Genomic DNA, 72,089 nt, shown 5'->3' on the forward strand with positions numbered 1-72,089 from the left:
GTGCATGTCTTTTATACAGGTGCTCAACAAGGCCCATGGCCAGAATTAAGGGTGCCCTAGAGGCCTACCTTACTCTCCTTGAAATTTGGATAGATGGGTGTGTTCTACCGAACATGAATAATAAAAATGTGGGTTTTAAAGGCCCTAAAAAGTGGGCCACACCTGAAAAACTTCTGGCAACGGGCCTGCCAATTGTACAAGCTCCTATGTACATCATTATAAAATCTGCAGGTTGCGTCGTAATGCATGAAAGTGTGTCAGCAGGCTTTTCACAGAAATAGGACTGCCTCTTCTTGTTCGTATAGTTTTGAAACACAAAGGTGGGAAAAATGAGGATGCACTGTAGAATGGACGATTCGTGTTCTGGCGAACATACGTAAACTATCATGAACTACTCAAGAGCGAACTAGCTCAGGCTGACCTCTCTACCTTCTGATAAATTTTCACTACTACTCTGAAGTGAAATGTTTCAGGGAACTAAGGGGCTTAACTTCCTTTGTTGCAAACATGAAAAGGAAGACACAACCCAAGAGAGTAACTGTCTCATGCGGCGGTTCTAGTATGCAAACTAGTTTGTTAATACATGACCCTCACATGTTAAAGATCACTCAATTGCTAAGCATTTGATATTGTTAAAGAGTTAAACTCTATTGTTAGTCCACCAAGGACTAATGCCTGTAATACTTGCAGAAAATCTCGCTGAATGAGGGAAAGTATGTAACGTCAACTTCAACAGCAGGCTTTTCTTCTTTAGCAAGAAAAGATCTGTCCATTTGGACACTTGTTAAAGCAGCTGGCTTTTCTTTAGCGGGGAAAGATTCATTCATTCGGACAGGTGTTGAGCCACCGAGAGGCCACAAATCTGCTGGGATCTGTGGCACTGAAACAACATCGGCTGAAGCTGCTACTGCTGCTCATGTGATGAAGTACCACACTGTCTCTGCACTGCGAATTCTGTGGTGGAGGCAGCTGCTGTCTGTGTATTGGCCGAAACGAGCACCTCCAGGGTCACGTTCACCTGCGCAGCTGAGATGGTTATAAAACACTCAAATAAACAAAACTTCTTCGAGTGGTGTCATGCCCAATGTTCATCATCATGCATTATTTCCTGCTAGTTTTCTTTGTTTAGGAGCTTAGGTGTGAATCCTGTAGCTGAACAGCTACTGTACAATTTATGCCTCACACGTGCATTTTTCAAACTTTAGGTCAACTTACCAACGGACCGGCATTCCACTGTCTTCCGAGTTGCCACTGTACTCATGGTTGCCTTGCGCACAGTTTGTTCTGTGGTTGTCTAAATATAATGTGGTGAATATAAACATATTATGTTACACCTGCACTTCTGATAAACCATATTTTGAACATCACACTGTCTTTGTGGCCGTGTGGTATTAAAATCACTTTATATAAAATAGCTTTATAAACAACAACACGTTTAGGAATAATAAAATGCTTCTCGTTTCTACGATAACTTCTCTGGTGCCAAGTTATGTTTCAAAGAACGCAAAATATTTCCTCATCTGGGAGCTGAGAGCTGTGGAAATCGAGCTGCCTTATCCGGCATCAGCTAGTTGCACAGTGTGTGGCTGCGTAAGAAAGGTGTTACTGAGTAATTTTCCATAATATGCAGCAATGCTATGCAACACATACACATTCCACTCTTACTGTTGTGCAGTTCCAATGTACACGAACAGAACAGAACTTAACTGGCTAGCAGAAGGTACCAAGGCTGTGCCAAACGTTTCGACACGTTTTGGGGCAGTGTATGACACTGAAAAAAGCAGCAATTTCTTTTACCACGAATAGAATAGATTACAATGGTTTTATGTTTGTCTTTGCATTTGAAATCAGAAATGTCATGTGCAATAATTCCATATACATAGCTTGAATTATTTTATGTGTGTGTACTAAAAACATGTTGCAAAGAAATCTTGTATAATACTCAAAGAGGCTAGAGAGTTTATTGTATTGGTATAAAAATACTTTGACATTTTTGCTTTTTTCACATCTCGGATAGAATAAGCACAATAACTCTGCATGTAGTTCTACTAATTAGAAGTTTTTTTGATGAGCTACAAAGTTCTTGTAAGATGTGAAGCCAACATTTCATTGCCCTGCTGTGATTTGGTGATCATGCATTATGACGTAAACAAATTGAGTATTACAGTTATACAAATAATTTAATAATAAGAGACACTGTGGTGCAAATATTTCTCGGCTTTTTCATTTTCCCACATGATATACCACAACGTAAACCTGCATGCTTATAATCGGCCCCGTGAGCAGCCATGAGCTTTTTGAATGAATTTCCCCAAGCATGGTCGATGAATTAAAGAACTCATGAATTGGCACGCTTTCTCTTGCAAGGCTGCCTTTACGCATCGATAAAAGTGCATTCACACCGGCAAATAAATGAACAAATAAAGTATATGGGCTACAGTTGAAGCATAAGCTTCAACGCACTTTGGACGCCGGCACTGTGAGACGAATTTCTAGCGCGCCGTGCTATTGCTTTTCGGCATAAATACCACACGATCGATCGCGCCGTACTCTCTCAACGCCGTCTAACACGTGTTGCACTACTGCGGGGCTTTATTTTAGCTTATCGTGTATAACATGCCTGCTGTACAGTTAAATCTGCATTTTGATTGCTATGTGGGGTTTAACGTCCCAAAACCACCATATGACTATGATAGACACCGCAGTGGAGAGCTCCGGAAATTTCGACCACCTGGGGTTTTTTAACGTGCACTCAAATCTGAGCACATGGGTCTACATCATTTCCGCCTCCATAGAAAATGCAGCCGCCGCAGCCGGATTCGATCCAGCGACCTGCGGGTCAGCAGCCGAGTACCTTAGCCACGACACCAACGCGGCGGCGCGAACCTGCATTTTACAGCTGGCCCTACGACGTATACAATTTTGCAAAAAGACAGCCTGTCATTTTATAATCGGTTCTGGAAATCGCAAAGTGGCGAAAGTCTTTCAGCGTGTATATAATAACTGGGAAGTGGACCACATGCCCCGCCGCGGTGGTCTAGTGGCTAAGGTACTCGGCTGCTGACCCGCAGGTCGCGGGTTCTAATCCCGGCTGCGGCGGCTGCATTTCCGATGGAGGCGGAAATGTTGTAGGCCCGTGTGCTCAGATTTGGGTGCACGTTAAAGAACCCCAGGTGGTCGAAATTTCCGGAGCCCTCCACTACGGCGTCTCTCATAATCATATAGTGGTTTTGGGACGTTAAACCCAATATATCAATCAATCATCAATCAAGTGAACCACATTGCATTGAAGAGACACAGTCGTTATAGTTATAATTAACGAGGTTACATAGAATTTTCTGAACGCACACGTGCGAACTATGTTTCCAGTGCGTGTCCCACGATTCGGGTCAACGGTGAACTTACCTTTTCACCAGGAAGGAACAAAGATAGCTGTTTGTCGGATTTGAGGGGATGCCTCTTCACATCGCCGCACAAGCACTGAATCACTTTCGTAGTTTTCCAGCTTAAAAGGGCGACCGAATACGCGTAAGTCCTGCCGCCGATCTGATACGGGCAATCGAATGCGCTGCAGCCACTCAGTGCGCCTGCTGCCTTTCTCAGATGCACGGTTTTGTATCTTCACTTGCCGCCAATCAATGGACTTGCAGCCCACAACGAGACTGGTGTGATGTTCTGTGGTGTCACAACAACCGCGTGATGCCCACTCGTTACGCAGCTCTCGTCAACATGGAGCGTGTTGAGTCCAAGCAGACAACGTTCGCCGTTTGCCGGAAGTCTCTAATCTAAGTTGTACACCACGATCATCTTTTCTTTCTTTGTAAAACATTTTTCAGCAATATCAGTTATAAAGTGTTTTACAAATTACGAACAGCATTTGTTCGCTGTTTATTAATAAAGAAATACCTGTGCTGCGTGTTCCACAGCCCCTAAGATCAGCTGAAAACGATGACGTCAATAGAGCAGATCGCGTCCCTTGGTGTGTGGGCAGTTGAAAACGCGTTTGGCTGAGTCGCATCGATCTGCAGTGATCTCGAGTGATTCGCAGCTCTAAAGCTTTCTATTAAATTACACAGTTCACGCAGAGAGCTCAAATCGGTCTCTAAATTACGCTTGGAATTGGGTCTGCCGGCCCAATGTGTTAGTAAAAATCGCCAAAACCATTTCAGAGTCCCTTTAAAACAGGGTGAAGGCGACGTAGAGCGATGCTCTAAGTTTCCGTCACCGGCACGGGGACGGAACCCCACTCCTCATTGTACCCGGGCCGGTTCCCCCTCAGTGCATCTGACGAAATGAATAAATCACGGAGAGCACAAAAAAAAAAAACACTCGGAAAGAATGACTGGGTGTTTACAAGGTCATAGACAAAGGAATTATCGTGTACAAAATTGTGCTGCTGTCGGCCTTGCAACCACCGTCGTCTGTCCGTACACAACTCTGTCGCGTAGTATCTACGTTTTTATGACGTCACATAATGAGACGAGTAGTTTGACGGCTGCGAAAAATAGGATTTAGTCGGGGAGTGCCCTCATCTTTGTTCCACTTTCCAGTGGGCCTTCTTTTTTCTCCTTTCACTGGCCTATCACTTCAGCCACGTATTCTCGGCTGTCTTTCGGTCGATTGCGTGTCGCGCGTGGGGGTTCTTGCGCGAGAGCACGGGGCGACGAATCGAATGATTTTATTCTCTACCCTTTCATACCTCTTATTGCAATAGCAATTATATGGACACTCTCGGTTGAATTTTGCCGTCGGCGTCAATGTGATGCACCGTATATGTATACGTCTCCATAAATGAAAAGACAAGAAAGAAAAAAAAATGCCGTAAAAAGCACTCCGACACGCGGAATCGAACGTGGGACCAGTGCGCCTTGAAAGCGACGGATTAACCACTGAGCCACCCTAGAGAACGTTGTGTACTGTTCAAACTGCAAGCTATTTATATCTACTACTTACCTCTGCTCTGTTTTTGGCATCACGAGAAAGATGGTGCAATGAGCGCACGTCGCGAAATCACGCAGCGGCGCCAGCTCTAATCTCCAACGCGTACTTTGCCCGGCTTAAAGAAGGAGAGAGAAGCTCTCTCGCTCGCCCTTATCTCGCGGTGGCGAGGAGGGGAGGATCGTACGGTAAGGCTGGCCTCAGACTTTACGTGGAACAATTCTACTGTAGTTACATGGCGCACAAAGGTAACTGCAATCATTGCAGTCGGCGTTCGCGAAAATCGCGCGCTTTTCAGATTCAGAGAAGTAACAAGTGAGACGCTTATTTGTGTGCATCCATACCTGTGAGTACGTTTCGTGCATAATTTGTGCGCGAGAAATGTGGGGCAGGTTTCGATCTGCTTTCTATTCGGCGCGTGACCTTTCAAGTTTTTGCTATTGTGTTCATTGCTTCGCCTTTGCGGCAAAGCTGTGACTTTTTTCTGTTGTCTGCAAAGCAACACTTACATACATGACATTTAATGCACGCCCTCTACCCAACGACACATGGCTACATGTGCCCGCTCTGCAGCGTACCGGACACCCAGGCAGACTTGCTCCTGCCAGTGCCTTGGAAACCGCGACTTGCAACTGGAGCGAAACCAAGCCCCGAGAATAAATGACGACGACCTAATGGAAGCATGGAGGCCAAGCTCGTGCTCAAGGACCTGGAAGACCAGCGACAACTGGTCGTCAGGGCCAAGAGGTCAGTCGAAGCCACTGGGTTCGTTGACTAGGGAACCCTTGCACCTTAGGGTGATACCGGGCCTGGCTTGGAACACTGTCCCTAAATAAACATTTATTTCTCTCTCTCTCCCTTGAACTTACATTTCCCCATCCCGTGAGCAGGGCTGTGGAGGTGCCCTCCATTGAGAGAGGCAGTAACGGCACTGCGCTTATTTCTTCATTCTCCCTGTTCAAAGTCACTTCGCAGCGGAACCTCACCATGGGTTCTACATGGGCGGAAACAAATGCTTTAAGAATAGAAACCAAGAAAACCAACTTCATTAACTAAAAAAGAAGCTTTTAATTTCACGAAATAATGGCAGTCCGCCATTGTGAAATATTTCTTAGGCTCCGTTCGAGCATCTGGGTCGCGCGAAAGATTTTCGCTTCAAAAGGCAGTGCCGGAGAGACGGGAAAAATAAGCTTTTTGTTATTCTTATTGTTATTTTAAATGTGCAATAATAAGTTCCTGTTCTTGAAAAATAAAGGTTCTGGCGAAGCGACATGTAAACAATTACAAACAAGAACATTGAAATAAATCAATGCATCAGTCGGAGCAAGCGTTCATTCACTTTTGAAACGGGTACAATATGGGTATACCCTAAAATACTTCAGCCAGCTTTGTCTTATTTTGTGGTGAAAGCCAGACAAAATTAGACATATAGAAGCAGAAGAGGTAAATTGTGGTAAAAAGGGATGGATGTGAGAATAAAGCAAGCACATTATGCGATTCCACAACTTGCCTGGGCATGAAATGGTAATATTTTTATTTCCTTTATTAGGTGACTGGTGAGAGTTCATTGTGTCCTAAGCCATCCGCAGTGCACCTATATGTGTAGGGAGCTTTAGCATTGCAAATTCGTTTATATTGTTTTAGGGTGCATGCATCGGCCGTTACATGGTGAATGAGCCCCATGCCTGCAAGATTCAAAACATTGAACACGCGGTTAGTAAAACATTGAACATCCCCATGACTGCACATGTTAACTGCATTGATACCTTGACCGATATATATATATATATATAGATATATATATATATATATATATATAGTGCAAATTTAAAGCTGCTAATTTATTTTATATCCAGAAAGTAATATTTGTGGCATGTCAATCTGCACAAGCCTCGAGGTTGCGGGAACTAAAGAAATAGTGACTACCGCTCTCATGGTCACCTAAAAAGGGGGGTGGGTGGCGGTGAAGAGTCCCTCTCACGTTCACTTGTTAAGAAGGGGAGAACAGCGATGAACCTACACCCCCCCTCCTCATGAAAGGAAATCCTGCGCACGGTTATGATTGACAATACAAGTGTCGAAATTTGTGCGCGTATTTTGATTGCGCGAAAGCAAAGCTGAGCGAAATATTATTACAACTATTTGATCACTACACTGCTAATTTGCCTTCGAGTTTCGTATACAAGCACAATTCGTTTATAACAGCAACAAGGAGTGAAGCAGTGAATGACCGCAACGTGCAGTGAACGAAAATGTCAGGTATTTCTAAACTAAGTACAGAAGTGAATTACTAACACAAAAGGCAAAAATAAAGACAACGGATTCTTTAAGATACTAATGGGACTACTGCTTACTAACTAGTCATTGCATGTATCACGAAACGTTCCTAGACATAGGCTGTGTGCTCCAGCCGACGTTTTGGCAAGTGGACTTGTCTTCAAGGCTGCGAACGATTTCTTTAGCGCTTGCGCTTATGTGTTTCTACACTATCCTGGCATCTTAAGAAAGCAGAAGGTGCCACCATGATCAATTGAGTGTACCGAAGCACAAGAGATGTTTCATGAAGAAACAAAAAAGGCCAGGGTGGGGGGGAGGGACAACATACCATTTATGGTTTTCAACAGAAATCACCACTCAAGTATGGTAGATTTGAAATTCCTAGAAGAAGGACTCAACTTTGGTTTTTCTTGTGCATGTACTGTATCGGATGAATGCAAGAGCACCCTAAGTAACGTTTATACCTGCTCTTTATATCTTCTGTCGCTTGTGAACTAGAAGTGTGACCAAATTATGTAAAGTTTGAGATCGTCGAACAGCAGCGTAGACCAATAATGTTTACCATACTTTATACATGTTCGTGAGTGCTTGTGTGTATACATAAAAAAAATTGAAAAAAAAATTCGGAAAAATTTGTACCCCTTTCTTTGGCTACGCCACTGTTGTCGAAGATGGGACCTGATGCGTTAAATGTCCGTAATTCTTTCACAGTGTCCACGCAGTTCTCGTTTAATTGAACATTAGCAGTTTGCTCCACTTCGCCATCGAACGATTTGTGACAATAATACCTGTCAGTCAAGTTGACAACGTTAGAACTATTACAAGTAAAACTAACATGTTTAATTTGTGAACGTTATGACTTGCGCTGATTTTAACAATACCATCATCTTCATGTTCAGGGTGCTTAGAAGTCTTACGCATCTTGGACAAGAACAAATATATGCGGGCCGTAGAATGAAGGTTTACTTTTCATGCAATAACATCTCCTTAAAATAATTATTGCGGCGAAAAACGATCATTGGGAAACACTTGTCCAATATGCAACATTAGTAAATCATGACTGCCTTAGAAAAGAGTACTACCCGCCTTAGAATGCTATTCACCTTTTTAGAGCAGACAATATTGTTTGCTTCAATCGCTTCACAATCTTTTACTCTGGGTTTACTTTTGTGTAAGCATGTCTCTTTGCCAGTAGTATCCGTAAATAACAGGCATCATGAACCTGTCTACATATACGACAAGGTGGTTTGATCGCCAACAAAAAAAAAAATTAACTGTGATCTTATTCAAGCTGGAAATTTGAAGTGACTTTCATCATGCATTGTTTTTGTGGGTGGCCAAATGGAGTGCACATAAATACAAGAGCTATTGAGTGGAAAGTACAATTTTTTTTATTATGAGCTTTTACTCTAAAGAGATAGAGCTAAGCAAACTAGCAGCCTACCTTGAGGTCAACACAAAACAGTAAGCTATCATCACAGTGAGAATGATGAAATAATCTCGCAATGGACAAAGACATTTCCCCAGTTCTCGCAAGAGTCCTAACGAGTGTTTTGGAAAGAGTCCTCCGAGTACAGTGCGTAACACGCGGGAGACTCATGCTACGGGATCATAGAGGCTGGTGGCGAGCTTTGCGAGGGGCAAAGACTACGCGCCGTGACGCCGCTACACGCTCCTCTGTATGTCGATGGTGACTACCACGGTTTGAAAACATGAAATAGGTCCACAGAAGAAAAAGTTATTGATACGAGGGTGATAAATGTAACCAGAAACCTCAACGACAGGCTTAGGCATGCATACCGGAAATATGTGACACACAGTGAATGGCAAGAAGCATGAGTGCTCCTAACTTACAACGTGAATATTTAACAAACGAAAATTGTCACTGAAGAAAGGTGCTATCCCGCCGCTCTTGTATGGGTCCTCCGTCGGCGTATACTTTGTTGCGCCCTCGGTAGTAAAGTCCATCATCAAAACAAAAGACTCCAGCGTTCTTCTTAGTATGAATGTGATAATTTTGTTCTTAAACGATGAACTTGACTTGAAGGAGATCTGCAACTCTGCGGGACCAAATTTCGCTTGGATTCTGAAAAAAAAGGTGCAGAAAGCGTGTGAGGAGACGCTTATGTTGAATAAATAGTAACAAAATTTGAGGCTTAAGCTTCAGGGCCTTCCATCATTTTTTTTGTTAGGTCGGCGTGCTAATGAGAACTCAAAAATATTTAAAGCTGAATATGCTGCACCGACCATTGTAATTTCATGAAGCATTAAAGCGTACTTGTGTGGCTTTGATGGGATAGCCTATGACAAACCAAAAGACTCCATTTTTCTAAGTATGAAGGTGATAATTTTGTCTTTTACTAGTTATTCGAGTTTAAGGAGCGAGTAAAAAATACATTATTATCACGATGTTTTAAGTATTCGATATTAGGGTGTCTTGATTATGCTCGTGTGGCATAAGGGCTCATTTGTTCAAATAGGTGTTGAATGGCAGCAAATAAAGCCTCAAGTACGGAATAAACGCCACGGCAAACGAGTTTATCTTCTCGCGAAGATGAAAAAAGACTATTTTTAAGTCAGTGTTTGTCGTCAAGTCTTTTCTTTCCGTCCCTGTATATGTATTTATGCGCTGCGATTCACCAGCAGATAAACTACGCGAGATGAGATGTTGTGAACGACAGACACACAGATGAATAACACAGCGAGAGCATGACCACTTCAAAGAGCTGGTGAAAGCAAGCCTGGTACCACTACCCCCCCCCCCCCCCCCCAAGAGCCAGCTTCCAGCGTTTTTCGGTATTTTTGGACATGATGCCCCACCAAAAGCCTGTGCAGTGGTAACTGTGACTTTCGCACAACCTATGTATACACGTAGTCCTACAATTATTAGCAAAGAGCGGCAAATAATACAAGCAATGTAATCCTGTATTTGGCTCAACTATTTGTCTGCAGGAAAGCATGAAAGGAGACACCTGACGTCGTCGCCTATATAACAGTGGTCGTGTCACACTGCCAAGCTCAAGAACACAGGTTTGATTATAGGCCGCAACGAATGCATTCAGATGCGGCTGAAATACTGGAACACCCGTTTACTTTGTGTGCAACTTGACCAGCCCCAGCGGGAAGAAATAAATATGGTGTCTTTTACAGCGACGTGCCTCTTTACGATAGCGTGTTTGCGCACGTCGTGCACATCAATATTTAAACAAGCCAGCCCATACTTCCTACTTACACATCCGTTTCGTTGAACGCGAGGGCTTCACCTTGAAACTTGACCGTTGTGCCGACCTGCAGTCGTAGATCTGGGAACCAGAACGACGGCCCCTGCATGAAGACATTGGTATTGACACCGTACTTATATTGCTGACTGCTTTCATGTTGCGCTGTTTGGCATGGTTGGCTTCACAGAAATAAAGTTGCCTTTCACAGAAATGTTCTGGGAAGACAACAGCGAGCGTCTGATGATGATGAACATTTATTGAGCCCAACATGATGCATTATGCGCGCAGGCACAGGACGGGGCGGTTACCTTGTTGTGGGACCCGTATTTATCTAGCAGCTCTGAGCCCCTGTTCGTCAGTGCACGCTAAGTCGGTAGGGTAGGGATGGATAACAAGGTCTCCGATCGCTCAAGGGGTTGGGGATTCTGGGTGTCAGCGGAAAGGGACGGTGGAGGATTCTCAAGTTCTGTGCAATCTGCCAAGATGTGCGGCAGGGTGCCATTTTCTATTTTACAAAACGGGCAGAGCGTGTCGTGTTCAGCAGGGTACATGCGGTTCCGCAGTATGGGATCCGCAAGCGATCCCGCCTGCGCTCAACGCAATATCATCTGTTTCCTGGTCAGGTCGGGGTGCGGTTCTGGTAGTCTGCACCTTTCCTCTCGGTACATGTGGGTAATCTCCCGAAAGCTGGTAACCTGGTGTGGTAGCTTTTCCGGCTCATGCTCGGCCCGGATCGATATTTCTCAGACATGGTAGTCGGCAATTGTGTTGCCTGCTACCTGCGAGTGAGCCGGGACCCACACGAGCTCTACGGCTCTTCCCGGAGGCTTGCACTTGTGTAAATGGCTCGAGTCACGCATGAGAATACCCCTCTGCGGAAGCGTACCAGAAATTTGGAGAAACGGAAGAAAATGACGCTTGAACCTAACAACTTTTCACTGGGAAGTTAAATTGCAGTGCGGATTCACGCCGGATGACAACAGATTCCGCGTAATAGCCCGGGGAGGCTGAACGCAGACATAGCTCGGCACTACGTTGAACTCGGCGTCCTTAATGGGTCCCTGGCCTGCAGCACGTTTAAACGTAATCATTGAATTGCTTCAGTGAAAGAGACTATTGCCGCACAAATTGACTGCCACAAGAATATGTAATAGTCAAAAAATACAAGTGGAGTTACAGGGATCTGTCGCATGCTTCAAGCGCTTTTCCTCAGCCTTCTTAGGGGGCTGAAAGCTGCGCAAGGCTGATAAGGGGGCTGGAAGATGCGTCCCTTCATTAGCGAGAGAGACGGTCTGAAGCATTTTTCTTTCTTTTATTCTTCTTATGCGTGACTTATTTTAAGTGTGACCACTGCGGTGGCAACGGCACAATTTCAGCTGACGAGGCTAAAATCCGCTAAATACTATGCACTTTGGGCTTATGGTGCCATAAATTTGGTATAGAAGGTCAATTCTGACCAGAAGAGGGGAAGGTTCTTTGCTGAACTTGAAAATAAAATGCAAATTAAAGGCTACTAGGTGCGCTATATTGATCGGCTCACTTTTTCTCAGCAGCGCCGATTAACCAGCGGCAGTGTGTCCTGAAACACGCGGAAAAGGTGTTGCCGGGCCTTTTATCACAAAGATCACACTATTCTATGTTTTTACGAACAAAGCTGTAGTGGATGAATAACGACTAGGTAATACCTTGCCAAAAACTGGTATAACTTGCTAATACGCCCTTTGCGCACTGATTATAATCTACGAAGGCTTTGTTGTACGCCCCCCCCCCCCCGCAGTGGTCTAGTGGCTATATAAGGTACTCGGCTGCCGACCCGCAGGTCGCGGCATCCTATCCCGGCTGCGGTTGCTGCATTTTCGATGGAGGCGAAAATGTTGCAGGCCTGTGTGCTCAGATTTGGGTGCACGTTAAAAACCCCCAGGTGGTCGAAATCTCTGGAGTCTTCCACTACGGCGTCTCTCATAATCGTGTGGCGGTTTTGTGACGTTCCACCCCACATATCAACCAATTGTTGCACGAATATAGTGGGTAAGTGTGAAGAAGGTGATTACGCCTGAAGAGGGCATTTATAGCAACGCTGTCTTTATATCTACAAAGCCAGGGCTCTGTGCTTTAGGGGGCTTCTCGAGAACATTGTGCTGTTTATGCCGCTCTTCGAGGAAGGAAACAAAATTAGTTTCATGGGCTTAATCATGCCTTTAGAAACAAGGTACCATTCAGATCAAATATGCAATCAAGTTAAAGAAACTATATACAGACGTAATTTATTGTATATATTGTATGAACGTGAAAACAGTAACTTGGATGAAAAGATAAATTGCGCCAGGCGGGAACGAACATGCAACCCACAATTTCGCATGCTACCACTCGAGCTACAGCGGCGTTCTTCCCCCATCCATTTCATTGTGGATATGGGTGCATTAATACTTGGGAGTGTTAGTTCATGGCAGCGAGTGCAGCACACTCTTGTTCGGCCGTCCTTCCGTCCGGGGGCAGTGCTAGGATTTAAATGCGAATCATTTCTCAGCAAACTTCGGCGACATTGAGCGTATCTATCTATCTATCTATCTATCTATCTATCTATCTATCTATCTATCTATCTATCTATCTATCTATCTATCTATCTATCTATCTATCTATCTATCTATCTATCTATCTATCTATCTATCTATCTATCTATCTATCTATCTATCTATCTGTCTATCTATCTATCTATCTATCTATCTATCTATCTATCTATCTATCTATCTATCTATCTATCTATCTATCTATCTATCTATTTGGCCGCTTACGAGTTTTAGCTCTCCTGGCCGTTTCGATAATGGTATCAATACCGAAATTGGTTTGAGATAGCACGACTGTACGAAAAGTGTAAGTTAATAGTCACAACATGGAAATCATGACATCTATATCAAGGATGTCATAAACTACATTTTATGGTCTTGCGGCTTTTGTGGCACTTGCGTTCACATGTCATGCTGCAAAACTGGTATGGTATGACATGACTGCAGGGCGAACATACGTGACATACCCTAACGTGGAAATCATGACAGGCATGTCATGCAAATCATGACTACAAGACACACTCGTGGTGCGCTCCTGGTCGTTTCGCTAGCTTGACATACACCAAACTTGGTATAACGGAATGTGAATGGATGACGAAGGATTATGAGTGGGGCAAACTTGATAATCATGACATGCGTGTCATGTGAAACATGACTACATGCTACGCTCATAGCGCGCTCGTGGCCGTTGCACTACCTTGACATATACCAAATTTGATATCCCGTGACGTGAATAGACGATGAAGCTAAATGACACGTCCAAACATAATAATCATGGCATGGATGTCTTGTATTCTTATGTAAAACATGACTAAATGTCGCGCTCATGAGTTGCTCGCAGCCGTTTCGCTAGCTTCACACATACCAAATTTGGTGTTACGTATTGTCAATGAATGACGAATCTATATGACTGGTGCAAACATCATAATTATCACATGCGTGTCATGTAATAACATGACAACGTGCCATGCTATTGAAGCGTTCGTGGCCATTTCGCTAGCTCCACATATACAAAACTTGTATCACGTGACGTGAATGAACGACGAAGGTAACTGACACATCGAGACATGATAATCACAATAAGCGCGTCATGTAAAACGTGACTATATGCTACACTCATAGCGTGCTCGTGGCCATTCCGCAAGCTCCACATATACCAAATTTCATATCACCTGACATGAATAAACTATGACGGTAAATGACACGTGCAAACATAATATTCATGATAGAGAAATCATGTACTGAAAAATTTACGCCCGCCTCGTAACGTTGTGCTGAATTCAAAATGACATATCAACTTTTTTTCATTTGTGCTTCCCATATCATTGATTCCCACTGTTCATTGGATCTTCGAGGTTTTTTTCAACGTTTTCATATATACATATAGATACGAATACATATACGGTGAGTGACGGGGACGCCTACGGAAACATCGATGCCGACGCCTGCGACAAAACCTAGCCTAGAGCGTCCATATAATTGCTATCGCTCTTATTGATTGATATGTGGGGTTTAATGTCCCAAAACCACCATATGGTTGTGAGAGACGCCGTAGAGTAGGGCTCCGGAAATTTAGTCCACCTGGGGTTCTTTAACGTGCACCCAAATCTGAGCCCACAAGCCTACAGCATTTCCGCCTCCATCGGAAATGCAGCCACCGCAAGAGATAGGCGGGCGATTTCTCCCTCTCATCACCGTTCAAACAATCCGCGGATACACTTTAAAAACTACTAACGTCATCTAGTTATACTATTTCGTAGGATGGATATGGATGTACCGTTTAGAACGGGCCGTGGCTAGCACCTAGGATATATACAGAAAGCGCCATCTATCGAGCATGTCATAAACTAGAGGTGACTACATACTACATTCGGAAGAAGGAACGACCCGCGGCCTAAGGAGCATTGCCCCTAAAAGGGAAACTGGACAAGAGCAAACATTCATCTAGCATTAGGAGGCTCGAGCTCTCCTTGCTAACTTCTCGGCCAAATAGCTTCGAGATTTTCATGTCAAATCGCAGAAACCATGGTCCCGGAGAACATAAGCTATCACAAGCGAAGTTCAGGTGGTGCAAGCAGTGCAAGAAAGAGAAAATAGAGGTGTGCAGCATCAGTGTACAACTTGTTCGTTTAACAAAAAATCGTGCAAGTGCAATGATTATTTCTTGCACAATAAATTGAAATGTAGTGAAAGTAAATGCTGCCACCAGGCGACATCATCGATGAGCGTGATAGACAAATCAGCTATGGCGCGTAGTGAAGCAGGTCAGCTGTCATTCTAGATTGGTGATTTTTTCTACGCATTCCAAATTTTGTACCCGTTTTTGCAGCAGAATAATTTGCGATAATTTTGGCTCTCCGCAAATTAACTGCACCAACTAGTTCAGCCACAATTTTCACTGATTCACTGTCATTGTGTTCTTTTCTCCCTACAAATGAGAACTCCCACGTGTTGAATACTTTAAAATCATTACTTCCATCGTATATACTGTTGGTTAAATTGGTTTTCGGTAGCAAGGCATAAGGAAATTTTTTCTCAATGAATTTTGTATGCATTACCTAAGTCATCATTAAATGGCCCGGTTATTCACATACTACTAGCATCTAAATTCTTTGTATGCGCTAGATATAGGAGGAAAATGATGTTGAAAGAATTTTCTTTGCCGTTCATAATAAACATACTGAAATTTCAACACCTAAATCATCATTGGAACAGTAAAATATGTGACACGCGTGCAGTTGAAGTCACAATCACAAGGCGGAGGTGTCATATATACTCCTTATCACAATTTTTATTTACACAGAGCTCTTCTTCTAATTGTAGGTGGTTTGGAGTCCCTGAGACACCGGAAAATTATCAGATATACTGTAAAAAATACGCTGCATTGCGCGAAATCACATTAGATGCCGCCTTCCATCTCCTGAGATGGGAGTTCAACATTCCAAAAGTACTTTTTGGGGGTGCTTTGTCCCTAGGTTTAGTGACAGGAAAGTTGCCGATGCTTTGCAGGAGTTTATTAAAGCTTCAATAAGATTCAGACTGGTGAACATATTATTACTCCTGAATTACTTCTTTTCCAAATTGCTTTATTAATTCATTTCTTTAAGTGATTGATTCTGTTAATACGAGTGGGTCGTCCAATGCTCCAACACAATAAAAAGCTTGTTCTTCATCACCTAGTACTGTGGCACAACCCACTTCGGCGTAATTTTTCATCGTCATCAGCCACTGAATTCAATACAAAAATCGCTCAAAATTTGTTGCAACTGTTTAGCGGACACCATGGTTCTCCAAAAAATGACGAAGGATAGCAATGTCAATCCCGGCCTACTATGCAGAAATTATCAATATTTATGACATAGTGGTTACTCAGCAAATGTACCCAAAAAGTGTTTAAAAAAGCTCTGAAAGGCCACTCTTCAAGCTTTCGCTATGATTGTGCTGCGCGTTGCGCGCAGGCCTTGTGATTGATTGTTTTAGTTGCGTGGACTGTACAACCTTTGCTTCCTAGGAATGCACTAGAAGCACATATCTATCTGGGAGTGTTAATAAGCGCAAATACAGCCCAATCAAAAAATAAAAAGTCAAACGAAATAAGGCAATGGCTTGCGTGTGGCAAAAATGTTTTTTTTTCTTGCTGTATTAAACGGCGGTATCAGGACGCTCTGCTCTGAGCTTTACAAAAGTGTTGTCCTTCAACACACTTGAATCACGGCAGAACACAATGAAGTCTACGGATTGTTACATGCCTACTAAAGGTAAACTGCGTTGAATGAGAAAATTGCAAAATGCACAACGAGACAACGTCCAGACTAACACGTAGCGTTTTGCATAACACTGTAAAATTTGATCAGCATAATATCACAGCAACTTTCTGCGAAAGCGAACATATACAAACTGAAAACTTAGGCCTGAAGATGCACTCAATTATAAGACTAGGGCAGCGTTATTTGTCGCAGCCACGAGCCCTTCAATATTTCCAGCGTTCTTCGAAATATTCCTGCCCTTCTATATTTCGATTTTATGCTTTTGAGTACCCGAATTCTTTCACATCTCAATTGATTAAAGCTAATGAAGGAGTGCATGTTCTTACCAAGCCACGTGGCGGAAAGGATGTCTGAAGTTCATCGCAATAGTGAAGTGCCCATACATAGTGACCTCCAAGTATGGTTTTCACCCTCCAATTTTTCCCTGCGCATGACATTAATGGCACAGGAACATTAGTAGTGGCTATAAGCCCAGCTGTGTGTCAGGCATCAACTCGACAACATTCGATGATTTAAAACCAGGCATTTTTACGTTATACGGAAGTGAAAATTCTTACGTAATCACCTAAAGTACCTTTGACATGCACATTTTAAGCAGCGAGAATGCAGCGCTTTTTTTGTATAGTGTTAGAAGAGTGATGAATTATTATTTGAACATAACAAAACCGGATCACACGCAGTGTTTTTAAGGACAGAAATGCCTAAAATGTTTAGCGAACTGAGTTTTGAGTTCACGTATTGCAATATAAATTGCTCCAATTTACCGTATACTATGCTCTATATATTTAAAATCTTAAATTAGAACTTGCAAAAAATTGTTAACCATAGGAAAACGCGACAAAGCTAACCAACACCACAAGAATAGATACCAAGAGAAAAGCATACTAGGTACAGTGTTACCTGAAATTTTGTTCATGTTCGCTTCGTACGCCATGATGTCATTATAAAAAAGCTGAAAAGAAAGACAACGTTACATGCAAAGTCAGATTGATTATGGTAACTACGTCTCCTGAATAATTTCATTTCATTTCATTTCATTTTATTGAGGTTGTTATGACTACATTTCAAGAAATTCACAACACTCATTAGACCCATATCCATAGGCTAGTAGGGGGTCTAATGAGAAAAAGTATACAAGCAGAATACAATTTGTATATAAAAAAATCAGAACATCAAAAAACGTTGATTTTTCAAAAAACGAACAAAAATACAAGAAGATATCATTGGAATATAAGGTGAAGTATATGCTCAAAAAATGTATATAGAACACATTGTTGCACTTTGTTCATAAATAATGAAATAATCAAACAGACAAAACATCAAACTCTGTGTAAGGCTTAGTACATGGTACTACTATTGATCTACATGTAGCAAATATTTTTTGAGTGCGCTTCGAGAAAGCCTTAGAATCTTTAATCTGAAGTGGTATGTTATTCCACACTTTAGCTCTTACGAACTGTAGTAAGCGTTCATCATACACGTTTTTAGTAGGCGGAAGATTAAAATTCCACAATGTCATGCATCTAGTGACGCGGTACGAGGAAAAAAAGATAGATACATCGAAAGGTACACTGTGTGCAATAACATTATTGATGGTAACTGTGGTTTTATGCTGCCGTAAGTAATCAAAAGGTAGAATATCCAACTTGTGAAACAAAGACGCACTGGGTTCATTATATGTCGCATAATCTATTATTCTAACTGCATGCTTTTGTAATATTCAGATAGGATCATGGTAAGTTTTAAAGGTCCATCCCCATGAGTCTAAGCGGTATGATAGATGACTATGAACAAACGAAAAATAAAGGACTCTGAGAATATTTCTGCTAAAATAATTTTTAGCAGCCAGTAGCATACTGCAGCCAGATGCTAGCTCAGTACAAACAGAATTAATTTGTTTTTTCCAGTGTAATTGGCTGTCAAACGCAACACGGAGATATTTAAATTCTTTTACATGCTCAAAATGGCAGTTGTTTATTGTAAGTCGAAATGAGTCACAGTTTACATTTCGGTAACGGGAGTGAAAAATGATGTATTTGGTTTTCTTTGCTATAAGTGTTAATTTGTTCACTGTAAACAACTTGAAAATATTTTCTAGTTATTCTTTAGCTCTACAATCTAGATCGGCTATGTCATCGGCGGTAACTATTAAAGCGGTGTCATCAGCGTACATTAGTGATTGCAACAAATCGGAACGTTTTAGTCAGTCAGCGTAACCCTCAACGTTTGTAGATTAGCACCTGGCTTAACTCAACGACACGCCAGCGGGAGGAAGCACGTTCATAGCCGCGAGTGAAGTGATTTTGTTGCTGTATTTCACTTCAACGCAAAGCGAGTGGTGAGGCCTGCAGGCAAAAAGGTACAAGCCGTCGGCTGATCACTGTCCAAATAGGGCGCACGCGACCACGCCCAGTTGAAAATATTACACTCTGAGATCGAAACTGCGTAACGAACTGCGTCAAGAAATTGTGCTCCTACATAAAACAAAAATTCGTTTTCTGGGAACCTGACAAAAAAAGTAGCCGTGGCTTTCCTCAAGCTGCCACTGTAAGCGGGAGTGCTCACTGTAAGCGGTCGAGAACAGGACCACGTGACAAGTGAGCTTTACGACGCATGTGTGATAGGCACGAGTGTGGAAGGAAAAAAAAATCGCCATTGATAACGATACTGTGTATAATGCGAATTCTGAGGGCAGCTTTGTGTTGGGGCAAGGGCAACCGTGTTTGAAGTAGGACTTTCCGCGAAATATCGATTACGCGAGGGGTCGACAACCTGCGGCTCGTAGACGGTCCCGGCACGATGCCGGAACCTTCCTCATACAGTGAATTGGTAGTTTAGATTTTATTCTCGCTTTTCGCTTAGTAAGGATATGTGTTTTTAATCTGAGATTTTGTGAAAGACTTGCAAAAATAAACATTTTTCAATTTTAGTTTGTTTATTTCAGACGTACATACACACGAAATATGTCCAAGAGGCAAGGCAAAAGGAGACATATGTCCCCTGGCGAGGCGTTTACCCCGTATTTACATGTCCGACAGCAGAAACAAAGAAACGCAGGAAAAACATCACACGTTTTACAAATGAATAACACCTCCTGAAGCACTATGCAAATAAGAATGAAACAAAAGAAACACATTGCCATGAATATAAGAATAAAATTTTACAGACTGTAATAAAGGAAGTAAATGTCTTTACATAGGAAGTACACACTATACAAAGCAGAAGGTGAAATATGCATTTATAATACATCATTCAAAACTTACACATTTGTAGGAGACATGATAAGTATATTACTTTGTTTTTAAAACGAGAATGACATGTGGTTTCATTGGCCAGTTTAATTAAGGATGAATGGGCATTACACAAATAAAAGATTTTATAACCTAAATTTTAGTGCTTTCTATTTCAGTTTTCTACAATATTGCCAAATCAAAACATTTTCTCTTGCGCCGCCCCACCTCTCCTTCCTCCTATTTACCGTGCAGCGCCCGCTGTGTCGGCGTATAACTTAACCCCTCTTTAAAAAAAAATTCGTTCCCTCGCCTACACGACAAATCATAATTCAATGAAGTTGGACAGCAGCCACTATGCCTTTAGTCAGCTTCCTTCGGATAAGCGAGACACCCGCCACCCGTCTGCAATGTATTATCTGCACTTTGTTGAATATGCATGCGCCTCGTCACAATTGTGAATAAACACTGCACACTGGATTGGAAGGAATACATCACACTCTCGTTGTGAAATTAGCATTTTACGATGAATGTTTGTTATTTTACTCGTCTGTCATGCTATAATACACAGGTTAGCGCCGTTTCTTACCCTACCTGATGCCTGTAGTGATTTTTTCTTTTGTAAATGAGTTTCATGCACCAGCGCGGATTTGCGGTAGAAAAAAAAGCTTTGGGCACCTTAAAGCTTGGCCTTTAGGAGTTCAACGCGATAGCGATATCCCGTTTCTAGTGCGTACTTCAAACAATTACTTCATGAAACCTTTTCAAACTTCCTATGCACCTACCACGTGGACTTAAGGGAACAGATATTGTAGCGTGTGTGCCTTTTGTAGTGGATGACTGGCTTCAAACCACGGAGCCATTATGATAATCACATTTTTGACGCCCGCTGGCCATGGGCACTTGTACCACGCATTTCTAGTGCAATATTTTGTATTGCATTTTGAAGCGTGTATACAGGATGCGTATGTTTGTAAAGCATGAATGCTAGTTTCACTTAGAAGTGTGGCGGCTTGGGCTAGTTGATATGGCATGACGATAGTTATAGCACGAGAACAAAACGACGACACAGAGACAAGATGGACACAAGAAGACAAGAAGGACACAAAAAGAACACGTGTCCTTCATGTCCTTCTTGTCTCTGTGTCGTCGTTTTGTTCTCGCGCTATAACGATCTTCATGCTGGTTTCACTGCATTTTCAAACAGAAGTTCTTTTCATTGTATTCGCAAGCAGAGGCTTGGCCGAGTGGTGGAACTTCTGCTTGCCACGCAAGCGACCCGGGTTCCTTCCCCACTTGGACCCAAACAACCCTGGCTTGGTCCTCACTCTAACCCACGATTTTTGCATCAATTATTTATTTTATTTGCACCGTTCTTGCGACGCATGAGATGACGATTTTTCGCTCACAACCACCGACTCCAACGCCACACTTTCTCTAAAACGAACTTTTTACTGCTATCGCGTTAAAAGTATTGAAAGCGCATCGTCCATATACCTTCGGTGTACTTTATCTTCGTTGTTCTCGCGCTGTACCAAAATCTCCATCTGTGGCAGATCACGACACTGCCACACACAGGGCCTGGTTTCAAGTCCCATTCAATCCTTTCTATTTGTTGATCCTTCGGTTTTTTTTCATTCCTACTGGTTTTCTTTTCATGTCTACCCGTGATGCCACCTGTGGTGATGACAGTGCTGCTCAATGCAGAAAGGAGAATCCAAGAGCCGTGCTCCTCAAATAAAAAATAAAAAAAATGTGACGACAAGGGCAAATAAATAGGTGAAGTAGCAACTAAGTGTAATATTACACGAAAATAAGGCAGTGAATTAACTCTCTTGGATCCGATAACGCATACAAAATGCGAGTAGAAGAGATAGCTGCCACTCCAGTGAAAGATGCTCTTTTCGCGCAGTGTCTTCGTGCTTTTTTAAAAGCTAAGCACCTCTATGAGTATACAAGCGCAGCCTTCCGCTGATGCCTGTCGAGATAGTGATCGTGCCACAAAGCACGACCACGCCATTTGAATCAAAGTTCATGGTTGCTGCTCGAGTGAGCCCCTCTCCCTCACGGTGTTTCTTCACGCTCATTGTAAACGGTGGGGCATGTCCTCTCCACTTGAGCATTCGGCAGCAGGTTAAACGTGCGGCGGAATGATATCGTATGCGCCCTCCGAGTGACTGAAATGGGCGCTTCTTCTGCAGCTGCAGACACTGCTGTTTTCGCTGCTACTGCTTCTCCAGCTATATTTGAGTCGCCTTCAAGCTCCACATGAAGTTCGACCTCTTGAGGAAGTCTGCGACCTATATCTTCATCGTGAGCATGATTCCGCGAATGAGGTCCCAGCCGAAGCGTGACCACAACGTGAATGAAGCCTCCGTTGTGGCTAATTCACCCCAGACTTCGTAAATAGAACGTGCTTAAATATCTTGTAGGACACTTTGTCACCTGTGATGTGGTCTTTGTTGATCGTGCATTTAAGGGTTCCCTTATGTCTGCGCGTGTTCAGGTGTTCTACATGTGGAGCATAAATTGGCATCAGACGTTGCTACACGTCGGTTCAGTGTTCCTGCATAGTGGCATACCTTGCATGCCGGCTTTGTAGGCTTGTGGGGATAGCAGACGGCTTCCGCTGCAATAAAATGGACGTACCTGGACAGTGCCCGTGCAGGTACTGATGGATGTATTTGTACATCCGAGCGTGCGTGCCCGCTCATTAGTCAGCGCCTGAATGAACACTTGGAGATTTCCCATGAGGTCCGCTTGAGATGCTTCTGGCGAAATACCATCGCCGATGCTTCGCACGACTTCCTCTGGATTTGTTACATAGGAATCGAATGAGTACGCAGGTCCTCCAATAGTCATATGCTTGATCTCTCTCAACATTCTGGTTGCATGCTCATGAGGCATCGATAAGATTATGATATTAGAGTCAGGTGAACCAGCAGAATGAAGCTACCGTCATCGATCTGTCAGAGGCAAGCGTCTATCACAGGGAATATATCACGCTGTCACAGAACCTGAACCTCCTTCAGAAAAATTCCGCATCCACCACTGCGAACAAAAAATTATGAACAAATGGTTGTGTGAGGCGCTTTTTATATTAAACTTTGAAGGCTGCTTCAGCATGTGTATTACATAGATACGTACTGAAATGGTTTCACAGGCGTTCAGTTGGCGGTGAAAATCTGTCTTGCTAGAACGGGTTGAAATGGTAAGCCATCAGTACATCCCGAAAACGACGTTTGCAACGCAAATATTGTTGGCGTGCCGTGTTATTTACGAGCAGATGTTGGAAGCATATTTACTAAAATAACAACTGATTAGCCCCCATTCTTGGAGAAAAGAACACATTTCATGTTCAATTTTCACGTGCGTGAGCATCTCAATTTTTAAATATAATGATCGTGCAATAATTACATACATTACATACGCCGGTGACCACAGCAGTGAAATATTTCTTGTTTCAAAACTTAAGATACGACGTTTCATTTTGAAATTGACTACACTAAACATCATGTCGAGGTGGACTGCTACTTTTGAAACAAGCTTTGAAGTGGATCAGTGACCCTATTTTACTGCATCACTGTGCCTAGACGTGTTGCGCACTAAAGCCACCTACCAACCATCCTACAGACATAATATTCAGATGGCCACTAACTTTTCATCCGCTACACTGACAACACAAGTTTATAGCCCAGTGACTCGGTGCAAGAATAATTTAAGTTAGCGAACGGCGCGAAGCGAGCGCTTGGCGGGGAGGGACCGATTATGTTCTCCTTTGCGGCGTGCCGGTAGATGGCTCGCTGAACAGAGGACCATGTCGAGGTGCTGGCAAATTTCGCAAAGCACATCCGGCACGTGAGCGATAGTTTCAATCGCGTGATATAAACTACGCGACACGCATGGAGCGGTGCCGCGAAAAAGGAGGTGATAAGAAGTGGGGTTGACGGTGCGGTAAGGGTGTTACAGCGACGGCAAATGAGCACCACTATTTTGCTGCATCACGGGGCTTTCCTACACCGAGAAGTGGGCAAGGCGGGGCAAAGTTTGTAGCGCCGCCTCACAGGCTCCTAGCAAAGCAGAACATTATCGGGCAGTGGATAGTCCCGGCGTTCGCTCAATTAAAGTATTCTTGCACCGTGCCCTGTGCCAAGCTTCATTATCCACAACGACGAAAGGCTTATATGTGACTGTGTAACAAACTTGTTCTTCTCGTTGTGAGGCAGTTTTTTGCACATTATAATTATCAACGTATAACTAGGAAACGCAACGTATGCATACCTTTACACATTCCTTTGACACTGTTGTGTCCCAATTACCTAATCTCAAAGTAGATACAAGCAAAAAGTTTAGCAGCGACAGCAGTATACACTTAGGACACAAGCCTCCATTAAAGTACCGAGTCGTTAGCCTGGCCAAACCTCCGACAGGTGGCAGTAATTTTGCATAAGGTCTATATTTGCTTCGTTGTTTCCGATGTCTCCTAGTGCGGTTTCTGGAAACCTACACCCGTTTCCAGGGATTACTTCTGTCGTTTCTCTCCGTCAAGTGCCGGCATAGCAGCCACAGGTGGGCTGCTGGCGAAGGCCTTCAGTCTCAACCCTCGATAGTGCAGCAATATATTCTCTATGTTTTCCTCTTCCAGCGCGCAAAACGGGCGTGATATGTCGTGGTGGAGGATGTACAGGGCTGGTCACTGTTACAAGTATCACGGTGCGAGTGGATGCTTCTCGCACCACGAAGCGGGCGCTGCACGAAGTATTATGGCGCAAGCGAAATCAGTGCCGGAGGTGTAGTTAGGTGCGCGTCATCTGCTACGTTCCTGCCACTTCGTCGCACGCGCTGTGTGAAAACAGCATGCGCAATGTATATTTTGCAGCTCGCAGCGAAGTAGAAGAAACCGTAGCAGACGAGCCACAGCTAACTCCACCTCTGGCACTGATTGCGCTTGCACCGCAATATTTTTCGTGAAGCATCCGTCGTGGCGCTCCGCAAAGCGCAACTACCTGCTGCGTGTTATCTGTAACAGTGGCCGCACTGGTACCTGACTCAAAGATGTCGGGATCACTGCTTGCCACATCAACTCAAGGGCGCTTGCCTTAAAGTTCTCATACAGCGACTTTCTCAATCACTTGCTTTGCCTTTCTCTAGAGACTCAAGGTGGGCTTCCCCGCTGCTGTTATCTGCCAGCTGGTACTTTCGACCACTTTCACAGCTTTGCTGACCTTCGTCCTCCCTTCCCGCTGAAGTTTTTACGTGCTTCAGCATGGTGTGGCCTCGTACGCTCGGCCAAGCGTTTTGTGCGTACCATCTACCAGGTAATGGTCCGCTTTAGGTGGATACATTTATATTCCTCATGCGTTCATCGTCCACTCAAATGAGTTTAAAAGAGCTTCCAGCGCGTCAGTGGAAGAGTAGCGAACATCGTGCTGCAACGCATTGTTTGCTACGAGCCTGTGGACTGCTAGTACCGCTTTACCTGCCTCGCTCTTACGTATTTCCATAGGCTGACTTGTCCTGAAAGACAGGCAGAGCTCACTGTTCGCAGAAGCAGTGGGCGGGAAATTAATTAAAGGTTTGACAAAATTATTTTTGAAGAGCCTTCTCAACGTACATGCAACAAGGCTTACTCGTGTTCACACAATAAAAAAATGTGATGTGCTGTGGGCGAGCGTTTGTCTTACGGATGCTTTATTCTTGTACGGCCTCTTTATCTATACACAGTGCAAGAGCATATTTTAAGCACTCTCTGTTAGACACAATATTAATTAGATATAACAGAAAATCATGCCAAGGAATCTATAGGGGACATTATTAGAAGTAATTGTATTGTAAAAAAAGTTGATGAAATGATAACTTGCCATGGGCAGGGACTAAACTGGCAACGTTTCAATAACGCGTCCGATGCTCTACCATCTATCTATCTATCTATCTATCTATCTATCTATCTATCTATCTATCTATCTATCTATCTATCTATCTATCTATCTATCTATCTATCTATCTATCTATCTATCTATCTATCTATCTATCTATCTATCTATCTATCTATCTATCTATCTATCTATCTACGAAGTGCGAAGCATTTCTTAGCAAACTTTAGAGACTTTGAGAGTATCTATCGATCTAGCCGCTTACATTTGGGTGCTTTAGTGGTCACCCTATTAACTTGGCGTGAACCAAAATTAGCATGGGAGGGAAAGGTGGTTTGACGAATATGACGCACTGGGGAAGACATGAATATTATCACAATCGCGTCGCGTAAGTCGTGAAAAACTTCCGACTAGACAGTGGCACATACCCATGGGCGGGTATGTGCCATGGTATGCGCGTATGTGACTCAGGTGATTGATACTTAGTATCTACTCAGAAACAACGAGAACGCTCATGGGCACGAGCGTTAAGGAATACTCCACATCGGTAGCATCGACCCGACGAATGCAATGAAAAAAATGTCAGGGTCCCAGCGGAAATCAAACACAAGCATTCATCGTGGGAATGAAGCATTTTACCACAAAGCTACGGCAGGTCTCGGAACTAGTTTCGATAGAGACGTTAATCTTAGTGAAACGTAAAAGTGGTTGAAGTGCTGCCTATACCCAATTTTAAAACATTTCGTATGTACTTTTTTGATACAGCCGTCACATCTGCTTAAAGTCAATTGTGGCTAGTTTCCAAGCGCTGAAGTTGATTCCAAGCACTGAAGTTGATTTATATATCAGTGTTCATGGCCACTCGCGAGCCTCAGTTCTTCATAGCAGCTTCTGGTGTTGCTAATACGCATGTTCCAGTTGGCATCGTTGCACAAGTGCAAACAACTAGTTATATAAACATCTGTAACCCTTCAACTTAGGTCTGTGCGTGCAACATTTGCACATATAATTAGCGTCAATTCATGACGTGTCGCACAAGAAAAAAATTGTAACATGGTCACCTTCCCTCCACAAGCTTCGTATAACGTCGATCCCCACGTACAGAGTATCTGCCGAATTTTTATCTATCTATCTATCTATCTATCTATCTATCTATCTATCTATCTATCTATCTATCTATCTATCTATCTATCTATCTATCTATCTATCTATCTATCTATCTATCTATCTATCTATCTATTTACCTGGGTACATATAAACTGCCAGTCAGCTGTGGCGTATACCTGCACGGAATATGCGCTGCATAAGTCTGCCTACGTGTTGGTGCTCTTGTGATCACCTCGTTGGCGAAAATTTGCTAAAGGACAATAAGTGTGTGTAACGAATGCGATTGCCTGGTAATGACAAGACCCTTTATCCGGTCACATGGGGCACGTGCCTGTATAATACTGGCTAGGGTTGGCACCACAGGTGGTTGACAGTTTATATGTATCCAGGAACGATGACAAGATACATTGGTAATATGATTGCGAGAGCGTCACGAAAATTTGACATCGGCAGAGCTGACCTGCCGAATACAAAGCTAAAATTAAGGATCCCAGCGCGGAATCAAAGCAGTGCACAGGGCAGTCAGGTATTCTACCACATAGTCACGGCTGGTCTGGAAACCGCATTGGAAAAATTTAATAATAATATTAGTATTTGGGACTTCACGTTCCAAAATCTAGATTTGAATTTGAAGCACGCTGTAGTGGAAGGCTCCGGAAATCTTGACTATCTAGGGTTATTTCACGTGCCCTGACATCGCACAGTACAATGGTCTGTTGAAACCATTTAGCCTCCACCGAAACGTGGCTGCCACGGCCTGAATCCAACCCGTGAACTTGAGGTCAGCAGCAGAGCACCGTAGCCACTGATCCGCCGTGGCAGACTACTTTGGAATTAAGCCCTGTGCAGCCAAACTGTCGATAAAATTCTGTTGTAATTGCACTGCTGACATCAATTTCAATAAGAAAGCAACAGATGTTCTCTTGTGAGGCAGGCGTCATGTCGAATTAACCTTAACACTGGTTCAAGTGTTCTCTCCGGTTTTACATTGAATTCATATTTATGTTTTAGCAAGGTAAAATCAAATGGTGCTTGAGACCCGGCGAAATAAGGTAATGCAAGTGGTCTGTGGTATTCACATCTCACCGTAAAGTACACTTCATTTTGATAACACTCACGTCTGTGCTCTAACATGGTTGCTGAAGTCACGTCAGAACGTGAATTACCTTTACAAAGCCAAATCATCAAAGTTCGAAGTAAGCGCATGATGTGCGCACAACTATTACGCTTACATAAACATGTTATTCACCTCGTATCGCTGAGCTCAAGAGCAGCAGAAGCCGAATAGACATTTAGCCACCGACTGCTTTGCATAAAACCGATTCACATATGACGACCAATCTGCCGTAATTTTCGTGCAAGATTGTTATTTTGGCTGCGCAATCTTGCGTCGTTTAGAAAGTATTAACAGACATGTACAAGTTGGCTTTGACATGACGTTTTTGTAGAGCACCAACGGCCAAACCTATAAGGAGCGCGACGGCGTTATCCAGCACAAAAAAGAGGCGCACCTGCTATGGGGCGACTCCTTAACTTCTCACTCTCATCAGCGTGTTACGCCATTGCATCATGCCTTAACATAATTAAAGATGTTTCACACTAATGAGAAAGTAAAACGTGAAAAGTAACTGCCATGAACGAACCTTGAATGACTTGTCGTCGTGCATCTGAATGGCGAAGCTGTAATAGGTTCCTTGTACTATGGAGGTTGGAGGATAGATTCGTTTATGTTCCTTACCACCTGAACCTCCCATAATACTCCAGTACGGTTCTTTTTTCTCCATTTGGACGCTTACGAAACTGGAGTCCAGCTTACCATCTTCGTATATAACGAGCTGAGCCGTCTGCCTGCACATAAAAACATATGCAGCGTATTTAAGGAAATGTGTTCAATATTATTTAAGAATGAGCAAAAGGTGCTCTTTGTTTGCAGTTTTGGCAGTTGCTCTTTCTGTAGCGGCGGTTAATTTAGGAAAAATGAAAATATTACTAAACAGTAATTATAAAAGGTAAATAATATTGCTTTTATTTAGCGTAGTTAGACAGCTATGTCAAATGGGAGAATTTAAGTCATTCATGCGAAGAGCCCATTGCTGCTTTCAGTTTCTAAAAGCGGCTTCTAGCAATAATTGCGAATTAGTGAAATTCTTCCGAGTTTTGCAGCGAAGCCAAAACCAAATGACGGAGGAGAGCAACAAGCAGTCAACTACAATGACGTGACAACTCAAAACAGCTGTTACGGGACTGCAGTTCTTATACTTTTGGAAACGTATGTGCGTTATGCGTGCTGTAATTGCAAGCGCAGCACACACACTCACACTACGAAGTACAATAACCAACGCATATGGCAGTAGCGCTCCTACGCGTTTTGGTTTCAGTTTCACCGCGAAGTTCAGAAAAATTTCATTAATTAGCAGTTATTACTAACGGGCCCTTTTCCGAAATCTTAAAGCAGCAATGGGTTCTTCGATTCAAGGGCTTCAATGCTCCCATTTGACTTCACTGCCTTACTCCACTAAACAAAAAGTTTAATTATTTAACTTTCCTAATTACAGTTCGAAATAGTGTGTCCAAATCTGTTAAGATGCCTGCCGCTACAGCAAAGGCAACTCTGAAGACAACGAGAAAATAGTGCATTCTACAAATTTTTAAAGAATATTTCACACATTTCTTGAAACAAACTTTATGTACTATGACATCTCGGATCCACAACAAGCAAGCTCCTAGGATGCATTTTCATATTATGCATGGCAGAATGCAAGTGTTGCGCAATTTCACGTCAGAATGTACAGAGACAATATGGATTCGTAGTCGGAAAAACACTTCATGCTAGACGTGATCGTAAGAGAAAGTTTTCGTTATTGGCGATTCTGGCCATATATCATTAGCAAAGCCAGTTGGTGAATTAAAAATGCAGTTAAAAGAAAGAAAAAGCTAAAGAAATCTTAGCTCGACGTTTCTATATGCTCAGTGGGAGTTCAGTATATATAAAAATATTTTTGATGATCGTTACAAATTGAAACTTCTAATTATCACAGCTGGTGGAAGGTTATCAAACGAGAATTCTTCAGCAGTCTTCAGCAGTGTCGATATGGCTTCAAGTTTTGAAGCAATTACGTTAGTTTAGACATATACAGGGTGTTTAATGATAACAGCTGTTTGGCTGAGCCTAATGTCAAGACATACATAGGCCTATACATTGCTCTCGTGGTGGAGTAACACTGGCGGTAATTTGTTCAAGAGGCTCATAAAAAGGACACTTAGTTGTGCCATCGCACCAAACTTCTACTCTAAAAAACTCCCTGTGGCGCGGTTTTTACCACGTAAATTGGAAAACAAAATCACCGCCACATCCACAATGCAATGTACTAACCACTATAAAGGAAACGAACAAGCTGATTAAGGTCCAGGACCTCACCTATCAATTCCTGGCTGTAGAGAGGGGCCGCACGAAGGCGGTCAAGTTGAACCTGATCGTCCCCGAGTGGGCATAGCCAGGTGGCGCTGAGCTAACTCGCATCTAATATGGACCAAATCAAGTTGTTTCACTTACTCAACGCATTATCCACAAAGTGAATGATGTTATAGGCGCTTGCTCAGAGGTGCACCAGGAGTTTCTTAGCGAGATCATCTCTGTAGGAAGGTTTAAAGAGCCGGAGCAAAATGTGTACAGTACGTGGAAGGCAACGTTGTTAGGCATGTTCCGCGGCTGGAACTGCACAGTGTTACCGCGTCGATCGGCTCGTTAACCCTCTGCCCCTTTGGGCCATACTCGCCGCTGCGTTGAGTCAAATGCCCAGCGCTCATAAATGGCACACGTGGAGCGGTCAGGCGTTCTTGCATGGGGTTGAGAGCAGGCAGGGGAAGGGGCTTGGGGGGAATATCGGTACCTGTGCGTAACTTTCATCATAGGAACTTGTCATGTGCTGCCTTGTCCACAAAATGACAAAAACAAAATAAACAAAGTCGTGAGGAGGTGGGAGCACGGGTCATTGAAAACCGACGCATTGTAGGAAGTTTTCATGTGTGTGCCGCCTCGCCTTCTGCAGCGCGTACACGAAGTCTTCTTAACCATGATCTGATGATGATGATGTTGATAGTGAGACCATTCTCTTCGTAAAGGATGGGCACCTTGTGGCACTCTATTCAATCATAAATAAATAGATAGTACAATAAAAAGACAAAAAAGAAGCAAATGCAGACTGGGCAGGCTGGGAGTGAAAACTATCCTCACGACGCCTCTAGAGGGTTTTTCTCCTCCATTGTTCTAGGCAAGGCCTGCCGCGCCTCACTACATTGTAGTCCACCATGCCATCTGCACCAACAAACCCCAGAGGTACAGCAGAGAGATCTGTCTTCACACTAGGAGGGTTATATTGCGTGCACATCGTCACATTGTGTGCGATGATCTCATCAGCCCCACAACATGCGCGAAACACCACACTCATGAGTTCACTGTCGTATGCTTGTTTACGGACGAAAGTACGCTGGTCTCCCCCTGTCTCCTCACACAAAAGCACACTTCCCAAGCCATTACCATAAAGTGCAACTGGAGTAATGGTGTCCTTGTGCTGACGGTAAAAGAGTAGAGTAGACTTCTTTGCCTGAGCTGGCCTCCTCTTGTCTTCCTCGGCATCCTTCACACGCTGGAGAATTTCTCTAGTGCGCTCACGTTTGTTTTCGGCCGCAAGTGGCACCTTAAAACGCCATGCTTTTTTTGAGTTGGTATACTCGACGTATCCACTTGGTGCGCTTACAGGTCACAATGAGGTAGTCAAAGACTTGTCGCAACCACCTTTCGCGAGCCATGTACAAGAAGCGGCAGTGGAACGTCATGAAAGAATGGATGTATGGATGAATTAATGAAGGTATCCAGGTGTGCCTTGTGGATTGGGTGTTGGCTCCCACCACCTTACCATAAAGTCAAGTACTATCACTTGTGTTAAATATTAAATTTTTCTCTCAACTTGATTGGAGCCACCAAGAAGTTAGCCTCTTCCTGGTTATTTCTGCCCGTTTAAAGTGTATTTTATCTTCACCGGCCCAAAACCCCAATAATATGAAAAATTCCGCGTCAATACTTTAACTTGGACTATTGAGTGAAGCTCTTTACAGAACATTATCAAATGTTGAGCCGTTTCCTGCTTCTCTCCATGCGCACTACATACCGTGTCTGTGCCTTCGTATTAGGCTCGGTACGTCTAGGTCTGTAATACTCCTGTTTTGGCCTCGAATAGCAGGGAAGTACTCCTCGAATTATCGTAGATCTTTATTTTGCATTTTCCTGCTTTTCCTGTAGTATTCCTGTGTTCACCGAAAGCAAGTTGATCTATGCCACGTTGTTTAATTTTCAATCTTGATTGAACCTCTGATTTCATGAAAAAGACCGCATTGCCGAACGCCATACGCGGCACTATGACACCTTTCCAAATCCCTCTGACAACGTCATACATATTGTAGCTCCACAGAGCCCTATTTTTTGTTACAGCTGCATTTCTGCTACCCTTAGTCAATACGTAACTTTCGTGCTTCCTTACGTACTCAGCCCCATTGTTTATTCATGCACCCAAATAATTATATTTATCCTCTATTTCTAGCGTAACTTCCTGTATCTTCTGTTCGTTGCCTTCACTATAATAAAAAATTAGGATTACTAATTTTCCGCAGCTTAACTTCAAATTTAACTTATCTCCTTTATTACCGCAGATATTCATCAGTCACTGCAGATCTCCCTTGTAGTCGGCTATTAATTCTATATCATCTGCATACATTATTGCTCCTAATGACTGTTCAGCGTCATTTTCTAGCTCTGCAAAAAAGAGGCTGAAGCTGAGTCGACTTCCCTTTAATTTGACTTCTAGTCCTTGTAGATACTGCATAAAATACAAAGGTGACAAGGTACATGCCTGTCGAAGCCCACGTTGCATCTTTGTAGGTTCGGATAACTGTTCTTTCCATTTTATAGCTACCTTGTTATATTATGGATATTTTTCAGAAGATTAGTTAATCCATCTTCCACATCTAGTGCGTGCAATATTCCCGAAAATTCTACTTGAACCACGCTATCATAAGCTCCTTTGATATCTAAAAATTCCAGCAACAGGGTCCTGTGTTTTGCTGCAGTTTAAATACGCTGCAACAATGAAAACAAATTGTCACCAAATTTTTTTCGTTTACAGAAGCAATTTTGTAGTTCTCCAAGCATCCCCTTATTGTCTAGCCATACCTGTAGTATTTCTTTCACTATTTGCATCACCAGCCCTGTAAACTACTGATGTCACTGTTATAGGACGATAGTTCTTTATATCTCCTTTATCTAACCTTCCTCTATAGATCACGCTCATCCTGCTTGGTTTCCACCCGTTGGAGGCTTCACCATTCATTATTTTTTTGCTCGCTGCCTCTCTTAATGTATGCATAGAGTTTGGTCCTAGTTGCTTTATTAGCATAATTGGGATGCTGTCAGGGCTGGTTGATGTGCTACAAGGAACCCTCTTCTCTGCCCTTCACCACTCTCGTTGTCCCAGTGGAGCCTCGGCGCTAATTGGTTTATCCTCATCCAGTATGGTGCCTGCAGCGCTTTTTTGGTGTTTAATTTTTTTGTCCCCACTGTTTTTTATGTTCCATATTCTCACCCCCTTCAAGTTTAACCCCATGCACTGTAGTTAAAAACCTCGGGTCTATGCGTGTCTTATTACTCAGAGAATGGACATGGTTCCAAATGTTTGCGGCTGTCTTTATATACTTTTTGTTTACTTCTGGCATCTATTTGGCCCCCTTTCTTCTAATCTTTTCATTGATCAGATAGAATGCTCCTCTTCTGCAACTCAAAAAGTTATTCCATTTTTTTACGTCATCTTCAGGTTCATCCTTCTAATTAGCGCACCTGTGTGTCGTGGAGACTTCCTGACATCTTACTATTGCTCTCTTATTTTCCTCATCCCACCAGATCTTGGCCTCATGTCTCCTTTTTCAAGTTCATTTGACTCGTACATTAGCAAGCTCTAACTAAAATAATCGAGTTAGATTTGTGTATGTCCACTTTTTTGTAGTATCCTTGGTGATTATTTTATTTTTTATTTATTTATTTATTTATTTATTTTCAATACTGCTACTCTCATTCGAGAGCGTGGCAGTTGGGCAGTACAATGATTTTCAGTACAGGCAATAAAAATAGAGGGAAAAAAAAATCAAAGCAAAACAAGTGAGTTAAAACATACACTAACATTTGTAGCGTAATTACAGCATATGTGGGTTAAAAAAAAAAAAAAAAAAAAAAAAACAAGAAGCACGATATATACAGCATACAGTAAGGCAAACAAAATGCTGGTTAAGGAACAGCATACTCAGTGGAATTTACACAAAAACGCCTAACACATGCTAGGTTCAAGGGAAATGACAAAAAAGCAAAAAGAAGGAACATGAGGCTTCGCAAAAAGTGACCAAAGAAAATAATAATAGTACAGGTGTCGGTGGGGGCTGGAAAAGACTAGGGTAAATAAGATTACATTTCTGGCATTGAGCAATAAGTTGACGTAAATGGGAAAGTTTCTAGAAGATGAAATGAAGAAATCTATGTTGGTGACTTTGCATACATAGGTCCTCTTACGCAAACACATTTTTTTCTATTTGTGCCATAAATTCCGATAGTGATTCGATGTTGGTGATAGTAGCGTCAAGTTGATTCCATTCTGATATTGCGAGCGGAAAAAAAGAATACTTAAACGTGTCATTTTTACATGCATATTCTGTCAATGTGTGCGCATGCTTATTACGTGTAGGTCGAGCCTGGGAAAACGAAATATACTTAGAAATATCTATTCGATAGTTATTTTTCAGTAACTGAAATAAGAATTTTAGGCGAGCGTGTTTCGCTCTTGTGGATAGCTTTTGCAAACCGGATTTCATTAAAAGATGCGTGGGCGAGTCTGTGCGTTTATATTTATTATGAATGAACCTCACCGCTTTTCTTTGTATTGATTCAAGTTTTTTTATGTTAGTCACTGTATGCGGAAACCAGACTGTGTTAGCGTATTCTAGAACAGGCCTTACAACAGGCCTTATCAATCTCTTTAGTTGCTATTTCTCTTTGCCTTTCTGAAAAAATATTTCCATGTGGTCGCTCATAATGCCTTCTTATTTTTTTCTCTTCTAAAGCTCAGCTCGATACTTTTGTGATCACTACCTAAGCTTCAGGACCCAAATTCATCTTTAGTCATCACCCGTAGCCGACCATACATCCTGTGTGACATCATTGCGTAATCTATTGTCTACTGCTGCTTCCCACCTCCCATGTTGTCGGAGCCTCGCACTTCTCGGTACTTTTGCGGATGAATAAATCATGCCTTTTACAATATCCGTTAGCATTTTTTCTTTTGGATCCGTATATCCATCCATATCTTTATTGTACACATTTATGTCAAGTAATATAATTACCTCGCAATCTTCTCCAAGTTTTTCAGTGTAATTTTTACGCACTGCTCCATTATTTTGGTTTTCATCTCTGGCTTTCGCCCCTGTCCACAAGTATACAAAGCCCAGGGGCGTCATCTGCCATGCCACTTGCCCTTTTTAGCCTTAAATGCTTCCTGCACTTCTGCTTTACCTTTTGTCAGTCTATACTTTTATGAATAAATGCCGGAATACCACTTCCCTTTCTGCTGAATTCTGTTCTAAAGCAATATTCCCATGCACTGCCAGGTGGTTGTTCCATGCCCCTAAGATGTGTTTCTACAAACCGATATACCATCAGCTTCTCCTCTCTTAGCTGTTCTTCTATCTCTCCCCACTTCAACCTATGACTGCCACTCTGCATGTTAAATACCGTACGTCTGAATTTGCTCAGCCCTCATGCTTACGTCGATTGCTCCAGTGGACTCAACTTGTCTTATATATTGGTGTCACTTTGGTATTGTATTTGTCTATACCACCTGTCAAAACGTTCCCTGGTTGTTTTCCTCGTTACTAGATATCCTAGACCCCGAAGGGCCCGTGTGCTTCCCAAAAAAGCTACTGCTCATCCCGAAAGTCGCCAACCCTCCTTATAACCTAGAATCCTATCGAAGCGAATTCTGTCTCGTTCAAAACTACCCCACCTATGCACCTCTCTGTTTATTTCCACCACCTCAAAGCCTTTCTCACGACTCATCCGCCATATCTCTCGGTTTGCGTTGACAACCACTCTTTGTAGGTTGTCGTCACGCACCAATACCTCCAGTATCGGGCATATCACTACCTGTACCTGAGGAGAACTGGTGCGCATGTCATCGACCCCTTTCGCCAGTGTAGTCACTAGTCCGGCCGTATCTTCATTTAGGACATCATTAAAACCGCCTGAAATTATCACGACCCTATTGCAAAAAAACGTCATCCTCAGCGTGATGCCAAAACGTCTTTTGGCATTTGTACACGCTGGATACATTGCGCACTGGTTAATAGCTGTCCCGCACTGGTATGGGCACTGGCCTAACCGCTGTGATGCTCGTGGACACTGAGAAGCACTGGAAGCACTTAACGTTTCACTGGCAAGCGCTGGTGAATACTGGAGCACTCACTGCTTCTACCAGCGCAGCGTACACAATTATGTAGTGTGTGCATGGTATGTTTCGGTGTGGTTGAATAGGAAATGCTCAATTCGACGGCATGGTTAGATCATACTCTAAGAGTTCCTGAGCATACGCAATTTTTGTGGTGCACGTATGCGTCGCAACAATTGATCCGCTTTTTCGCATGTATGGCTGTAACAATTACATGTTGCACTTTTCATAGGCCTGAAGCAGGATACCACACTTAAGAGAAACAGGAAATTGTTTATGCCGCCAAGTTCACGAAACGCAAATGAGCTCACTCGATCGCTTTGGAAAAATTCCCAGCGGAGGCAAGAAAAACAGATGTGGCTTTATTCTGCCACAGCGCTTAAATGGATGTCTGGCCATGCTTATCCTTCTACTTACTTCAAGTAACAGTTAGAAATGTTCTGAAGCTCAAATGCAGAAACTTCAGCAATTCAAACTCACCGCGTCGAGAGCGGTCTTACGAAGTTCCCGGCCCAGTGAGCCTTAAGCCTATCGTGTCAGCCGTATCTGTGTATATGTTACCGGCGCTTCTTACTTAGTGTACACACACTTTTAAAGTGTGAAAAGAACTGTAATGTATAGTTTATATATACATGAAGCTGAATCGAATATTTTGCCTTGTGTCAATGCCTGCACAAGGAGCACTGATCGATGCCTGGCGCTTTCAGCTACGCAGGCTATCACCGAGAGCTGCCGGCCACACTTAGCGGGTACTTCTCTGGCAGATATGTAAGAGCACGCAATTTCCAGCTGGTAATTTGGTACACCTTCATGAACTGACTACCTGGCATACGTTTTCAGCGGATTGCATTAGTATTTTCTTGGGCATTTTTATAGGTAGTATTCATATAACAGCAAGTCTGTACATTGGCACGCCCACTTTATACTGCCAGCGGAGGCCAGAAAAACAGCTGTCGCTCAGTATCACCCCTCCGGAAATGCATGTCTGGCGATGACTGACCTGCTTATTTCAGATATAGTTTAGGTAACAGTTAGAAATGTTGCGAAGCTCAAATGCAGATACTTCAAGCATCGCAACTTAGCTGCGTCGAGAGCGGCCTTACCCAGTGCCTCATCCCAGCGGCCGCGTCGCTGTACATGCTACCGGCGATTTTCGCTTTGAGTAGGCGCTATTCTAAAGTGTAAGAAAGACTGTAAAGTACAGTTTAGACCTCTCTGAGCAAAAATTAACCATTTATCCGCGTATACAATGCCCGCACAAAAAGCGACGTTGATCGATGTGTCGTGCTTTCAGCAAGGCAGGCTGTCACCAAAAGCTTCGTTCTGAGCTGTATAGGCGGTACTTTTCAGACTCATATGTACGAGCAAGCATTTTTGAGTTAGTAATTGGATATGCCTTAGTCAACACACTGGCATACGTTTTCAGAGCATTGCATTGCATTTTCTTCAGCGGTTTCTTAGTTGCAGGTATCAATATAACTACAATTCTATACATTGGCACATCGGATGCTATATCGTGACTTGCGCGAAAAAACTACTGGATATTAGATCGTGTGCACGCGTATGTACCGAACAAGTCATTTCGAATCATCTGTACATGTTGATCAGTACCAAATGCGAAAATTGATTGTCAAAGAAATAAAACATCGGCAGCAGCAGGCAACAATATGTGGCTGCTACTCTAGCCAAATAGAGGTTTTTCAGAGTTAAGATTAGATTCTTCGAAGAACTTTGCGCTCTTGCGAATATCCGCCCATCATTCGTGGCCCAGAAGCCATTTGCCACAATCGAATCAAGACGCTCTTGTGATTTGGAAAGGAATATCGCATCAATCTTGACTTAGCGATTTGTAAACATGAGGTTGAATGGCGTGTTCTTAGCATTAAAGGTCATTTTACAGCCAATCCAACATGTGTTGGCGTGGCTTAGTGGACAGAGTAAGCGCGTTCAAATTCGAAGGTCCCAAGTTAAAATCTTGCCGTGGGGCACTATATTATTGATCATTTCTTCAATTTTTAATGTGCGTGTTGTTGACTTTGTTTTTTACTTATTTATTTATTGTGAATGGGCACCTCCCGTTTTGACCCTTTGAAGCCATTTTTCGCAGCGTACCCAGCGCCCCTCAGCACTGGCACTGGGATGCTGCTGCACCGGCGTGCCAACACCAGCGCTTGGAGGCGCTAGTACCAGCGGGATACTGGGCCCATAATCAGGCATGGTGCAGGACGCTGGTACCCAGCGGCGCTGGTTTTTGCAATAAGGGAGGTTTTGTCGATCAGCTGTAGTTGTGAGTTTTGCGCTCGCTTACCTCATGATTGCTTTCATCTTATGTGCTGGCAACGTCTCTCTTGAAAGCCACTTGTCACCACTTACCCTCTCTTTGATTGCTTCTGCTTATTGATTTAAATTCAAGTCCAGGGCAAATATTAGGCGCTGTGACTTCTCAACCACAGTGTATCGCACCTGGTGGTTACTTGCACCTGGGGTGCCGGCTGCCTTTTCTGCTTCCGCCCCCACCACTACATTGCTGAAGCTAGGTCTTGCGACCAGTGAACCGGTTGAACCTGCTTGTTTCCTAAATTGTTTTCCGTTTCTTTTCCGCCGTTCTGGGTTCCGGTGCCCTACTGTTCTCTCCTTCGGCCGCTCTTTTGTTCACCTTCGCTGGTGCCTCCTCGACTAGCGCAGGCCTTTCTCCATTAGCCCTCGTTTTTCACCACTCTGTCACCAACACAGTCTCAATTCGGCAATTCTTATCAGCAGTTCATTTTGGGCAACCATCATTTTCCCCGTTTTTTCCTCGACCTAACGTTGCCTACACTTGGCGTTAGCCTCCTCTGCATTCGCATCCGCACTAGCCTCTTTTTGAATCCACCCGGCATCCTTAATATTTTACAGTCCTTTTAAGCAGGTCTTTCTGACACCAACTGCCCTGCTGAATTATCCCACTCGATAATTACAAAACGCCGTGTACGTTCAACGGTGCCCTAAGCAAAAAAAGTGTAAGCTCTACTACAAAAACTTACCTGTTCGGCGTACGTGCACCCCTCCCCACGTGGTAGAAGGAGAAAAACCCACACACACGCACAAAATGAAGTAAATACGAAGTGACTGACCCTACAAAAGCCGTACAATGTAATGAGTGCTATAAAGGTTTACACTCTTCCCTAAGTAATTAATTAAGCAAGCTCAAAACATGCGCTTACACCAATCTGCACAGTCGATCGGGAGCCCTCGCAAAACACGTCGATCCGCCATCTCAGCCCGAACCGACCGTGGGTGGCGGTGTGCCATTTAGTCAGAATTATTGAAATCGCTGCTTTGAGCAGCGACTGGATAATCGTACGCCGAAAACACTGGCTTACACGCGAGTGTTTTAGTGTTTTTGTTCTTGCAGTCATATCGAGTGGCAAAACGTATCATAAGCTTGTCTCGCGTAGGTGATTTAGCCGCACAAGCACTCTCACGATTTACATACTCTATAGGGATCGGCTCTGTTATTGGTTGTTCACTCTGAAGCAGTCCTTGATTTCGGACTTTGAAGTGGCCAGTTGGCAATCAATCTACAGCGCTAGGGTGAACGAGTAACCATCTTTAGTCTTTATTTCTTGCTTGGTTCGTTTTTCCTTCATCGCTGTTTGTTGAAGAGAGACAAAAGCGCATTCTTGCATATTGATAGCATAATCGGCTCCTGTAAAACCTATTCAGTTTGCCGCAACATGATTACCATTACAACCAGTATTTATAGTTGCGATGTCATAAACAGTGTCGTACAAGGGAAATGCCGCAAATTGCGAACAGCTTGGTGCGCTGTTTGCTTCTCGCTCTGACCTCAATGGCAGTAAAAGTGTGCCAGAATGGTTCTTGATTGTGCCACGAATATTCCTAGCGAATTTTTGCCACTATACAGGCTAAAAATGCTGGCAAACAAATATCAAATATCATAGATGTTCCCTCTTCACGCTTCTTCTCATCCTCACTGCGCGTTGGGAGACGGAAATCAGGCCAACGAAAATTTGATGAGTCGTAAAAGACCTAGTAAAAAAACCTGAATACACAATCGCATTGAATGCTGGAACTTGTCAGCCACTTCACGCATAGAGGACTTAAGCCACGGAGCATACTGGATCAGAACATTCGCGCTACCTAGAGCTGCATTGCTGCACATATTTTCGGACCGTGTCGTTAAGCTAGCTAAATTCCGCGTTCTCAGACACAAATGATTAATGGTAAAAAATGGTAGCAAAATGCTGTGGTTGTAACTTTCACGTTACAATATTATTAAAATCACTACTGTTTTGATTAGTTCACGTTGTCTACTATCCGGGACCATGGCTCTCAAAGTTTGGTGATTCTAACGACTTGGTACGCATTCACGTCGTCCTGCAATGCAATTAGGTTAGCGATAGGACATGTGCCTCCTTGTTTCTGAAATACCACATGCATGGATGTTGGAGACATACAGCCAAGAAGGACGTCAGGTCAGTGCGAGAATGGTCCCTGCGAATAAGGCATCAACTTAGTAGAACTTGCAGGCAATCACCAATAGAAGAAATAAACCGTGTAGTACGGGCCTAACCCAGATCATAAGTCATCTCGGTCATGTAATTGTTACAAATGAGGATGCCGACTACTTGTGACCATGAAAGTCGCCGGGCTCACAAAAGGACGATGTCACACAGACATGAGCCAGCGCTAAGCGGCACTGAACAGAAGTGTGAAAATTCGAAACATACGTAATATCGGCCAGGAAGCAGAACATTCTTGCAGTTAGGCCATCAAAAAATGGGGTTGGAAGAGATGTGTCGAAGTCTTTCATCCAGCCGAACTGAAAAGCAGGGGGGAAGACAAGTTCGTTAATACTTTCTGTCAATGAACTGACGTAACATGGAGTGTTGGGTTAGTTGGTATAGATTCGTGTTGAAGCGTAGGGCGGAGAAAACTGGACACAAGAATAAACACGCAGGAAAAGCGCTAACTAGGAACTAAACTTGAATAGAAGCGAGATCCTCATCTCATATTTTGCCCCACTGATATGACATAACGTGATCATTCGCAAAAAAACGAACAAATAAGACGCAAAATAGAACCCAACAGACTATAACAAGGTGTGGGTTCGAATTAGTTGGTACTTCAAGATAACCTAATTCCTGCGCTTAATACTTTTGACTACGCAAAATTTTCTGCATGTTCATGTTTTGTATGCTGTCAAAACATTTTGCGCAAGAAGTAGAATTCGAAGAACTTGCAAAGAATTTGATAACAGGCATTATCTACGAAACCGCAAGCTGAAGCTAAGTCATAATTTTAAGGTAAGCATACTGCGCTTCTGGTAGATCTATCAATGGGTGGCGAACAATCGTGTCGATAATTGATATGTAGGGTTTAACGTCCCAAAACCACCATATGATTATGAGAGACGCCGTAGTGGAAGGCTCCGGAAATTTCGACCACCTGGGATTCTTTAACGTGCACCCAAATCTGAGCACACGGGCCTGCAACATTTCCGCCTCCATCGTAAATGCAGCCGTCGCAGCCAGGATAACATTCGTGTCATTCTCTCTTTTTATCAAGGCAGTATGAATCATTTCCCTAGTCTTTCGGCGCTCGCGAGCGAGCAAGACCTGTGTCGCCTCAAAAAGGGTAGAACTTGTTTTGCGGCTTTTTTACGATGCACCGCAAAGTGTGAGCACGGCGTACCTTTTAAGGACATATATTGTGGCCTCAAAAACACGCAGGCGTGAGCAAAAGTGCGCATATGGCGAAAACAAAATGCCGAAGACCTCAATCCGCCATCTAGCAACGAGACTTTTACCATAGCGAAATAATAGGCAAGTTAGGAGGCATCATCAATATCATCATAATCAGCTTGACTACGACCTCTGCAGGACAATCGCATCCCGCGTGATCCGCTAGTCAACTCAGTTCTGGGCTTGCTGCTGCCACTTTATACCCGCAAACTTCCTAATCTCATGTGCCCACCTAACTTGCTGTCTCCCGCTAACTCGCTTGTTTTCTCTAGAAATTCAGTGAGTTACCCTTAATCACCAGCTGTAATCCTGCCTACGGGCTACATGTCCGGTTCATTTCCCTTTCGTCTTGCTTTTAATTATGATATCTTTATCCCCAAATATTTCCCTGATCCACTTTGCCTTCTTATTGTCTCTGAAAGTTACACCTATCACTTTCCTTTCTATTGCTTGCTTTGTCATCCTCGATTTAAACTGAACCCTTTTTGTAAGCCTCCAGGTTTCTGCTCTGTAGGTAAGTACATTAAACAAAAATATACCAAGCAAGGATGAATCGGGAAATGATGCCTCTGCTCTGCTCTGGTGGCCTCCCTTAAACCGAGTTGTACCGAGGCAAATACATTGGTTTTCCAACTTTTTACTCGGGTGGGTGGCCGACGAAGGAAACCGATGGAAAACGGGGCCAATATCCTAATTATGCTCCTGTGGTTGCTCTAGAAATCCTCCGGCACATCGCTTTTGCCTCGTTGGATGCTCCGAAAATGATCTGGAAAATTGCTTAGTTGTATTTATTGGCTGTTCGAGAAGTGACGTAGGCAGCCTCACTGCCGGGAGGCCGTTCCCCACAAGCCAACATAGCGCTGGTCAAGCCGGTGCATTGATGATTATGCGAAGCGTTCGGCCGCGTTCGATAAAGTGAAATTGTTCTGTGCACCTTCTGGATATCACAAGCGACTACAAGCAGCAACTAAGGTTATCATCGACTAATGGTAGTTGTGTGATGATTCCTGGCAGTGAACGACACATCGTAATCTCGCGAATGTTGAGTGACCTGGTGGTCGAAAAAATAAATTGATGAGTGAGCTGTTCTTGAATTGTCTGTGCTATTCTTGTCAGGAAACTTCAAGATTGGGTAATATTGGTTTGAGACCAAACAGATTATCAATAATACGCTAATGTTACAACATACAAGTGACAAAGTCAGCGGAAATTGTGATAACGCGTTGTTTGGAAAATGTCTTTTACTCCTAACATAACTTCAGTAATATTATTCAAACCGCTGTATAATTTGGAAAGCTGCTTTGAAAGGATAGTTGTTTCTCGGTTCTATTAGAAGATAATAACTGTTACAAGTAAACCTTACGGGCTTGAAAATTTATTTCGTCTTGTCAGTAAACATAAACGGTAATATTTTTCCACTTTCCTTATAAAAAAGGCAAGGCAAGGTTTAACACTGAGTATACACTCTTTTCAAGTATCGTGTATGTTAACCCTATGAAACACAAATAACTAATAATTCTTTTTAAATGTAGTGAATTGAGGTAATGTGATGTGTTTGCTACAGATATTTAGAGCGCATACGGGAACTCATTTTGGTGAAAAATTATTTTGATTGTATAGGTGGCATTGAGATATTTAAGGGGATCATCGTGTTTTCCGAACAACAAAGAGAGAAGAAAAGGGGAGCACTAGACCCATGACAACGAATGCGAAAAGAATGCAAACAGGTAAAACGTCGCTTGGAAGGACGGGTTGCGGAGTGTGGATGTTTCCATGCAAAGGGGAATAAAAAGAAAAACATTTCGCCGCACTATTGACTGTTGTAGGAAGGAGAGAACGTGGTAGTGAAAAAGATAAAAGAGAGGTCACCTTCTCGAGAAACTTGTTTTATTTTATCTTTTGTAATTTTTGTGTGTTTTATTTTCTGTGTTGTATGTGTTGTAAAAAACTGTGAAGGTCTAATTTGCTTGAAGTACGATGATGAGCACCAACTAGACTGCGCATGTAATATCAGCAATAATATCTCAAAAAATTACAAAATGATCGGGAGAGGCATTATTGATGTTGTCTTTGAGAGCATCAAAATTTGCTCATTTTAGTGAAAAAAAATGCTTTGAAAGGTTTCAATAAGGGCTAGTAATTGATTTATATGTGAATTTAGCGTCTGAAAACCACCATTTTTATTATGAGAGACGCCGTGGTGGAAGGATCCGGAAATTTCGACCCCCGGGGGTTCTTTAACGTGCACCCGAATCCGAGCACGTGGCCGAAATGAAATATCAGTGAGAAATGCTCCAGATCTGCCCCGCAATCGCTCCGGTCAGCCGGAGTATACACTTCGCTCCGGAGGCCCGGAGCAAAATTTATTCTAAATAGAGGGGTTCCTAGAAGACAAGCGTTTTACTCCGACCTCGAAGTAATTTTTATTGTTTACCGGCAAGATGCAGCATACCTTCCTTTTGAGGGATATTGACAATCATTTAGACCTAATTGGAGTGTGCTCGCTGAGTGTGCTCCAGCCCATTCTTATTCTTCTAGTTACTTCAATCTCGTGGTTGGCTCTACGTTTATTACAAGGCCTAAGTAGAAGTAGTGTTTCACAACTTCAAGAGCACTGTAAATCAGTTATTGAAAATGGAATATCAGTGTCTTGTCTTTTAGGGGCTATAGTGAAGTCCTGTTATCACGCAATAAAAAACAGTTTTTCAGAACAAGTAGCACGGATACCCTTGGTAGGTTTCTCGAAACAGGCTTTCATCAGAGCTGTTGACAAAGTTATAAGGATAGCAAAAGACATGCGGGCTTCACCTTCAAGGAACCGATTCAGTAAAGATAAAAAAGAACTGTACGGTTCTGCCGTACATTCACAGGTTTTCTCACGGACAAAAAAAAGTTGCTGGAAGGTATGACATTGAACGTTATTTTCAGCGCCTCTATTAGTGTGCAACATGTGTGTCAGGGCCTTAGTGAAAATTTAAAATTAGGGGAAAGAAAGTGTAGTTGTCGCCTAAAATAAAAATCGAAGTTCATGAAATGCCGGTGAGGGGTGGTATACCTGATACCACTAACCTGTGAAAATGTGTACAAAAGCCAGACTGGCCACTGTATTATTAAACGACTAAAAGAGCTTGCTACCTAACTAAGAAAAGAAGCATTTTCACATTTGTCAGCTAGTTGTAAATCATGGCATTGCATTGCCGTGTTTCACGGTACAGATATTTTTGCTCCCACACAGAGCGAAACTAACAGGTGAACTTACGGAAGGTTTCCACAAAAATAGTTGTGGAAACAAATGCATCAGCAAACCTTTGGTGGCTCTAACTTGGGAGTACAGTTTTTTAAATTCTGTTTAGCCATATCTTTCTATGTTTGCCTCGCACACGACTTGCACGTTCGCAATGCTGGTTCCCGGGTACTTATATGTTTTGTTCCTTTTTAAATAAATCAGGCAATTGACAGCTAGCGCTCGTCAGTCTCTTTTTTTGTTCGGTATTTTGTGTGCGCTAAAGAAGTTATAAACTGGATGTCACTTTCCTTCCACCGTCAAACTTGGTGGTGGTAAGATTTTTAATATTAACTCGTGCTTTTTCTTTACGTAGCGGCTCCTACGGGGAGAGTTCCAGCGCCGGCCCCCCGTCGTTATTTGTACCGGTTAATTAGCTGAGTTAAGCGTAGCTAGCATCGCGACATCTGTTGAAGCTAGGTACACATAATTAGGTTTTCTGAATTCGGCTTGCCTTTGTCGATGCAAGCTGAGTGGCGCTAAAGGTGAAGGTGTGCCCTTGGGCCACAAATGCCATATATCGATGACGCATTATTTGCCACGTTTCCCAATCTTGTAATCTAAATATTTTGCTTAACATCTTCAGACAAAACAAAACAAAAATTTCACAGGCAGTTTGTGCTGTGTAAGGTTGCGTAAATATTGACTCTGTATAAACGCAATTACTTCCAAGCGTATCCTATGCAGCAACAGATTTCTCGATTGTAGCCAGGCGTTAGTTGCAAAATTGTGTGACAATAAACTCGTGTACCATGAGTGGACTTGGATATCGCGCAAATTAGAAGGTAATATTTAAAATTAGTTTTATGTATAAATAGTTGTGTTTTACCTTAAAGGGAAACTCCGATGAATTTTTTACCATACCCATATAATGCTGTTTTAAAATAGTATCGACAGTTTTACAACAGCTAGGCAGGTTGATTGTGTCCAGGTACTCGTAAATAATTTCATTTAACCAATTAATGATCAGTAAAAACAGAAAAAGACAAAAGAAGCTGCTACGTCCTCCATGGTGTTTATCGGATGACACCAGAAAAATCTGTCTCTGTTGACGTCACGAGATCCGCTACACACGCCACCGGCTAGCCATGGGTTAAGCATAACTCATGTGCCTCTTCGGACACGCGAAACCCAAATTAGCGATGTCATTCGAGGCGGAATCAAGATGTACCAGCTTGTCCGAACCTACAAGTGACAAGTTTATCAATGATTGCGTCTCTGTGTCAGCGTGGACGCATTGTTATTTTATCGGGCCACGCAAACTGATCGCAAGTTTTGGTTTAAAGAAACATGCACGCTCGTAGCGGTTGCCGGGCATTCTCAGATCTGGTTGAATGGAGCGAGGTTGATGAGAAATGTTCACATTCATTAGGGGCGAAGCTTCTTATGGCGTGGCTTGTGCGTTCCCGTTGTGAGTAACCACCCCTCGTTAATTCTTGAACCGGCCGTAGAGGACGGCACTTGTACTACACGCTGAAAAATGCAAAAGCTACGACATTAGAAGGCGTTACTTAAAGAAAAGAAGTATAGTTACTGCATATGCTACCTTTTGGTAGAAGAGTGGCGCATAGGCCCGCCATCCTGCCCGCTGAGACGTCCATGTCGTCTATTCTGTCAACAGCAGTCCCGTTCAGACGGCCGAGCTAACCGGCAACATCCCGGCGTCCGTACAAGAAACGCCACACGAGTCCAGAGCGCGTCCGCCCGCTGTGTTTCCATGCAGTGTTCATATGACGTTAAAAACAGAAGTGAACTCTTCAGCTGGGAACGAGTAGCAACGCATCGCCAGAGAGAGGAGAGCGACACGAGACCCGAGTGGCGTCAGACGCATTCGAGCGTGCTCCTGTCCCGAACCGCGTTTCCTTCAACATTGAGCGACCGCGGACTTACTTTTGACTACGATATATTATGTTTTACTTTTTAAAATTGAACATTGCCTCAGCCTATCATTTCGGACATCGCTGACACCTTTCGAATGTAGGAGCCGACGCAGCTCAGTGGCTCCCTACGTTTTCTCGCTCGTTCATAGCCTGTCGCTGGCTGAACGATTTTCACTTCAAAGAAAAGATATAAACTCCAATAAATATTGGCCTTATATATGATATTACTAGTACTATAGCTTCTTGGATGGAAGTTATTGTAGGGAGATATTTTTTGATATAGCAAACAAGAAAGCCTTGACACCATTTGCCGATAATCGTGTACACGATTTGTGACAATTAAAGTTCCGCAAATCACTCGTTTCTCGTAATTCTTCACAGCTTCCAACAATTAGGCAGGTGGCTCGATAGAAAGATTGCTAGAGCTGTCCATCCATGTTTTAAAAATAGCACAAGCAAACGAGAATTTGGAGCTGATATATATTTAGTCGTGGAAACTACGCAACACTGAGTCATGGCGCTGCACAGACAGCTCCAACACCGACGTCCACTAAAAAGGGACCACGCAAGACACAATAACAACGCCAACGAAGTTATACTGAGCAGGATTTCCTCGCCGAGTTGCACGGGCAGCGGTGAGGGTGGCGCCCGTGTAACAGTGGTCGTCAGAACCTGCGTGGCCGTTAAGTTGTTGGCCTTCCCTAATATGAACGCTTTTTGCACACGTGAACGCGCTGGGTGAATGGGGGCGTGAGTGGTGAGTTGTATCAGTGGCACAACTCCGCTACTTAATGGTAGCATATAGAGTAATTCTAAAAAAAAGGATTGACGTCACACGTACGGAATGAGAGACGATCGCGCCACTGAGATCATGTGTTCTTTAGCGGTACCTTACGCCAGGGGGCGATCTATAGAACAATAAAAACGCCGTTTAGGCGCGTGCGTACATTCACAACCTCGGCACGGAGGATCCACAAGGCTGGTGAGCGGCATGCGTGCGGGGCAGCTACGGCTCACGCTCGAAGAAGGGACTCCGACGTGCGGGCGCGCGAGGCAGAAGCATGCCGCCAGGAGCCCGGAGGACGACAGGTGGCCGAAGCAGCGCGGCAGTGGCGTGCGGACCCAACTTCGCCCTACTCTCCCTCATTCACCTTATACTTCTGTTTTTGTAGCGACCCACCGGCGCGTGAAGCATCTGGTGTACCACGAATTGATCTCCTCGTTGCTTAATATTGTGAGACGTGACGTTTACGGTGATTAACATGTTGTATGTAGCTGACAAAAGTCAACTGTCCTCGCGTCGTCGTCACCTCTTGGAAGAAACCACGCACGGCATCAGTCTGCTGGGGAAGGTGGGGTTTTTGGAAAAAGTAAAGAATTACGCCGCAGATACAGGGGGCCCGCGTTTACAACTGTGTTTCAGAAATCAGCTACCAATTTTGAAATGGGTTTTCTAAAAAAACTAAACAATTTATGGTTGTACAATTGGGTGCATATAACTACTTTACCGAAGAACAGGCATTCAAAGTTTTATTGAAAGTGGTGAGTATAAAATAAACACCCGAGTTCCTGTTTAATTCAGGAGTAATTAGTATCTTCCTCAGCTTGCAGTCTCTAAGCTCATAGAAATTTGACATCAAATACTTTGTTTGTGTTTCATTAAAAAATCTGAATCAAACTATTATAATCAAAATAGCTTGGGCATACAATTATCAACATAACTTAGTCAGGTTTATCCATGCTCACTTTGGCACTGCTTAATTAGCCTAGGCATGCATAATTACCCTACGTATGTCACATGAAACTGCAATACCTTGGGTATGTTCGATTGGATATCAAGCTAAGTATTCAGCCATAAAGTAGTATGCATCTTGACTCGCACAAGTTGGACAAAAATGAGCCTAGTTAGTATAGAGTCGGTAAGAGGTAATTGGTATATTGCTAGGTATGCCTTCTCTAGGCTCATGGGGAAGTTGACTTGAATTATTTGGCCGCAAAAAGGTTTGCCTTATTTGATCTTATTTTGCTTGGCTAAATAAATGGTAGCATTATCAATTACACTTAATTTGATTTGGCTGTACGTGCACATTTCTCGAACCATCATGGGTGCATCGAAGCTTTGCTACGCTAAACATAAAAACAGAAATAAGGAAAGAGCTAAATTAAACTTACTTACGCCTGACCTTAATAGGCAATACCACGCTCAACTAACCTTCACTCGATTCAGCTACACTTATATTGACTTAACTAGGCTGATGTACGTTCAACTTGTCCTAACCACACAAAGGCAAGCGAGCTGAAAAAACCTATAGAATCCAGCTGTCTTACGGTTGAAAAAAAGTTTCTGATTTTTGCGCAAGTGAGAAGGTTGTTGATCACATCGTCAGCCATGAGCATGCTTTTGGCCCATAAAAAAGAAAATATAGGTTTAGTTGATGTTGGAAGTCGAGAAAGAATGACCGCTAGCGGCACCCAACAGCGATGTTTTCAATCTACTGGTAGGACAAAAAATTCTAGCAAGTTGACGTTTTCGCCTAAAACAAACCTGTTTAACTTGAAATAGTATCTTACGCACTTGACCCAGCTTTAGGTTGCGCCAGAGACTAAATTTTTCTTTTTTTTCTCACGCGTTCAAAGAGGCGCCCTCTGGTGCTGCCAGAGGTCTGTTCGCTGGCCTTCATGCTTGCCTGCAAAGGCCGAAGAAATGCCAGCACGTAGTCCACCGCTGGACTCCGTGATCACATGAACTGCGAGCACAGAGTTCAGCATGAACAAGAAAGTGTGTGCCTTCCTTAAAAAACCACTAAGTCATTTGTTTTATTAATATGGAAAACTTGATGAACCTTTCACAAAGCACACACGGTTTCAAATTTCGACTTGCAATGGCACTACAATAGTCATCATTTCCACCGACAAGTGTTGGGGGCATTTATCTCACCGGTTGAAGGACACCGAACGGAGAAGAAAAATTCTTTTTACAAAATTTCTACAACCTTTATAGTTAACCGATGCAAGGTTAGACAATTCAGATGGTGCGCTTCTTATTGTGACAGAAATCAGAAAAGCAGTGAAGAACGGTACACAGTCCCTTTAATTTTGAATGCTTGGCATCATCGGGTTTGCGATGGTAGCTACAGTTAGTTAAGCTAATCAGCCTGCATACATAGAGCCCGGCGCTGGAACCACCACCCCCCACAGCCACCACGTAAAAAAAGAAAGAAAAAAGTAAACGGCACAAGTTTGGTGTAGGGCCACCCAATTCTCGTTTTCACTACGAGCGTCATTATCGCGTCCGAGAAAGTGACATGAGGAGAAAACGAATAGGACGGGATGTGAATTCGCACCGCAGCAGGCGCTCAGTCCCTAGATGGTGCGTCGACGCCGTTGGCCACGTGATGCTGTGATTGATTGATCGATATGTGGGCTTCAACATCCCAAAAGCACCATAATATTATGAGAGACACCGCAGCCAGGATTCAGTGCTGCGACCTGCGGGCAAGCAGCCGAGTACCTTATCTACTACACCACCGCGGTAGGCCAAGCGATGGTGTGGTTTGCACACATTTGCTCACACCTGTATTACTTTCAGTCAGCGCTCCGCCTAGTCTTAGTAGCACATACTAGAGTCAGTATCCGCCACGAAATCATACTGACGATTGCGTGAGTAAGTACTGATTATGACTGGCTAAGCCCATTTTGAAACAGTGAAAAAAAAGATAGCGAAGAAGACTTGACAACAGGAGCGTATTGCAAGTCTTTTTTAGTGACACCCGCACAAACAGCCCCACTCTCTTCACTACGCAACACACGCACACATAGACAAAAAATAAGTGGGCAACGCGGGTGGCCTTAGAGCATACATCTGGCAGGTTCATCAGTTAAAAAAACTAGAGGCGTACTTACTGGGTAGTACACATGTATTCCATTATTATTTTTAAAATTAACGAACTGATCGACCGCTGGCCTTGGTAATGGCCTGTGTGGGTCCCAGAGATATGAAGGGCAGCAACCCATGGTTTGTTGCTGACACACTTGTCTTCCGCTGTAAATGTAACGATGTGGGGGCTATCGAACGACTTTGCGTGGTGCACCGCTTGCCCTCCGTATGAGTTGTCAGGGTTGGGGATATTTATCGTGGCGAAGCATTGTGGCAAGGAAATACTTGAAAGCTGAAAGTAAAGCACCTACGCGATAGTAAATTCAGACAAATTCATAGTGAAGCGGATGGCAGTTTATCAGAGAAAGTAGCATTCAAGGTACGAAACCATCCAATCGATTTCGCATGAGGAGCTCTAAGAAACTTAGCCATTGCTTCTATACGCAATTTATGATCCTGCCAGTTCCTATTTACTCGGCCGCTCTTGATAGTTACGCTCGCTGCCACCACTCTGAAAGGAACACCAAAGTGACAGCAATAGAGCGTGCAGTTATACAAACGAACAATGGGATAATAGTTTGCGATGCATGATATGCAGATTTTTTCGCTCGTGGACGCCTTAGCCAAGAACAATATTAGTAATCTCGTTGCGCATGCCACACCTAGCAATTATTTATCGCTCCTTAATAATTTTGAAATGTCGTTTCAATGCGCCAACAGCGTTAGTGCATTAAACGCTAAGCTCTACCGCGATTTTTCCAGCGCTAGTCGCATTCGCGTGCTATAAAAATACACTCCTCATATGTGACAGTGGTACGGGGAAGTAAAAGTGGCGCCAAGCGAACCGAAAGATAAAGCTACAAAGCAACTGAGTGAGCATGCACGAGTGCGCACACTCCATCGCGTTCACATAATGAGTGAAAAAGACCACATCAATCTAACCCTTCTATTTAAACGCTCAAATGCACCTAACGCAATCCTTCTGACTAAAAGAACAGAGTCTAGGTGCACTATACTACGTTTCATATATAATTAGCAATGCTGTGCAATAGGTTCCATGAAAAATTTTATGTGATGTCTCCGCGAACTTGACACATTTTGCAAGGGCTCCCAATAAGCGCCGGCTGCGCACTGCTAGATCTTATTCCAAAGGCGACGGCACAAAAAAAAATCGCAGCATATCCACAAAGTGAATAATGATGAGTGGGCGAACCTCTAGAGGTTCATCAGTAAAACCATGAATCTTACGCCGTACATCATCATAAACATGCCACACAGTATATATATATATATATATATATATATATATATATATATATATATATATATATATATATATATATATATCAACCAAGCATCCGTCTCTCTGCCTTTGCCTGTCTGGCTGCCTGTCTGTCTTCGTCGAAACATGAATTGGTTGGATAGATTAATATAGCTGTACCCTTTAGATCAGGCGGTGGCTAGCACCAACAGACCGCAATACTTAGTGAACGAAAAATTTGATTTGTTTGTTTCCTTTAAAAAGTGAGGTTGAGGGCTAGTACTTTGCAGTGAAGGGTTTATTTTCACTCTTGCCTTCACTTTAGCTACCAATCAGATAACTTCCTTCTAGTTAATTCTGCCCGCTTAATGTCTATTTTGCCCTCCCTGTCACAAAACCCCAGTGCTTTGAAAAACTCCGCGCCATCATCCTGAACTATAGGGTGAAGCCCTTCACAGAACATTAGCAAGATCAAGTGTTCGTCACTTTCCTCTTCCTCTCCACACACACTGCATACCGTATCTACCCCTTCGTATTTGGCCTGATATGTTTTGGTTCACAATACTCCCATCCTGGCCTCAAAAAGTAGAGAGTTACTGAATTCAGGAACAGCGCAACCTACAAGTAGTTACTTCGTAACTACGGAAGTGAAAAAACAAGGACAGAAAAGAGTGCTGACTTTCAACAAACCTTCAATTATGTCCTACCAACTTGCCCAAGCTTCCACGTTTCATAATTCCACGCTTCGTAGAGAACTACACCGAGTATTATAATAGATCCTTTCCATGGCAATTTCCTGTCTAAAAGTTTGATAGCTCTAGTGCAAACTTCTTAATCATGCCAATTATCCACATATCGGTCTCAGCTTCTTTCACCTTCTTCTTAACCGATAGTTCTTTTTGATTTGGCCCCCTGCTGCTTTCTTAGTATTTACCAGCAATTTTTCTGGTTCGAAGTCTAATTTTTCTTCTCTTTCTCTAGACCCAAATGCTTAGAAAAATTTTGCATCAGAAACTTCGAATATAAAGTGGAGCCCATTAAAGAACACTATCAATTGTTCAGCCGTTTCCTCCACCTCTCCACATGAATTACACAACGTTTCTGTGCATTCGTATTTGACTCGGTACGTCTTGGTACGCAATACTCCCGTTCTGGCGTCGAACAGCATAGAGCTAACCCGAAAATTATCGTCAATTTTTTTTGCTCTTTTTTGTTGAAAATTTAGTAGGTCTCCTGTGATGATATTGTAAGCATTCTGATAATCCACAAGTCCTTCTCTGTTTCCATCTTTCTTTTTTCTTAACCTGCTTCTTAACCGATGTTCCCTTTAGGCTTGGTATTCTGCTGTTGCCTAAATACTTGCTTGACAATTTTCAAGTTTTTTTCCTCCTTTTAGTATCACCATTTTTATGTACAAGAGTCTGAAAATTTTCTAACCCAATGCTCCTCCCCTACATCTCTCAATCGCTCCTAAAATTTTACCTTGCTGCTACCTTCCCTGCCCTAAAATGATGTCCATTCCATATCACCTTGTACTCCCCGAATTGGTGTATGCCCGTGAGCACCTAAGGCAAACCTACCTATTCCACGTTGCTTTAATTCTAATCTTGTTTGAACTTCTGATGTCGTGCACAAGACCGCATTGCCGAACGTCAGACCAGAAATCATGACCTTTTTCCATATTTCTCTCACAACATCATACCTATTGTAATTCCACAGTGCCCTGTTTTCATCACCGCTGCATTCCTGTTACCTTTAGTCGTCCCGTATATTTCGTGTTCCCTTAGGTACTCGGCCCCATTGCTTATCTATACGCCCAGATATTTGTATTTGTCTGTTATCTCTAGCGTAACCTCCTGTATTCTAAGCTCGCTACCTTCATTAATATTAAAAATCATGACTGCTGATTTTTCCTTACTGAATCTAATATATAACCTATCTCCTTCATTACCGCAGATGTCCATAAATCTCTGCAAAACTCCCTTTCTGTCGGCCATTAGCACTATATCATCTGCGTACATCAATGCTGGTAGTGCCTGTTCAATGAGTTTTTCATGTTTTACGAAAGAGAGGTTGAAGCCAAGTCCACTTCCCTCTAATTCGGCAACTAATCCTTGTAGGTACATCATGAATAACAAGGGTGACAGAGGACATCCCTGCCTAAGCCCCCGCTTTACCTCTGTGGGCTTGGATACCTATTTTCTCTCTTTATATCTACCTTGTTACCTTTATAGATATCCTTTAGAAGATTAGTGACTCCATCTTCTACACCTAGTGTGTCCAATATTCCCCCAAGTCCTCTTGAACCACGCTATCATACGCTGCCTTGATATCCAAAAATGCTAGCCACAGGGGCCTGTGTTCCTTTTCTGCATTTTCGATGCACTGCGTAAGTGAGAACAAATTATCTTTTAACCTCTTGTGTTTCCGAAACCCATTCTGCAGTTCTCCCAGCACCCTCTCATCCTCTATCCATACCTGCACTCTTTCCTTTATAATCTGCATCGCCAGCCTGTAGACCACTGAAGCCACTGTTATAGAACGGTAGTTGTTTATGTCAGCTTTGTCCCCCTTTCCTGTATAGATCATGCTCATCCTGCTAAGTTTCCATCGATCGGGGAGTTCACCATCGATTATTGTTTTGCTCACTGCCTCTCTCAAAGTCTGCTTAGACTTCGGACCCAATGTCTTTATCAGTCTAATTAATTGGAATGCCATCTGGGCCTATTGTAGAAGAATCCTCCTCTCAGCCCTTTCCCACTCTCGTTGTGAAAATGGAGCCACTGCGCCACTAGATTCATCCTTGTCTATTGTGGTGCCTCAAGCACTTCTTTGTGAAAAGTTTTCTTTCACCCTTGTTCTTATATATTCAATAGCTTCGTCCCCTTCTAGCCTAGCACCTTGAGCTTTAGTTATACACCTCTGCCATAGGCTCGTCTCATTTCTTAGGGAGTTTAGATGGTTCCGAAATTTCGCAGCTGCCTTTGTATCTTTTTTATGTACTTCTGCCAGCCACTAAACTCCCTTTCTTCTAACCTTTTCATTGATCAAAAGGGATGCATTCCTTCTACAGCTTAGAAAGCTTTCCCATTTTCTTTCGACATCATCTGTCGGTTCACCCCACTGCTTAGCATGTCTGTGTTCCCTAGAGACTTCCTGACGTTTTGCTATGGCTCTCTTAACTTCCTCGTCCCACCAACTCTTGGGTTTGTGTCTTCTTTTCCGGGGTGACTTGTCACGTGCCCCGGCAAGCTCAAGCTCAAACAGTCCAACTAGATTCGTGTATGTACACACTGTTTTATTATTTTAAGTGATTACTTTCTCAATTTCTTTAGTAGCTGTTTCTATTTGCCTTTCTGGATGAAAATTTTCCTGTAGTTGCTCGTCTTGTCTCCTTCCCACTTTCCTTGCTCTTCCAAAACTCAGCTTGATACGTTTTTGAACACTACCCAGACTTCTGGAGAAGCCTTCATCTATGTGCATTCCACAGAGCTTATCTTACATCCTATATAACATCGGTGCGTAATCTATCGTTGACTGCAGCCTTTCTACCTCCCATGTTATTTGCCCTTCAGACTTCTCGGTACTGTTGCAAATGATCAAATCATGCCTTTCACGCATATTCATGATCATTTTGCCTGTTGGGTCGGTATACCCATCTATATCATCTATGTTCGCATTCATATCTCCTAGTATATTCATCTCGCACTCTTCTCCTAACTCCTCAATGTCCTTTGTTATACACCTTATCATTGCCTATTTTCCCTCTCCGGCCTTGGCTCCTGTCGACAAGTACACCAAACCAAAGAATTTCATTTGCCCTGCCACTTTCCCTTTAAGCCATAAATGTTCCTTGCACTCCTCCTTGACCCTTTGCCAGTCTGTACTTTTATGATTGAATGCCCTAATACCACCCCCTTTCTGCTGCCATTGTTCTGTTACAATATTCTCACGCGTAGTCGAGATTGTTAGGAGGTTGTTCCATGTCCCTAAGATGTGTTTCTACAAAACCGTATACCATCAGCCTATCTTCCCTTAGCTGTTCTTTTATATCTTCCCACTCCAGCCTGTTCCTGCCACCCTGCATGTTAATATACCCTATGTCTGAATTGGCTCGGCGCTCACGGCTACGTCTATTTCTGCCCCAGACTCTACCTATCTTAGATACTGGTACCTCTTTGGAATCGTATCTGTCTATACCACCTGTTAAAGAATACCCCTGGTTGTTTTCCTCGTTACTAGCTATCCTGAACCAAGAAGGGCCCACGTGTCCCCAAAAAAGCTACTGCGCCCTGCAAGTCGCTAACCCACCTCAAGACCTAGCCACCCATCGAAGTCTTGTTGAAAACCACTCGCCTTGTGCACCTCTCTGTTTATTTCCACCACCTCAAAGCCTTTCCTTTGACTCATACACCATATCTCTCGGTTTGCGTTGACAACCACTCTTTGTGGGCTGTCGTAGCGCACCGGTACCTCCGGTATCGTGCATATCACTACCTGTACCTGAGGGGAAGTGGCGCGCATGCCATCAACCTCTTTCGCCAGTGGGGTGGCTAGTCCTGCCATATCTTCATTTAAGACATCATTGAAACCACCTGAAATTATGACGAGCTTTCGTCTATCAGCTGTTATTTTGAGTTTTGCGCTCGCTTGCCTCGTGACTGCTTCCAGCTTCCGTCCTGCGCGGAGCCGCCAACAACCCTGTCTACATTAACGATCACCTCACCCCCGAAAACAAGGCACTCTTCTCTCAGGCACTGGCTTTGAAGAAGGCGAACAACTGGAAATTCTTGTGGACAGATAACTGTCAAATCAAAGCCAGAAGGACAACTGAGAACAAGCTGCTACGCATCACCTGCGAAGCCGACCTGCCCAAAGTTTGCTAGCAAACCATGTTGAATTTCAATTTCTTCCTCTGTTGCACTTAGGTCCATCCTATTATGGCTACTTATTTCACAACAGATCATCTCAAGGGCTTCCTTTCACCTGTCTCCTGCTCTGCGATTCATATTAACGCAAGAAGCATCCGTAAACACTTCGATGACATACAGCTTCTTTTCTCGGCTCTTGACAATCCGTTTTCACTTATCGCTATCTCTGAAACCTGTCTTAGCGATGATGACAAAATATTATTTGGTGTCCCCTAATACAAGTCTGAATACTCGCATAGGCCTAGCAGCAATCATGGAGGTGTCGCCGTTTATATTAAATCGAACATACACTACATACGACGACATGACATTGAGTTAAATGTAACTGGCTGCGAAAGTGTTTGGGTACAACTTAACTACGACTTTATTAAGCTAGACAGCAAGAGTTTTATCTTTGGATGCATTTATCGATCCCCATCCTCATCGGTCATAAATTTCTGTGAAGCCCTCTACAAGGTATTATACACACTATCCCTTAGTCATACAAATGTAGTGATTATGGGTGATTTCAATATTGATATACTTGACCTATCTTCTTCTAGTTCTTTGAATTACTCCAGTGTCTATCAGAATTTTGGCTATGAATGTTTAATCTTCCATCCTACACGCTGCATGAATGGCGCAAGTACCATGATTGATTATGCACTTTCTAATTTATCCCATGCACCGGATGCAGGGGTTCTTAATGTCAACATCACTGATCATTACCCGATTTTTCTGCGCTTCAACTGTATTTGTTCACCGACTAGCATATCTTACACCAGGTGTGTTCTAGACAAGGAATTGGTCATTGATGATATCATGAGCACTGATTGGTCGTTAGCAATCCCTTGGATGATCCACCAATTGCATTTTCAAAGTTTTTATCCATATTATTGTCACACATTCACCGTCGTACTGAGGTTCGCAAGTGTAAAAAAAACATACGCCAGTTCTCAAAACCCTTGGGTTACTGAAAAATTACTGAAAGAGCTGAGAGCCAAAGAGAACCTTTATAAAAAACAAAATGGAAGCTTTTTAATTTAAAGCTACTCGCGCGTTACAAAATATTATGCAATGCCCTTACATTGCGTCTGAAAAATGCAAAAAAAGATTTATTATGAACGAAAAATTGAAGATACTGCTTCAAATAGAAAGAAAAATTGGGAAATCGTCAACTCATTCTTGAACAGGAATGAAAAGCATTCTAGCATCACTACATTTCAGTATAAAAACGTTATGTATGATACTCCGTTAGAAATTGCGGAGGCCTTCAGTAACTACTTTTTAACTCTGATGTCATCCCCAATTTCTATCATCTTCCCCTTTCTTGTATGTCACAATCTTTCTTCCTATTTTCTACCACATCTTATGATGTACATAATGGCATTCGTCACCTGAACACAAGTGCTGGCCCTGATGGTATTCACCCAACCTACGTGAAAATGATTGCTCATGTTGTTTCTGATATTTTGGCATCCATCAGCAACCTAGCTTTCAAAACTGGCATCTTTCCTCTTGAATTGAAAAGTGGCAGTATCGTCCCTGTTTTTAAGAAACGTGACCATACACTGACATCCAACTATCAACCCATTTGCATATTGCCATTTCTCAGTAAAATATTCGAAAAATTGCTCGAAATTCGTTTGACGAAATACCTCAATAAGTTACAAATTTTATCACTTTACCAATTTGGTTTTCGCGAGGCATATTCAACTGACCTCGCTTTGTTACCTTGAACTGAAAAGTTGAAGAAAGGAATTGATGGAGGCTACTACGCAGGTTCCGTTTTTGTAGATTTCACCAAAGCATTCGACACTATCAACCACCACATTCTTTTTATGAAACTTGAAGCAATAGGCGTAACTAGTCCTACACTATCATTAATAAAAAACTACCTTCTCAATAAAAGCCAAGTTGTCAGTCTGTCAGATGATAATTCTATACTTAAAGTAACAAATATAGGAGTACGTACTCAAGGTTCTATTCTCGGCTCACTTCTTTTCATAATTTACATAAATGATTTGCCATCTTGCCTTGCCAGCTCAGAATGCTTTTTGTATGCAGACGACACAACAATTGTGAACAGTGATAAATTCCTCCAATCTCTGACACAGAAACTAAATCATGACCTTTCAGGCTTGGCTGCGTGGCGTATTCATAGTAAATTACAAATAAATCCCACCAAAACGACATTGGTTGTTTTCCATTCTTGCCAACGTGAACATAGTTATATCCCACCAATATTCCTAAATCCATTCGCAATTGAAGCAGACGACGAGGCGACGTTCTTGAGAATTAGACTGGACCGTCATTTGAAATTTCATTCGCAAGTTGCATACCTGCGAAAAAAAATGGCTGATGGCATATGTGTTCTAAAAAATCCCGTGATATATTTTCCGAACCCACATTACTTTCATTGTACTACGCTTTTATTCAATCTCATAATAATTACTGTATCACATCTTGGGGCAATACCTAGAGCAGTCATCTCGTCTCCCTTCAAACAATGCAAAATCACTCTATTAGAATTCTTACCCACAGTCATTATCGCAGTGATGCTAAAGCACTCCTGCATGCGAACAACATCCTAACAGTCGAGACCACTTTCAAATATAATCTAGGCATACTAGTTTTCAAACAAATGAAAAATCAGCTTCCTTTGTGTATATTCCCTCCATATCGTCTAGAGAATACAAACTTGACAAGGTTTGCAGAAAATCACAATTTTATCTTGCGTATGCTTCACACTGACTATGGCAAACAAACAGCCCACTTCACTGGAATCCATTTCTGGAATACTATACCTCCAGGAATAAAAGCCTCGGAATCAATTGACACATTCAAAAAAAACTATTAAGACTTTCCTGTCATTCATTCCATTATCTGGACAGTTTTGGTGACTTTTATTACTCCCGCTCCCTTTCATGCTTTCTCACAACTTAACGTTAACAAAGCATCACATCTTCATCCTACATTGTTGATATCAGATGTCACTGTTTAGTTTTCTTTTCTCGTAGTTTATTTTTACTATCTTTCATAATGGTAATTATATGAAAACTAATTAGGAGAGTTGAATTACCTATATTTTTTATGTTCTCTCATTTCAGTTTTTGTTGCTGCTTTCTGCTAATGTTTTTCTTAAGTAGAACTCCGTTTTTTACCTGCGATATATTTCATTACCTGTTTTCTGAACCACTGTTTGCTCCATCAATTAATTTTTTCTATATTCACTACTGTAGGAGGTCCCGATTCAGTCTCTGCCTAACGGACCTCCTTCTGTATACACAAATTTTTGTAATTGATTCGATCACAAAATAAAATCACTTTTGAATCTGTGAATTTCTGAGTCCCTCCTGCAACCCTCTTGTCACCTCTTACCCTCTCTTTGATTCCTTCTGCGCATCGATTTAAATTCGAGTTTCCGGCGATTATTACATGCAGTAACTGTTTAGCTGGAGCGTTCTGCACCTGGGGGTTGTTTGCACCTGTGACGCCGGCTGCTTTGTCCCCTCCCAGACTCACCACTCCTTCACTGAAGCTGGGCCCTGCGACAATTGAACCAACTGAACCTGTTTTTTCCAAACTTGCTTGCTCTTTTTTATCCGCCCTTCTGGTTGCCGGTGCTCTACTGCTCTCTCCGCCGGCCGCTCCTTTGTTCAACTTGGCCAGTGCTTCCTCGGTGGACTTCAGCCTTTCTCCCATTGCCCTCATTCTTTCTTGCTCTGCCGCCAACGCAGTCTCCAGCTCGGTGACTCTCAACAGCAGTTCGCTCTGGGAAGACATCGTTTCCTCCATTTTTTTTCCTCGACTTCACACTGCCTATCCTTCAAGTCAGCCTCCTCTGTATTTGTTTCGGCACTTGGGTCAATTTTCAAACTCACCCCGCATCCTGAGCACAATACAGTCTTTCTAACCATGTCTTTTTGACACCAATTGTCTTTAAGACTTGTCCCACTTGATAATTTCAAAACACAATCGCTGCCCTACGTAAAAGAGAGAGTCTAAGCTCTACTACAAAAATTTTTGTATTCAATGTATATGCACCTCCCCCACGGGGTGGCAAGAAAAAAACATAAAGAAACAAACACACACACACACGGAAACACACGGACCCCCGGAAAATTCGTACAATGTATTAAGTGCTACAGAGATATTAACTGCTGCCTCAATTATTTTAATGGCAAGCTCAAAACGCAAAACCACTTATCTGCGCAGCCGATCGGGGGCGCTCATAAAACACGTCCATCCACCGTGCCAATCCAAACTGAACTAATCTCGAATGGTGTGAGCGCCATCTAATGAACACTTCACGTACTACGAGTGGCTAGCACAGGCAACTATGACAGATAAGCCTATGCTCTAAAGAGCTTCGCACCTAAAAATCACCGCCGAAATACTCTGTACAAATGGTTAACCAGCAAAAGCTGAAACAATCGGCCCCGATGTTTTTAGCAATGGGTTCAACCCAACATGGCACTGAAGTTTTTTACAAATATTGGTTACTTTTATTGCTTTTTAGGTGGTTGGTTATAAAAACAACTTTGACTTGGGTCTACCATGGTTTTAGTTTCACATGTCGCACAATGTCCCTCACATGATCACGGGCATAGATTTGTTAATATGTGCTAAATGTGTTTCGCAATACGTTAATCACAATGGTTGTTCTCAAACCACAGGCGGTCCCAGACATTGCAGCCTCAGCCAGTGTGCCGCTAGAGAAACTCCCTCCGAAAGCAGGTGTTTGCCTCGGTGAACGCGCTCCCGCAATCATCACGCTGATGCGGCAACTACGTTTTTGTGGTTGACATCGCGAGCTAACTAGGCAGCGTGGTTTGCATGATCCACCCGCCAACGACGCCTGCATTTGTTTTCGCAATTTATTGTGGCATGGAAGGCTGTCGGATAATCGGTGCACATTTGCTGCCAGTACTCGGCCTTCCGGGCCTGTTTTGCTTTCTTTTGTTTTTTTGCACAGACTGCACCATCGGCCCGGCGAATATGACCTCTCTCACGTTTTCACATTCAGCGTTCTCCTAGAGTTGCCCGTGGTATTATCATGTGGAAGGTTGCAAGAAAAACTGAAACGCGTGTGTTCAGTATCGCGGCAGCAACGGGGTGGACGAGGTTATTCCTAACGCAGCCAGTGGCGCGTGTGCTTGATTACGACGCTGCAAACGACATAACTGATAACAGATCCAATGAAGAGCGCTCGTGACACCACTGCCTGACGGATTTTCATGTTTGCTAGACATATACAGATTCCGCTGTAAAAGCCGTTACGCGATTCAGAACAACCTATTAGCGATCGTATAAATGAATAGTATTGTTTTAAATGTGAAGCATTTCTTTCCAAATTTTTGTGACTTTGAGGGTATCTCTTTATTTATCTATCTGTCTATCTAGCCACCTACGAGTTCTAGCTCGCTTAGTCATTTTGATAATGGCATCATTACCAAAGTTGGTATAGCATAACATGCGTGCACGACGAGCAACTCACAAGTCATAACATGAAAATCACGACAGGTATGCCATAAATGGTATAATATAAAGTTTATCGCTTGCTCCATGGTCTTGCAAAGGTTTCTTTCACATCTCTACTGAAATGTTACGTATTAGATTTTAAGTGAATAATATAGATACCGTACAATTTCCTTAAGGTTTATACGAAAAAATTATGGATCTTTATGGAAGCGTATGGAATATGTGTTGCATATACGGAAAACTTTCAAGGAAAATTTGGAAGGATACGGAAATCATGTAGTACATACGGCAAACTCTTTATAAAGTATATTGAAGGATACGAAAGTAATATCATATATATGAAAATGACTTATGGAAAATATGAAAATATGTCGAAATACGGATAGCTTTGTGGAGTATTTTGAAAACTTCAGTAAGGAAGTTATATGGAGCATACGGAAACTTTCTTAGAGAAATATGGCTAAATAAAGAGTGCAAACAGACTAATAAGACTGAAGATAACAATATCACTAGATTCAAATGGCAGTCCTAGCTACGAATACCATTCGAGTCATGGTGGTGTTACACCGCGGTCGGAAAAGCTAAAGTCATTGTGATTGTACATGATATCAATGCCAACGATTCAGAAATAAATAGCCCCACGCCGAAATGACGACCACACACAAAAAAAACACGTCGACGGGACAGGCGCTTGCTTAACTATTTATTTCTTGAGTTATTCGTTTTAAAAAGCATGCGAAAAGTAACTTTGCAAAAATAAATATGCATATAAATTTTATAATGCTGTATATACGGCCACCATAAGCCAAGATGAACTGCTTAACCAGTACACAAACAGCCGATAGATAACCACAAGCAACACGCGTGTGCAGCGTTACAAAAAATGGCAAAATGAACGTCTCAAGTTTATTCAGGTTTTCAAGAACGTGAAGTAACAAATGCACACTTTGTATCTTGTGGTGAAACTACACACATAAAAAAATCCAGAGCACTTTGAATTTCTTGATTTTAAACATGGTCTCGCTCGTGCCCATGTGGGAGAACAGCTTGCAAAGGAACTGCCATAGCTTCACAAGTGTCTCTGCCAGTGTCCATTGAGCTCGTGCAGCTGATCCCATCACTGCAGATACACGCATACGCGAGCCAAGAGGTGTCTGCTTGTTTACATCATGGCCGACAGCACCGGCAGCCAAGTGTCACCAAGATGGAGAGTAAAGACATTTGTGACAACATTCATGTTGAATTGATAGATGCCCTAAAAAGAAAGCTGCGTTATTAGCCTGTTTCTATTCATGCAAGTCAACTTGAAATTGATGGATGCCACCTTTTATGCCTCTGGGGTAGAAGGTATATCAGGTATACTATACTCTAAGGGTGTACTATATAGAAAGCTTAACTTCGTCGGTGAATATGTTTCTCGAACTCATTCGATTGCCTAATTTATTAGATTCTATGGGGATTATATATCTCTGTGCAGCAGTCACAAAATCTCATTTGATGAGAAGGTCATTTTATTCGAATGACACTGAAATGTTCAATGGGACAGTGGTATTACACAAACTGTTAGGAATTGAATGGACTACGTAAGTAACACGGGATAAATGGTCTTAAGTGCACGGAAAGTGCATAAACATAGAGTCACAGGTCTCACCTAAGAGGTGAGACAGGTTTCATCTTTTACTTAAAATACAGGTTTCACCTAAGAGGAGAGTTTGTAGATTTTTCCTCATATTTTCAATTTGTAGGGTAAGAGAGTTGCAATTAACCTTAATATTCACCCCCCTTATTGAGAACTGTGGGTATACCTATGCATCCAGAATAGTTATTTTGTTATTTTTTGAGACGGCAGTCCTATACGATCATGATTGTTGGGGTGATGTATAGACTATAAGAAGTACAGGCTTGAGTAAACCAATAGGTTATGGTAACACAGGAACAAGAGTGCTGCGTATACAAAAGTGTAAAAATACATATAAATATTTTAGCACCAAAATGTATCTGCTAAGCGTGAGTACCAACTCCGATTCATAGTTGCCTATACAATACAATTGTCATATTACACCTCCTCACGCCCCTTGACATTCACCTATACTAAGACTCGCACCTACCGTTATAGCCAACGCAAGCCCCCCCCCCCCCCAAGCAAGTGCCCCCTCTCTTTTGCGGGAGGTTTTAAAATAAGCGCCAGTAAGCAGCCGGGGACTGAGCGAGAGCCCCCATCCCAAATCGGGTAAGATTATCATTTCTCGTAGGGGGGGAGGAAAGGGCACTCGGCCGAAGTTTTATGGTACTTGCACTGATAAGCATTCATGTGCTCACAACCACACTTTTCTCACAACCATGCATACCCTGAAGATCATTCCCTCTACTCTCCTCTCTAGTACTCACCCTTTCGCCCCCTCATGCCTACTCACATCAATGAGTGTTTACTCATGTTAATGCTCGAGTCTACTCACATCTCTCGTCACTAACGGTTACATTCTCTCACTTAATGTCATAAGTTATCCCTCGCATACAAACTCGCACTGGGGCTCTTCGATTTTGCACTTCTAGCTACCCACGGGCTGCCAGAGCCAGCCAGAGCACACTCGTTTTTCTCGGGCTGCTCTGTCCCCCCCCCCCCCCCTCGGCGCACTTCCGGTCGGCGTTCGTTTTTGCCGGGTTGGATGGTTCTGGCGGCCGCGGGGAGCCCGAGGGTCGCCAGACGCTTCCAAGACAATTCAGTCGTGGAAGCTTTCTGGAATGTTTGGGCAGATTTCGGGCTAGCAGACACCGAAAAGGTCCGATGCGCGCTAGACGCCATCTTTGTGAGGACGCAATGGATTGCAATGTGGGCGGATGAGGACTGCGCCTTGTTAAGTTTGGCCTGGAAACTCGTCTGAGCAGACGCCTTTGTGCGTGGGCCGATCCACTGGTGAGGCCCTCAATCCCTTCGGCGCCCAGCCTGACGGACGCTGTCAAGTATGTGAGCGATTATCCAGACCAGGCGGTGGGCAGAGGCGAGTTCCCGTCCTTCAAGTGCGGACCCTTTTGTCGTCCCTTCAAGCAGCAGCGTGACTGATGGCCACGTCGACTCTTCGGGTGACAGGAAGGCTGGCGTGGCCGGCGCCGGAGCTGACAGAGGAGCGGCGCTCCTTTTTGATCCCCAATCACCAAGCCTACCGGCCGACTGCCTATGCTCGTCAGGCATTGTACGTGCTAGCCGGAGGACGAGACGTCGTGTCGCCAAGACGCCGTTAACCATTCGAGAGAGGCCAACAAAGACAGCATCTTCCTGGAGGAGACCGACGGCCACCGCAAATCAGCCCGCTAATTGAGCGGACAAAATCGGCGGACCCTTTGAAGTATGCTGCCAGGATCGTGGGAACTCTCGAGTAGCGACACACACACGACGAGGAAGAGCCCTGCTGGCGCCACCACAGTGCAGTGTTCACGTGGACCGTGCATGCTCGCCCCTCTCACCTGTGTGTGCGTGATTGGTGTTCGACTCGGAGAGGAGGAGCCCGACAGGGCATAAAACGACGCGGCAGAGTGCTGGACGTCGCTCTGAACTATGTAACGTTCAACCACCACGCTCGTGGTTTGTGAAACCACTATTCCTTCTTTTCTGTAAATAAGTGTAAATATTGTCATTAAAACCCTGTTATGTTTTCGCATCCTCCAACGACCTGCTTCCTCCTTCGTCAACCTGAACAGCCTTCGCTTGTCAATACGCGGGGCGTTATCTTCTAAAGCCTGTTCCGCTGTGCGAGATGAGGCGATTGCGAGTGGTGGCGAGTGTTTGAAGCTACTGTTCATCGCTTTTGTTATGTTTCCCGTGAAGCTTCCTCCTGCTCACAACGCGGCGAACTGTTGCCAGCTGACTGCCTTGAAAGTTATGTGCTACACGTTCGCACGCACGCTTAGAGACAACTTTGGAGTTACTTTTTCGTAGTAGTCATTTGTGGAGTCGTGCCTGCTTTCTGTGCACTTAGAGAAGACTATTGTGAGCGAACTAGCTCCCTTTGTTGTATGTTTGCACACGTGAACATCTTAGAACTTCTGTCCTGACTACTCGATTGATCTTTGCACCGATAGAAGGCCCTAGATCAAGACTGCTGCTGATGCTCGCTCGTCGCGAACGGTGTGCGAACTCAATTCGATCTATAGGCCAGGATATGTGGCATGATGTTATACGAATGATAGGACGTGAGAAAAAAAACCAAGAATGTATTCAGAAATGTTTACAACCTTCCGTTGCCCAATTCATTGTTTGCTTTCTTTTTTTTTTCACCTCTCCGTAATAATGCCGCACACTATGTACTATAGCCCCGCCGCGGTGGTCTAGTGGCTAAGGTACTCGGCTGCTGACCTGCAGGTCACGGGTTCGAATCCAGGCTGCGGCGGCTGCATTTCCGATGGAGGCGGAAATGTTGTAGGCCCGTGTGCTCAGATTTAGGTGCACGTTAAAGAACCCCAGGGGGTCAAAATTTCCGGAGCCCTCCACTACGGCGTTTCTCATAATCATATGGTGGTTTTGGGACGTTAAACCCCACAAATCATTCACTATGTACTATAACCTAGTAGGTCAAATTAAAGCTGATGTACATGACATTTGTTAAGTGCCGCTTAGGACTAAAAAACAGGCCAAAGCAAGTTCTAAAATGGGTCGAAAAGATGTCAAAGAGAAGTTTATTTATATACGACGTGCACTCATGGGACCAACTTCTACGCATGTCTAAACTTTAAACAAAACGTAAGTTGGTCATCGTGTGTTTGCGACGTATATTACGCGATAGCTGAGCAGCTATATATCCTCAAGCTCTTTTGGGGACACGATAACTTTCGCGTGATATCGCGTCGTGTTGTGCAGTGACTGTTACATGTACTAAAAGGACGTGGGCTTGTTAAGCTGTCAACGTCGCAGCAGCTCACCTTGCCTCGTTCTCGAGGCGGCGTACGTCAGCTGGCTGTTTCCTTTGCGGATGCGGTGACTGATCGTGCGAGCGTACGAAGTCGTACCCGAAATGCGTACACTCCAGGAGTTTACTTGAGCTTTTTGGCGAGCATAGCTACGTATTTCTAAGCGGACAATGCCGAAAAAAAACCAACACGCACGTGGTGCAATGTTTCGTTTGCTGCTACGAGTGTATAGTTTGTTTACGTTTACGCTGGCTGTCCCAGCGTTTGATTTTTTGATCTTCGGGCAGCTTCAGGTTGTCTCTGGTTCCCCACACACGAAACCACAACGCTGTTTCTTGTCCAGACCAGAACAAGCTGACTGACCTCTGGCTAGCGCTGGCTACCAAAAAGCAGCCATAGGCCTGAAAAACGAGGAGCTCCACTGAGCCACACTCATTGAGCCTCATCCACATTTATGCTACATGTGAACTCGCACTTATGTAAGTAGTCACTCATGTTCTAAACAGGTTTACTCATGCCGCTTGTCACTCACTCATACTGATGCTTTCCAAATGACTGAGTTGCCTACACAAAGTAAGTGAGTATGCAGTGCTAGTTTCCACATTTTCTCTAGGCACGTGTTGATGGCTGCAAATGTTTCAATTCAAAATAAGTTAGTTTTGTATACAAACAAATATTTGCCTATGTGCATATATTAGTTACCCTCAAGCCGACAATGTGGTATGTGGGGGGCATGTCAGGGAATGAATTATGCTTCTAAGCTCTGGTTGAGGACGAACATAGAACTACTTATTTAACTCTTGTAGCAGCCCATTAACAAAAGTAACCCTATTGCAAAAAAAAAACAGCGTTCCCAGCATGATGCTAGTACGTTTTTTGGCGCTAGTATACGCTGGAGACACCGGTACGCGCATGTAATCACTGGCACTTCGCTGGGCGCACTGGGAAAAAGCTGTGTCGCACTGGTAGGGGCGCTGGCTCAACCACTGTGATGCTGGTGTACACTGTGAAGCGTTGGAAGCACTGGAATTTTCAATGGCAAGCGCTGGTGAATACAAGAGCACGCACTGTTTCGATCATCGCAGCGTGCACATTATTGTAGCGTGTGTCGTAGTATGTTCGGGTGTCGCTGAATATCAAAGGCATGATTCCACGGCATGGAGAAATGAAACCCTAAGAGATACCAAGCGTACGTAATTTTTGCGGCGCACGAACGTATTGCAGCAATTTTAATGCACCTTTTTTGCGTATGCCCCCGCATAAACTGGCCATGTTCGCATCATACGTGCATTTCTGTAACGATTCCAAGTTGCAGTGTTTGTAAGCCTTGAGCTGCACGCCACTCCTAACAGAAACAGGAAATTGTTCTTGCCGCAAAGTTGACAAAACGTAAATGAGCTCTCTCGATTGCTTCCCGAGTTTTCCCAGCGTAGGCGAGAGAAAGAGCTGTCGCTCAATTCCGCCACACCGCATAAATGGATGTCTGGCCACGCTTATCCGTCTATTTACTTCAGGTAAGAGTTAGACATGTTCAGAAGGTCCAACGCAGAATCTTCAACCATCCCAACTCACCGCGTCGAGAGCGGTCTTATACCCATGGCCGGCCCAGCGAGCATTAAACCTGTCGTGCCGGCCGCGCTGGTATATATGTTACCGGCGCTTCTTGCTTCGCGTACACACAATTTGCAAGTGTGAGCATAACTACAAAACATAGTTTCGACAACCATGAACCTAAATAAACTATTTTGCCTTTTGTCGTTGTTCACAGAAGGAGCGCTGAAAATCGAACGTTGCGCTTCCAGCTAAGCAGACTGTCATCGAAAGCTGCCGGCCGAACTTAGCCGGTACTTCTTTGACAGATATTTACCAACACGCAATTTCCAGTTGGTAATTTGGTACACCTTCGTGAACTGACTCCCTTGCATACGTTTTCAGCGGATTGCATAAGTATTTTATGGGTGGTTTTTTTTTCATTGTTGGTGTTGATATAAATACATATATCTGTACACTGCCGCGCCCGCTGTATACTGCCAACGAAGGCCAGAAAAACGGCTGTCTCTCGGCATCGTTACTCTGTAAATAAATTTGTGGCCATAATTGACCTTCTACTTACTTCAGGTACAGTTTAGGTAACAGTTAGAAATGTTGTAAATCTTAAATACAGAAACTTCAAGCATCGCAACTCAGCTGCTTCGAGAGCAGCCTTACCCAGTGCCCCGTCCCTGCGAGGCATGTATCGTGCCAGCCGCGTCGGTGTACATGCTGCCGGTGCTTTTTACTTTAAGTAGGCACAATTCTAAAGTGTAAAAATGACTGTAAAATATAGTTCAGACATTCCTGAGTCAAAATCAACCATTTCATCGCCTGTGCGGAGCCCACACAAGGAGCAGCAACGATGAATGTGTCGTGCTTTCAGCAACGCAGGCTGTCGCCGAAAGCTTCCTTCTGAGCACAGGAGCCGGTACTTCTCTGACTCGTATGTCAGAACACGAAGTTTTGAGTCAGTAATTTGGTACGAGTTAGTGAACTAAGATACTGGGATACTTTTTCAGCGGATCACATTAGTAATTTCTTCGGTGGTTTCTTAGTTGCAGGTATCGATATAACTGCAAATATGTAATCTGGCACGCCGGATGTGTACTGCTACATCGTCACTTGCGCGAAAAAATACTCATTATTCACTCGTGTGCGTGAATATCTACCAAACAAGACATTATAAATCATCTTTACATGTGGGCTAGTAGCAAGTGTGAGAAGCGACTATCAAAAGAAAAAAAAACTATCGGCAGCAACAGCCGACAATCTGTGGCTGCTCCTCCAGTCAATTCAAGATTTTTCAGAGTCAGGATGTGGATGCTTCAAAAAACTTTGCGCTCTTGCTAATATCCGCACGTTATTCGTTCCCCGGAAGCCGTTTGTCACTGTCGAATGAGGACGCAGTTGTTATTTAAAAAAATATCGCGTCAATTTTTACTGTGCGACTTGTAAATATGAAGTCGAACGGCACGTTGTTCGCATGAATACTCATTTTGCAACCCTCGCTCTCATGTTCTGTAGTGGCGTAGTAGAAAGCGTACTCAGTTCGAAATGGGAAAGTGGTGAGTTCGAATCCCGTCAGAAGGCGTTTCATTACTTTATTTATTCTTCAACGTGAATGCGCGCTGTTTTACTTATATTTAATTATTTATGGCGAATGGGCACCCCCGTTTTACCCTGTAAAGCCATTTCGCGCAGAGTACAGGGACGCTGCCACTCCACTGTCTCAGCACCTGCGCTGAGAGGCGCTGGTACCAGCGCCACACTGGGCCTATAATCAGGCATGGCGCTGGACGCTGGTAGCCAGTGCCGCCGGTTTTTGCATTACTCTTTGAGTTTTGCAGACTCTTTTCCATAAAATGACTTCATTAAAGGTGTTTTTATTCTCTGCCCTATTGCAAAAACCAGCGCCACTGGGTACCAGCTTCCAGTGCCATGCCTGATTATGGGCCGAGTGTAACACTGGCACATTGGTACACTGGGACGCTGGTATACTGGCACACTAGGACACTGGCATACTGGGACGGTGGTACACTGGGACGCTGGTACATTGGCAGACTGAGACACTGGCCCACTGGGACACTGGCATACCTGGAGGCTAGTTTTCAGCAAAGGAATGCGGCTGGCGCCCGCTCTTTTGCACAAAAAATGACTAAAATTGCCGACCAGATATATTTATTCAAATAATGTAGACTTGATGGTCTCGAAGAAAACATTTAGAGTTATCCCGCATTCCTTGTCTCGACCTGCGCAGAAATGTCCGAGTGATTTGCTTGTGTATCTCAACAGTTTAACTTCAGGAGCTTGGGTACTTTTTAAAATTGTCATAATACTTTTCGTGGTATCGGAAAAACAAAATATTACACAGCAAGATATGATATCCAGTGCAACCAATGCATATGGTTGCTATTCTATTGAACTATTTCGACTGACGTACGGTACGAGGCTGGCAACCACTTTTTTACCGTGAAAATTGAGATGAATCAAAACAGAACAAATACATTTATTTTAAAAACTAGGTCTGCCCGCTTCAAGGTCACGAAGGACACCGCTGGCCGAGTCTGGCCGTTTCGGCGAATATGTTCCACAGTGCTTTCCTTGCGTTGCCCCGCCTCTTGGTCTCAGCCGCGTCACTTGCACTCTTTGCAATGACTTTTTCCAGTGTCCGAAAAATGTAAGCTGCTAAGATTAAGCAC

General features: G+C 43.3%; 1 protein-coding gene across 1 annotated transcript; it reads right to left on the minus strand.

The window, feature by feature from the left end:
• Window positions 1-6,444: 6,444 nt before the first annotated feature.
• On the minus strand, window positions 6,445-41,312 carry LOC119162294 (uncharacterized). The gene is made up of 7 exons (XM_037414747.2): window positions 41,247-41,312; window positions 28,621-28,825; window positions 17,668-17,719; window positions 17,094-17,191; window positions 10,448-10,539; window positions 9,070-9,301; window positions 6,445-6,623 (listed from the first exon to the last, which is right to left on the minus strand). The coding sequence occupies exons 1-7, from the start codon at window positions 41,270-41,272 to the stop codon at window positions 6,600-6,602; spliced, it is 729 nt and encodes a 242-aa protein (XP_037270644.2). The 5' UTR covers window positions 41,273-41,312; the 3' UTR covers window positions 6,445-6,599.
• Between the last annotated feature and the right edge of the window lie 30,777 nt (window positions 41,313-72,089).

The sequence above is a fragment of the Rhipicephalus microplus genome, chromosome X (assembly GCF_043290135.1).
Source record: "Rhipicephalus microplus isolate Deutch F79 chromosome X, USDA_Rmic, whole genome shotgun sequence".
Classification (NCBI taxonomy): Eukaryota; Metazoa; Arthropoda; class Arachnida; order Ixodida; family Ixodidae; genus Rhipicephalus; species Rhipicephalus microplus.

Bases quoted from the DNA above. Each gene is read 5' to 3' on its own strand.
- LOC119162294 (XM_037414747.2), bottom strand. From the start codon at position 41,272: ATGTTCTGCTTCCTGGCCGATATTAC. The intron at 17,720-28,620 runs GTTCGTTCATGG...CTTTCTTTTCAG, and splicing joins ACGACGACAAGTCATTCAAG to CTTTTTTATAATGACATCAT. The intron at 9,302-10,447 runs GTAAGTAGGAAG...CTTTTTTTTCAG, and splicing joins GCGTTCAACGAAACGGATGT to AATCCAAGCGAAATTTGGTC.